Raw genomic sequence first — 70491 nt, 5'->3', positions numbered from 1 at the left:
CATTCATGCTGCTGCACATTTGTTTTTGTAATGATTAGCTTTGACTAAAGTTTGAATTGAATTCAAATTCAACTTGAAAATGAGTTTGGAAAATTTATTTGGAAAAAAGAAAAAGAAAATCCTTCTCACTCCCTCCCCTCTCTCAATTCGGCCTGCTGGCCCAGCCTGCCAGCCCAGCCGCGCGCTCCTTCCTTACCCTCCTCCCATTTTTCCTCCCTCCGCGCCGGCCCAGTTCCGCGCGACCCAACACCGTGCGCCAGCAACCGCTGCCGCGCGCCCTTCGCCTACCCTCAGCCGCTGCCAGCCCGGGCCCGCGCGTTAGCGCCGTCCCCCTCCTCCCGCAACCGCCGCCGTTCCGCGCCCACTCCCAGATGTGGGAGCGCCCCTCCCCCACGCCCCTACCTCTACAAAAAGGAAGCCCTACTCGAGCCACTTTCCCCTGCTGTTTCCTCGCTCCCTCTCGCGTTCCCCTGTGCACGAGGAAGCTGCACGCGCATCGCTGGGATCCGCCGTCCGCCCCTCCGCGTGAACCGTCGTCCCCGAGCCGCCTCAGTCCCTGTTTTGCTCCGCGGTGAGATCCCTTGCTCCCCTCCTTTCCCCGTGCTCTCAATTTCGTGTTTCATGGCCGTTTGAGCCCTATTCGCATGCGCCCGTGAGCTCTTACCGCCGGCCATGGCCGTCCTCGCGCCAACCGCAACCTCCAGTCACGCTCTAGGTCTAGACGAGTTCGCCTGCTTCCCCTCTCTCTCCCGGTGCTCTCGGTTCATCGAACCGTGGACCGTAGCCCCCGAACCGAACACACCAGCGAGCTCTACGCCACCGGCCATGGAGCGCCGCCGCCGGGGCCACTGTTTCGGCCAACTCCTTCTCTCTCTCCCCCCTAGATCTAATCCTAGCCGTCCGTTCTTGATCCAACGGCCACTGATGGTCGATACCCTTTCACCCTGGCATAATTGCTAAAGAGACTCTGAGTTTTTCTAAGTCCTAACCCGCAGTCCAAAGCACGTTTCCAGAGTACGCTTTCTCGTTTTGAAAACATAAAGTATACTGTTTTAGTCCAAAATACGTTTTCAGTATTTACAGAAATGCCACTAGATTTGTTTTGCTCATAAAAACTTCGTTTTAGCTCCGAATTGACCTGTTCAAATTGCGTTAATTTCATAATTTCATAATCTACGTGCTAGTACCACTGTTAATCATGTTTGCAAGTTTTAAATTTTATGGTTAGATTTAATTAAATAAATTGATATAGGAAATCCCGTTTAAATCATAACTTTCGCGTATTAGCTCCGTTTTTCGTGAACTTCGCGTTGCCGTGATCGTAGCGAGACGTAGATTCTTTTCATAAGCATTTTATTTATTTTTCTATACTGTTGGTGTACTGTTCTAACTGTAGTATTGTTTGCTTTGCGTGAATGCTCCTGGAATGTTGTATGTTGCTATGTTGGTCGTGTTCAGACGGTGAGAAAAACGTTGGTGACCAGGAGTACTTTGACGACCAGCAGGATCAGCAGGAGTTTGCTAACCAAGGCAAGTATAGCATGGGCCTACCTTGATGTCCTATTCACTTTAATCATTCACTCATGTGCATGTGTCTAAATTTGATAACCATAAGGATATCCTAGTTATTTGATGGCATGTTCCCTTGACTCCTTTGGGTTAATTGCATATGGGTAGATTGTTAGTGCTCTAACTGAACATGACCTATACAATGGTTAATGGTTGTAAGGAACTAAAAGTAAAACATGCTTTATAACAACTGATTTATAGGGCGAAGGTGCAAATGACTTTTGATCATGTTGCTCCCGGCCCTCCATAAGGACTTATCTGTCGGTAAAAGCTGGGACTGATAGTGCAACCGTGAGAGTCATATGGCTCTGACTTTAGCTCAGTAATAGGACATTTTCTAGCTTGTTAGAGGTTATCTTTATGGCGCAAAAGGGGCTTGCCACGTTGGGTATAGGGCTGCCTCTGTTTCTATGTGTATAGCCGCGATGGATATGTGCCATAGAAAAGGGGGGTTCCTACATCTGCCTGCCGAGGAAACCTAGCGACCCTAACTTGTTAGAGAAACCTATGAAATGGCTTCATAGTGTACCCGGCCCGCTCACCTTGGCAGTGACATGGGAGTAATTAACCCGGGCATATGGGAATCATGACTCGCGGTGAATGTGCACCACCTCTGCAGAGGGTTACAAACTGTTATAACAGCCGTGCTCACGGTCACGAGCGGCCCGGAAAACTCACAGAATAAATGGTTACTCATTGTGGTTCATTTATGATGGTATACGATGATAATATGATGCAAATGATTCTGATATCTGATTATATGGGTCTAAATGGGCGCTTAAGCATAACTTGATAATACTTGATAATAAAATCTTGACTTACTAAAAGTGCTAACTGCAGTAAACCAGTGTCATCCTTTTCAAGCTTCATAACCCCATGTTATATTGTTAAGTACGGGAAGTACTTATGCTTGTTTACTTTCTATATTTGGATAAAAATCCCGGATGGGTAACAGATGACAACGTATATGAGGAGTTTTCTGAGGATTTTTAGGTTTGTGGTCAACCAGTTGACCGTCCCTGTGATGGAGTTCCACGAGAGAGTTATCATTTTATTTTCCGCTGTGTTGTGTAAGACTATGTGTTGTTATTAATTGTGATGTAAGATACGCCGTGATGATACTTTATATGATTTGTCAACTTGTGTGTGTGACTGATCCCTGAGCACACATGAGTTTAGTGCATTCAATTTTATCCTTAAAATTGGGTGTGACAATTTCAAGAATTCCAAACAGCACAAGGTTTGCCCTTTTTTTATTCTAATATAACGGTGAACATCTCTTTTGGTGCTATCCTGGTGCCAGCAGGCCGGATTGGGGGTAAAAGAGAAAGTAGGTATCTGGGCCGCCCTCGAGCAATTTTGTCCGGATCACACAACAGTAAAACGGAATGCAGGTGAAGCAAAGCAAGCCAATGATTCATTCATTCAGTAGGAGAAAGGAGATGAGATCTCATCTCATACAGAGTTCATTCAGAGTACAGACATGCATGGATGAGTACTCATACATCAGAAATTCAGAATGCAGCAGCTTCTCCTGACTCTGTCACTCCCCTTCCCCGCAAGCAGGCTGACAAACGTTGGAACACTCGCCACACAATGACTGACAGTCTGGCGCAAACACCACTCAGAAGTCCGCGATGCATCGCTATCGCTAGCTATCGCACACGGTCTCTTTTATTTGGGGATCGCCGCAGCCAGCAGAATTATTATTAGGTAGGAGTAGCAGCTAGTAGCTCCTTTCGTTCCTGGGGTGTCCTTCGTCTCTGCAAACGCAAGCAACACCAATTTCAAAGGATGTAAGGGCAAGCCATCAATGGTGGTTGTAGTTGCACTACACAGTCATTAGGTACAGAAGGTGGAAGAGGAAGACATGTACACTTACACCATGGGAGGATCTTCCAGCGCTGGTTGTCGCCCTCGCACCACTTCCAGAGCACGATCTCGGTGCCGTCGTGGACGCCGCCGTGTGCCTTGTCGCCGTGGAAGGCGTCGAAGTTGAGGTAGATGTTGTTGACCATGCGGATGCAGCGGAAGCCGTTGCCGACGTCGCGGCTCTCGGTCCAGAGCACCGACTCGTCCTGGTACTCCGGGTTGTAGGGCACCAGCTTCACGGGGTGGCCCTGCCCCGTGGAGTGCTTGAGCGCCTCGCCAGTGACCTTGTTGACCAGCGCGAAGGCCGGGTACCCTTCCTCGTCCCGCACCCGGGTGCTGTGCCGCATGTCCTTGATCCAGTGCTGGTACTCGTCCCGCGGGTTGGTGGGCGCCAGGCACGCCGTCCCGTTGCGCACCGTCAGGTTGTAGTCCTCGCCGCCGGCCTTGCAGAAGACGCGCACGGGGTGCACGCCGCCGTTGGCGGCGTGGGCCCCCGCCGCGGCGTTCGCCTCGGGGCCCCACGGCAGGATCTTCCAGCTCTGGTTCTCGCCCTTGCACCACTCCCAGAGGACGACTCCGGTGCCGTCGTGCACGCCGCCGTGGTCTTTGTCGCCGTGGAAGGCGTCGAAGTTGAGGCGGGTGTTGTTCACCATGCGGATGCAGCGGAAGCCCTTGCCCACGTCCTTGCTCTCCGTCCACAGCACCGACGCGTCCTCCTGGTCAGGGCTGAAAGGCGCGAGCTTCACCTGCATGCAGCAGCCATGGATCGACCGATTCATCAGCCATGGATCGTTGGCGAACGCAGCACACGGCACACAGCTAGAGCACTCACCGGGTGGGACTGGCCGAGGGAGTGCTTGATGGCGAGCCCCGTGGCCTTGTTGACGAGCGCGAACGCCGGCATGCCTTCCTCGTCCTTCACCCGGGTGCTGAAGCGCATGTCCTTGTACCAGTGCTGGTGCTCGTCCTTGGGGTTGGTCGGGGCCAGCACCACGGCGCCGTCGCGGACGGCCAGGCAGTAGTTCTCGTTGGCGCGGCAGAAGATCTTGAACACCTGGTTTGGCCCCGACGCCGGGGGAGCCGGCTGGTTGTGGTGGTGGTGCCCGAACCACGACATCCTCTCCTTTCTCTCCGGTGCCGGTGCTCGACGAGCTGCCTGTGTTGTGTGGGTGAGGCTGTGAGTGACGGTGGTGCGAGGAGAGGCGCTGCCCCGCCGCCGCGTTTTATAGGACACAAAAGGCTAGCGAGCGGCACCCACCGGCCACCAGTCCAGCACCGGTCCACCACCCCAACGGCTCGCTGGACCTGGACGGACTGGATGACCATTGTGACCAGGAGATGACTCACCCGGTGTACTGCTGCTGAAACGCTTCGATCTCTCATCTCCTGTAGCTGTAATTTGGCAACTAGTAGTAAATGCCTGCCTGGCTTCCCTTTCTCACTGAAGTGTGGGCCCAGCTGGTTCTCTGCGTTGGATCCCTCACCCCACCTCGTGAAAACCGTGTTTACCTGCCGTAAGAGCAAGGCTAATAATACAGCCGGCTTGCTGGCTGTAAAGTTCCTTACAGCCTTCTCTCAACCCACTCATACAGTAGTTAGCTTTTTACAGTTAATACATGGCCCACTTGTCTCTCTCACAGACTTTCTTGGTTCTTGTGCCCAAGCCGGCTGTAAGCTTACAGCCCGCTTCTCCTCTCTCTCCTCCCCTCTCTCCTCCACCTCAGCATTTAGTCGGCTTACAGCCTGCTATTATACTTGCTCTAAGTATGACCTGGTGGTGAAGAAAACAAACTTTGGCAGGTTTTGATAATATATAGCCGTTTGATATCCGGGTATGAGTGTACTGGCAGCAGGTTTGGTCCAGTCAGATGGAGGCTCGTGCCTCTAGCGTGAAGGATTAGTTCATGATGGTGTCATTACCCCCAACGTCTTTCTGCATTATTAGCTGTGTACTCAATGGAGGATACTCCAGCCAAATGTGCACTTGTGAAGGGTTACTGAATTGTAGTTTCAGTATCTAGGAGAGGAGATTACTGTTGCTTGCCATTTGTCAATCGGTCTCCGACTGAAGAAATTCAGAAGTTTTGCACTCAGCTACAGCGCCAGAGCTCTTTCTTTCTTTCTTCCCTTGTTTTCAGAGAATCAGAGACCACCATGCATGCTGAGTCACCGGACCGGACCTAACCTGCAGAATTTCCTTTTGCCAACACGAATGGCAAATTCCCTTATATGCAGTACTACATTATGCGTCTTTTCAATATGAGGAAATTTTATTCTTGTCTCTGCAGAATTTCTAGATGTTCACGTTTCCCATTCATTCACCCACCAGACCAGTGGGCGTAGACAGACGCGTGAGCCCGACGCGACGCTGACTGCCCCGCATAATTCCCTCGCAAATTAATAACGCTGGCCGCTGGGATTCCTGTCCTGTCCTGCTGAGACGAGTGATGGGGGCTTGTAATCTTCTGCACTTTCTGGTACACTAGAAACACCACGGCTTTTTACTTTGAATCGTGGGCACTTTGTGCCTTTTTTGTCTCCACTGTATTGATCTACGTGCCACTCCTCTACTGCTTGCTAGCAAACATTGCGCAGCTTCTAAAGTTCTAAGCACAGTGCTTAGTAGTAGAGTAGTGATTTCCCATGTTGAAAGGGACAGCAACAGACAAGTGAAGTTGCACTGAATTGTACTATCCACACCTGATCATTCACTGCATTTCCAGTGCATAGGTTTCAGAAATGGCAGTTTTTTTGTTATATATATATAAAAAGAGAAAACCATTCCTCTTATCATTGGAAAGCTGCTGCTACTGCATTTCTCTCCATTCAGTGGATCGATTCCGATGAGCACATCCTGATAAGAATGTTCCCGCCGATCATCTGCATCAGGGTCGTCGGCATCTCTGCACCGTTTGGAATGTCCAAAGTTTCGCTGTCACCCTTCTGCATGCTATTACTACCCGGTTTGTTGCAATGCAATTGCCAACTCTGAATCGTTTGGAGTGAAGTCTGAAGAACCATCTCGGTCTCAAGAATAGTCTCAACTCTCAACCACTGCGTCCAACAAAAACCTCTGGAGTAACGTTGGTTGGTGCAAGCAGTTTCATCTCATTCTCCACAAGGCCGAGGGCCAAGGCTAGAGTGAGCCGTTTCCTCGCTCTGCCATTACTGTTCCAGGCAATTTTTATCAGTGGGAGTAGGCGAAATTTGTCTTGTACTACTAGCCTGTAAATGAGGTCTGGCGGCTGGCTGGTCGCTGAGGCTGCGTTTAGTTGGGTGAAATTTGGAAATTTGTCTATTGTAGCATTTTCGTTTTTATTTGACAATTAGTATTTAATCATGGGCTAATTAAGCTCAAAACGTTCGTTTTGCGATTTCCAACCAAATTGTGTAATTAGTTTTTTTTCGTCTACATTTAATGCTCCATGTACCTATCGCAAGATTCGATGTGATGATTACTGTAACATTTTTTGGGAAAACTTTTTGGAAATAAACGAGGCCTCGCTGCTCCTGCTATTTGTCCTGTGCTTTAACGTTGGGGAAGGTACGACACGACGCGCTGTAATGCAGGGTAAGGTAAACCTGGTTGTCCCGGTATTGATTTGGTGAAGGCTAGTTTTGGTTGGCAATCCAATGGGGATGGCCAACAACTCTCTTGATGCGAGAGAAGAACTGGGTCCACTCTGTTCGCAATGCGTGGCAGGGTTCATCTGGACGGTGACGGTGTGTTGACACAGAAATACGGTGATGTGCGAAAGATCTGAGTGAGATCTGTTTTGCTTCAACATAAAACTGCTGATTCTGGAAAAACCCGACGACGTGCCAGTCAATTTGGCCTGCAATTGACGAGGAGAGAAAATCTTATCAATAATTTAAGGTGGAACATGTCGATGCTGCACCAAACAGTTCCAAATGTACGACTAAATAGCCGATTCAATCAGGCTATCGATTAAATAGTCGATATCCGGCGTATCCATAAGAAACGATACAAGAAAACATCATCGGCTAAATGGAACATGATTGATATAAAGTGTTGAGCCGGTAAATTTAATGAAAAGAGTATAGCATGCGAACAAGTCGACTGTCTAATATAAATGAATCAACAAACATTTTGAATCTAATCTATTATTATCAACAGTGAGGCTCGATTGAATCGATACAGCTATGATAATGATGATAAACTAAAGCCAAAGAATCTATAGAACCATCTACGTGTCGACAGATTCATAAAAAATATGCTATATACGCGAGAGTATAGGCAAATCGACTAAAATAGCTGATGCGACCATAGCAAACAAACAAAGTATATATCCTGATTATGAATAAGACCACTAATCGATAATTTCTAATCTAAAGTCTTACCAGTGAGGTTCGATCGGATCGATGCAGCTATGGTAGTGTCATTAGATTAGATCTCATTAACTAATAAGTTTATTTAAGATTGAAACATATATTTGAATGCGTACTATGTTTAATTGGAATAGAAATAGAACAGTCGATCTAGTGGAATTAAGCAAGCTGGAGGTCGATCAGTCGATGTAACCCTGTTTGCTGAAGAACTCGCAGAGATCTACAATACTCCTACTTCTAATGCGATGGCAAAAGCCGGAAAGATTGTATCGATTTGTTAATGACACAATCCTGAAAGCTTCGAGTTCTCGCGTTTTTCTTCTCAAATTTTGATGTAAACACGTTGGTACGCAGATCATGTAGTTTTTTGCTTGGCTAGACAAAGGCACGATGCCCTGCCAAATGCCATCGATCTCCCTGCAAACAAACTCTGAAATCCGGATATAAATCGTGTCCCTCTCCAAATAGAAAAGTGCTCACAACGCTTGCTCCACATGTAATTTTTTAAATACATTATAAAAATCATTGAAGCTTTTCATAATAATGGTATATGTAAAATATATTTTTTCTTTGTTAAGAGTGAACGAAGAAAACAAGCAAAGATATTTTAAGACTTATGCTTGGGCGCATGATATGAAGACATGCTATGGACCATGCTTATGCTAAATTAAAGACTTGTCATGCGACGGGGCGGCTCAGCGTGCGTAGAGGCACCAAACACGAGAGAGCATTAAGCACAAATCAACGTGTATCTGGACTGGTGGTCCCAGTCGCAGCGCGTGGAAAACTAACCGCTTGCAGCTGGACGCGCCCATGAAGGCCCAAAACAGAGACCGGCGAAGCCCAGCGGCAAAGAGGGAGGACCCACGACCGGCACCGGGCGGGCTCCAAAGGACAGAATTACGCCGTGCTCCGTATTTTTTTAAGCTTATCAAACAGTATTTTTCTCTCCCAACAAATCAATCAACGATATTTTCAGTCATAACTGCGCCAAAGCAGTTTGCCCAAAAGTCTAAAACTCACAATCGGTCAACAGAAAGTGCGTAGCAGAGTGTGACTAGGAGAAATTCGTCGTGTAACCTGAAAATGAAGTCTTGGAAGGTCAGTGCTGACTCACTTGCTCGTAACATGTGTCCCGCGGACGTCCGGAAAAGGTAGGACACGCTGTAACTGCCGTGGTAAACACTCGTTGTCACGGTGTGGTTGGGTGAAGGTATTGGTTTACAATCTCATGGAACAACAACTCTCTGGAAGAGCTTTCCTCTTGTCAGTTTGCAAAGCTAGGCAGGGTTTATTAGGACGGTGATATGCAGGTCAGGTAGGTTTGCCAGTTGCGTCGCCAGACAAGGCCTGTCCTGCCAAATGCCTTCTCCCTGTGCAAAAGCTCGAAGCCCCCAATGCAGAACGTGTCCATCTCAAGTTCTCATCCCGTGACATCTTTAGCAACGGCTCAACAACTCCTGGTGTCATCATAGTGGCGCGTCAATCGTTTCAGACTTTCAGTGTTATGGTAACAAACGACTTTGCGTAACCGGTGTTTAAATTTTGGGTGACATGTTGTAGAATTTGATCCCCTGTTTAACCGGCTGACTTGTGACTCGCCGAGTCATGAAATTTGGCATGCATACATATAAATAGGCCCAATAAAACTGAATTCCCTTTTTTTTAAAAAAATATATAACAGAACTAGTAAATGCAGCTAATGATCAGGCAACAGGCTTGTTGTCTAGTCATTGGAGGGGGAAAAAACAATCAAATCTCTCCCATGATACTAGTACCTGCTACATTGTGAAAGTTGCATCAACCATTACCGACTCGGTCAATCAGATCGGTTCCGACGTGCTATTTCCGAGGCCGGAAAGAATAAAGACGCATTTCCTTTACCCTGAAAACAACAGCAAGTGCTTATATAGGTGATGATCAGTCACTGTTTCTGCTGCTAGCATTTGTCCACCATTCACTCACAGAGGCCATGTGTAGTTTCGATTCCGATGAGCACATATCCTCTAATCCGGGCACTTCCGCGCTCGCGCCAGCCTAGCTAGGTGCAGCTATCAAAGTGGAAAGGGTCCCACAATCTCTGTATGGCTCAGAGCGTATAACGCGTTGCATCTGGTACACAATATGATCACTCTGAAACTACTCCAAACTATCCAAACGGGTGAAGTTCTGAAAACGTTTGGAGCCTTGGGCAGAGTAGCAACGGCTGGTTTGACCCGTGAAATCTGCGCACGTCGTCAGCCGAGCACTGCACTGCACTGCACAGCATCGTTCGGTGCAGGCGGTTTCCTCCTACTTCTTCAGTGGACATACAGTGGGTGAAATCTGTCGTGTAACCTGTAAATGAGATGTGAATGAATGAGACCACAGCCAGTACAGCTAGTAATTAACGTTTGTTGCGTAATGCTGGGCTTGGTTGTCCAGCTGGTGTGATTAGATTAGGTGAATTTAAGGCTGTTTTGACTGGCATCTGAATGGCACCAACAACAACTCTGCTGACCTGGGAAAAGAGAGACACGTACAGCTCCATGATCTCATCTCATCTGCTCTCCTGTCGAGATCGCAATCTTAAACCGCATCCACTTCATTTGACAGCACAACGTTTTTCAGCGTGGATCGTTCACCAACCCTTCTTTTATGTTTTGCCATGCCCTCTTTCTTTCTTGTTTGTTTGCCTGGAAACAATGCATCTGCATTGTTAGTTCCACCTGCGACGACGTGCTTGGTAGGCTTCGGCGTTAAGAATTGGCTGGATGTCCTAGAACAATACAGCGACGCACGCGTTGGGAAGCATGGAAACTGACAACGCATGTACTGTCTGTACCAAGTACCAAACAGCATTTGTTCATCGTTTAGTCCGTTAGCGCAGTCGTCGTCGTAGTTGACACGGGCAGAGAAAAAAAAACACAAACGCAAATAAAGACTGCAAGTACTAGTGGTTGCTGCTGTAGGGACCTGGCACGGTACATTGCACGCCAAATGTCAAAATGCAGAAATGCAGTGCGGTAGATTACTTCCTCATCAGAAACTCTGAATGAAACTCAGGCATCGCCCATCGATCTTCGGTCCACAATACCACGGGCGAACGGCAAATTATAGGATAGATAGATCAGTGAATGAGAACTCAGCATCAACATACTCGAAAGTCTTTCAGAACACCAAACAGAAGTAGCAGCAGCGAGCAACCAGCAAGATACGATCAGATTCAGACATGGTCGCACGCTGATGGACAACGACTAGTACTCCTATATTATTATTGTCCATTCAGGAACCGACACGAAAACAGAAAGATAACTAGAACGACTCGATCAACGACATGGAGCGGAGGACGGAGACAGCAGCAAGGTAAGGTTCCTCCGATCCGGTCGATCCTCTCAACGCCGCGCTTGGATGGCTTCATCTCTGCAATACATAAATAGTACAAAGCTAGTCAATATACAGATCGGAGCATCCGAGGACATAAACTGCCAACGGATCGGAGCATCCGAGGACGGATGTGCTGTCGTATATGCTGAACTGATGATGGAAAAATAATAATGAATCCTCCAAGGATAATATACAGCAATGCATGCATGGAACGGACTGGAAGGCATTATTAGAACTTACACCAGGGCAGGATCTTCCAGCGCTGGTTGTCGCCCTTGGCCCACTCCCAGAGGACGACGGTGGTGCCGTCGTGGACGCCGCCGTGGTCCTTGTCGCCGTGGAAGGCGTCGAAGTTGAGGTAGATGTTGTTCACCATGCGCACGCAGCGGAAGCCGTGCCCGACGTCGCGGCTCTCAGTCCACAACACCGACTCGTCCAGGAAGTCCGGGTTGTAGGGCACCAGACGAACCTGCAGACGATGGATCCATGTCAATGCATATACCAAATGTTCGATCACCCATCCATCCGTCAGATACATGCATCAAGAATTATTCAAGATTGGATGGAACTAGCAGTTGAAAATACACACATATAGGAGTATCTAGCAATAATGTCGTTACTACGTACTCCTACAATTTACAAGCTGTGACGACGCCCATTGAACGATCAGGAAAGTAGACAGGTACGTGCCAACAACTATATTGACTTAACAGACAGCAGAAGAAGAAAAAGAAAGAAAGTTGCATTGCACACGCACGCAAGATTGTTTGTATGCATGGTTAGTTCAACTGAAAACTGAGTGATCGTTCGTACCGGGTGGCTCTGTCCCAGGGAGTGCTTGATGGCTTCGCCGGTGACCTTGTTCACCAGCGCGAACGCCGGGTACCCTTCCTCGTCCTTGATGCGAGTGCTGTGCCTCATGTCCTTCACCCAGTGCTACACGAATAACCAATGCAACCAACCAAGATCACATTAGTAGTCATCAGAACGTCCTATATCATGTCACATCACAGAGCATCGATCTTTTCTTTACCTGGAACTCGTCCCTGGGGTTGCTTGGTGCCAGGGACACGGTGCCGTTCCTGACGGTGAGGCTGTACCCGTCGCCGGCCTTGCAGAAGACGCGCACGGTGGGCTCAGACGCGAGCGCGCGAGGCAGGTTGCCGTACCCGGGGGGCCCGTACCCCGGGGCGGGGTTGCCCGGAGCCGGAGGGTAGCCGCCGTAGCCAGGGTCCTGCACAGGCGGGGGCGGCGCGTAGCCTCCAGCTGGGCCGCCCGGCGGGGGGCGGTAACCGCCGTAGCCTGGCTCCGGCTGGGCAGGCGGTGGGTACGGCCCTGGTGGGGGCGGCGCGTAGCCCCCAGCAGCTGGGCCGCCCGGCGGGGGGCGGTACCCGCCGTAGCCTGGCTCCGGCTGGGCAGGCGGTGGGTACGGCCCTGGTGGGGGCGGCGCGTAGCCCCCAGCAGCTGGGCCGCCCGGCGGGGGGCGGTACCCGCCGTAGCCTGGCTCCGGCCCTGGCGGGCGCGGCTCGTAGGCCTCGTCGCCCCAGGGCAGCACCTTCCAGCTCTGGTTGGGGCCCTTGGCCCACTCCCAGAGCACGACGGTGGTGCCGTCGTGCACGCCGCCGTGGTCCTTGTCGCCGTGGAAGGCGTCGAAGTTGAGGTGGGTGTTGTTGACCATGCGGATGCAGCGGAAGCCCTTGCCCACGTCGTGGCTCTCCGTCCACAGCACCGACTCGTCCAGGTACTCCGGGTTGTAGGGCACCAGCTTCACCTGCATATACATATGTGTGGCGTGCAACAACACGTACGTACGGTGGGTCACAGAGACGATCGCAACGCATGGCATGAGAACATACACGGTGCGACGGCCGGCCGGCGTACTTACAGGATGGGACTGGCCGAGCGAGTGCTTGATGGCGAGGCCGGTGGCCCTGTTGACGAGCGCGAACGCCGGCTGGCCCTCCGCGTCCTTCAGCTTGTTGCTGTGCCTCATGTCCTTGTACCAGTGCTGCACATGCGCAGGCACAGTACGTGCGTGTCAAGCACACGGGATCCATGTCCATGACCACAACAAGATGGATCGATCGATGAGAGAGAGAGCATGAAAGCAATAGCATGCCTGGGACTCGTCGCGGGGGTTGGTGGGCGCGAGGACGACGGCGTCGTTGCGCACGGTGAGGCAGTACGCCTCGTCGGCGCGGCAGAAGATCCTGTACAGCGTCTGCTCATGGGGCGGCGGCGGCGGGGCCTGGTGCCCGCCGTGGCCGTGGTGGTGGTGGTGGTGCCCGAACATGCTTCCTTTCCAGAAGCTGAAGCCTCGAGCTCGAGGAGGGATGGACTATGGAGGTTGGGACGGAGCGGCTGATCGACCGATCCGAGGTTGGATGTGGGTGTGATTGGCCTCGCCCACTGGCTCGGGGTTTATAGCGCGAGGCGTGCGTGGTCTGCACCGGCCGGCTACTCTATCACTATCAGCAGCGTCTCTCTGTATGCACGTCTGCTCTCTCAGTCCGCACAGCCTACCTACCCACGCTGCGCGACACCAGCCAACAGCGTCTCTATCTCTATCTATCTGCAGCAGCCCTTGCATTGCCCACTCTATCTATCGCCATGTCTACGGGTGATGTGGCGCGGCCCGCCTATCATGCAAGTGCCCGGTGCCGGCCTGCGTGCGTTACGACCGAGACCGAGCGAGGAGGACGGAGGAGCGCCGGATCGGAGCCGCCCGCGCGCCTCCGACGACCCGCGTCACGCTCTTGGTCTTGTCGCCGCTGCAGGCGTGGGACCGACACGCTTGTTTGGTGCGGAAGGAGGCGTGTTGCGGTGCCCACGGCCCGCAGGCACCAAACAATTTCTTCGATGCTAAGGAAATACAGTACAGTACAATAATTGTGTGGTCTTTGCCAAGATGGAATGGAAGGATCATTCAATGCAACGTTCGTATTCAGAAAATTATTGTCCCGTTTTCTTATATTAAATTTACGTATCCAAATCTTCTTGCGAGGGATTTCAAATATTTTTGTGATGATGCAAAAATCAAGGGGCAGCATTTAGTCTCTCAAATCTAATCAGAAATGTTTTAACGAGCACTAGATATTTTATTTAGATTTTTCGGATCTCAATCTCCCTAGCATTTATTGTTCCATCTTCTTATATATTAAATAAATATATATATCGAAATCTTCTTATGGAGGATTTCAAATCTTTGTGAGGATGCAAAAATTAAGGGACAACATTTAGTATCTCGGATATAACCTCTATCAAAAATGTTTTCACGAGCTCTAAACATTTTATTTAGATTTTTCGTGTCCCAATCTATCCCTAGCATTTATTATTCCATTTTATTATATTAAATAAATATATATATCAAAATCTTCTTGCGAAGGATTCCAAATCTTTTTGCGAGGATGCAAAAATTAAGGGACATCATTAACTATCCCAAATCTTACCTCTATCTCTAGAAATGTTTTCATGAGCTCTAAACATTTTTATTTAGATTTTTCGTATCCCAATCTATCCGTACCATTTATTGTTCTGTTTTATTATATTAATAAATATATATCGAAATCTTCCTGTGAATGATTCCAAATCTTTTTTACAAGTATGCAAAAGGGACATCATTTAGTATCCTAAATCTAACCTCTATCTCTAGAAATGTTTTCACGAGATCTAAATATTTTATTTAGATTTTTTTGTATCCCAATCTATCCCTAGCATTTGTCATCCCATTTTCTTATATTAAATAAGTATATATCAAAATCTTCTTGCGAAGGATTCCAAATCTTTTTGCGAGGATGCAAAAATTAAGGGACAACATTTAGTACATCAAATCTAATCTCTATCTCTAGAAATGTTTTCACGAGCTGTAAATATTTTATTTGGATTTTTGTACAGCAATCTATGTCTAGAATTTATTTACATACTTTTTAAAATCTTGGAGATATTTTATGTGGTTTCAAAATTTTATGAAGTATCTATCGGATTTTCTAAGCTAGAAAAGGACGAAACCATTCCAAACCAAGGCAGAGAGGTAATTTGAAAGGTTCTGAGAGCTCAGGAGTAAGATGCCTGGTGTTGTAGTTCGAGAAAAAAAATCAAACTGCGACGATAGTTAAATAGACTTTTTCTTTTGAGAATTCCATAGGCCTTTTCCAACAGACTAATAATACAAGGTGGGTTGAAATAGTTTGGCTTATGTACGTTTTTAGTGTTATTTTACAGTTTGGTGAATACACATTTGTAGACATATATGATCACTGTAGTTTGAGTTTATATGATGGTTGTAGTCCCTATGTACTCTTCTTTAATTGAAGACTACTTTTTGCATTTTGCCTATACTTACATCGCTAGTTACAACGCTATTTCACTGTAATTACAAATGTAATTTTAGGTGAATGTTCATGTAATTTTCTGATTACAATGCAAAAGGGTGATTTCAATTAGCTAGTTCGTAGTGTATCTTTATTTTTCTTAAATTGAAGAGAACTTTCTACAATTTACAACATATTTTATCTTTAGTTACATTGCTAGGTACATAGCGTTTCCACTATAGTTACAAATGTAATTTTAGATCTGTACCTGTACTGAATCTGTATAGAGTTCACTTTTTGTAGAGCATATTTTGTATGAAATTTTCAAACATGCCAGAATTTTCAATTTCTGATTATGTTTGGGCCTTTGAATGGTCTCCCGATATAGTTTGGGCCCTTGCTTTTACTGTGCTTCTATATTAAATATTGGGATTTACTAAATTTAAGGTGCCTGAATTTTAGTTTTCATTAAGACGACGATTATTGCATATATTCTGTACTAAAATTGCAGTTTTAGTTCGATGCAATTTATGTATACACAATCTGCAATTTTTGGTTCCGAGAATAAAAATCCATTAGACATAACTACAAACCTGACAAAAATCTCTGATATGTATTTGCAGTTTTGCACAAAGACAATTTAACAATTTGCAGTTATTTCTATAGTCAAACAAGGACAAAAATTTGATATGTTATGACACAAAGACAAATAATAAATCATAAAAATGATAATTTACTTGTACTAATTGGTAATAAAGAGTGTTGCCTGAAATCATCTTAAAATTTAGGGACTTGAAATATAGGAGAAGTGTTAAATATTATGTTGTAATATGCCTTCTGGGTATATCTGAGCCTTCAAATGGGCTCATAATAAAAGTGTGGACTCATCCACAAAAGTTGTGCAAAGTTTGTTAGTCGTTAGATCTTGATCCAAATGCTGAAAAATCTGCATGATGGCAGTTAAAAAATCTGTCAAATTATGTATATGTAGTCCCGTTAGTTTATCTCGTTAACACCTCCATGTGGATGGTTTTTCCCCCCATTTTGGCATCCTAAAGTCATGTTCGATTAATCCACAAAAGGGAGGGAATTGGAGGGGATTAAGAGGGATTAATTCCACACCATAATAGGTGTGAAATAAACCCCCTCCAAATCCCCCTCAATCCTCTTGTGGGAGGGTGAAAGGTCCTTGTTTGGTTTTGGTAATTGAGTGACAACTTAGGTAGACTAATTGTGTTTATGTGAGATACACAGGTGATTAGTCCACATGTACATGTGTGTGAGCAACATATGCCATGAAGGTGAAAATGTCTTGGAGATGTTGCAAAGCTCACACATGTGATGATGAAGGAGCTTAAATGCACATGAGACATGACATTGAGTCATGTGATCAAGGTGGAGAAGATCAAGACAAGACTTGGCTTGATGGACCGGTTGCAAGCGTGAAGGGCAAGTCGAAGGCTTTAGAGTGATGGACCACGTGGCGGTGAAGCTTGAGCAAGACTTGGCGCCGATGGACGATGACAATGGTGAAGAGCAAGTAAAGTCAAGATCAACGAACCAATATGATCACGTGATGATATAAAGTGGATCATATCATTGTTGATCGTGTTGGTGCATGTGTTGCATCGACATTAGAGGAGATGGAATGGAATGCGCAAGGCAAAGGTATAACCTAGGGCATTTCATTTCACCGGTCATAGGTGTGTAGAGAAGTTTATGACCGGGTTTAGGATAGATGGCCATACTATCAAGAGGAGCAAACTTGTTTGCATATCGGTCATCTAGTGTTACTCGAGTGATCTAACTTTGCATCGTCGCTAGAATCGAGTGGCGTGGCAAGTTGAGTGGCTAACATCCTTTGGGAAATGATTGTGAAAAGCTAACACACATACACATGGTGGTGTACACTTGGTAGTGTTGGCACATTTACAAAGGAGATGGAGTTGGAGTTGATGTAGATCAACTTGGTGAAGAAACTCCACCGGCGCCCTACACAGAAAAGGCAGAGTCTCACTGGGTGTATCGGACGCTAGCACTGGAAGTGACCGGACGCTGGCAGGGCGCGTTCGGTTAGGTTGACGCATGATGACGCAGGAGCTGGAGTTTGACCGGACACTGGGCTGCGTCCGATCACGTGCGACCGAACGCATCCGGTCAAGGTCGGTACCTTACTGTAAACGACCGGACGCTAAGGGTCCAGCGTCCAGTCAGTTGAAGCTGCTGCGTCCGGTCTGAAGATGACCATTGAGATCGGAAGAATGACATTGAACGCAGGTGACGCGTGGCTGTCATCAGGCGACCGGACGCTGAGGTCCAGCGTCCGGTCAACACGACCGGAGCGTCCGGTCGGCCCGACTTTTGCCCAGTGAAGGGGTAACGGCTAGTTTAGCCCTTGAGGCTATAAATAGAAGTGGCCTTCGGCCATGGCTGGTGCTGAGCACCTTGGGGGACTTTGTGTCCATGCTTGAGAGTGCTTAGGAGCCCTCCATCTCACACATACTTGATAGTGATCATTCGATTGTGTGAGTGGGCGATTCTAGTGCGATTACATTGTGAGGTTGCATCGAGTGGTACTAGGTGATCGAGTTGCAAGCCGATGGTGCTTATTACTTTTGGAGGTTGCCACCTCCTAGATGGCTTGGTAGTGGTCTCCATTGAAACCCGCAAGAAGCTTGTGCGGCGCTCCGGAGAAGTGCTTTGTGAGGGGCATTGTGCTCGCCCCGCGGAAGCCACGAAGAGCAACTTTAGTAAAGCGTGTCATTGAGCTACCCTCACTTTCGGGGTAGGTTCTTACGGCGCTCGACGTGCGGGCTTGGCGGGTGATGCCAATTAGCCACCCGAACCACCAAGGGAGCGGTCGACACAACGGGACTAGCGTGTTGGCAAACACGTAAACCTCGGGAGAAAAATCATCGTGTTTACATCGTTCTTCAGCGTGGTCTGGTTTGCATCCCCCGTTACACAAGCTTGTGATTATTTTCATATACATTAAGCTTGTGTTGTTGCTCTTGTAATTAGTTAGCTCGTGTAGCTTACTTGTTACCTTCTTGCTTAAGTAGCATAGAAGTAGCTCCCTTGCATGGCTAATTTAGTTTGTGTAACCTTGTTAGTCACATTGCTTAGTTTGTGTAGCTAAGTAATTGCGCTCTCTAATTGGCATTGGTTTGCCCTTGTTATGAGCATTGTTAGTGAGCATTAGGTGGATTTGTGCTTTTGCTTACTAACATGTGTAGAAGCTCCCTTGTTGATTAAAGTATTAGCGGTATAGGTTTGTGTGACCTTGCTTCTAGAATTGGTTAGGTGAGCTCTAGCTAGCCCGGCACCTTTGTTGCTTAATTAGTATCTTTGAAAGGTGCTAAAGAACATAGATAGAGGGGTGTAGTCTTGGCTAGACCGATCGTCTTAATTCCGCACTTGTTTCGGTTAGCCGACATGTTTAATTTTAGAAAAGGATATTCACCCTCCCTCTAGTCCGCCATCTCGACCCTTCAGAGGGATTAACCGAACAAGGCCTTATAGTGAAATTACCCACCTGGTGATGGGGAACGGGTCCCATTGCCATCGTCCTAGCTGGGGGAAGCTAGCTTGAAGACCTTTGGATTGATAAGGGGGTTCCGCGCGACCCAACACCGTGCGCCAGCAACCGCTGCCGCGCGCCCTTCGCCTACCCTCAGCCGCTGCCAGCCCGGGCCCGCGCGTTAGCGCCGTCCCCCTCCTCCCGCAACCGCCGCCGTTCCGCGCCCACTCCCAGATGTGGGAGCGCCCCTCCCCCACGCCCCTACCTCTACAAAAAGGAAGCCCTACTCGAGCCACTTTCCCCTGCTGTTTCCTCGCTCCCTCTCGCGTTCCCCTGTGCACGAGGAAGCTGCACGCGCATCGCTGGGATCCGCCGTCCGCCCCTCCGCGTGAACCGTCGTCCCCGAGCCGCCTCAGTCCCTGTTTTGCTCCGCGGTGAGATCCCTTGCTCCCCTCCTTTCCCCGTGCTCTCAATTTCGTGTTTCATGGCCGTTTGAGCCCTATTCGCATGCGCCCGTGAGCTCTTACCGCCGGCCATGGCCGTCCTCGCGCCAACCGCAACCTCCAGTCACGCTCTAGGTCTAGACGAGTTCGCCTGCTTCCCCTCTCTCTCCCGGTGCTCTCGGTTCATCGAACCGTGGACCGTAGCCCCCGAACCGAACACACCAGCGAGCTCTACGCCACCGGCCATGGAGCGCCGCCGCCGGGGCCACTGTTTCGGCCAACTCCTTCTCTCTCTCCCCCCTAGATCTAATCCTAGCCGTCCGTTCTTGATCCAACGGCCACTGATGGTCCGCTACCCTTTCACCCTGGCATAATTGCTAAAGAGACTCTGAGTTTTTCTAAGTCCTAACCCGCAGTCCAAAGCACGTTTCAGAGTACGCTTTTCTCGTTTTGAAAACATAAAGTATACTGTTTTAGTCCAAAATACGTTTTCAGTATTTACAGAAATGCCACTAGATTTGTTTTGCTCATAAAAACTTCGTTTTAGCTCCGAATTGACCTGTTCAAATTGCGTTAATTTCATAATTTCATAATCTACGTGCTAGTACCACTGTTAATCATGTTTGCAAGTTTTAAATTTTATGGTTAGATTTAATTAAATAAATTGATTATAGGAAATCCCGTTTAAATCATAACTTTCGCGTATTAGCTCCGTTTTTCGTGAACTTCGCGTTGCCGTGATCGTAGCGAGACGTAGATTCTTTTCATAAGCATTTTATTTATTTTTCTATACTGTTGGTGTACTGTTCTAACTGTAGTATTGTTTGCTTTGCGTGAATGCTCCTGGAATGTTGTATGTTGCTATGTTGGTCGTGTTCAGACGGTGAGAAAAACGTTGGTGACCAGGAGTACTTTGACGACCAGCAGGATCAGCAGGAGTTTGCTAACCAAGGCAAGTATAGCATGGGCCTACCTTGATGTCCTATTCACTTTAATCATTCACTCATGTGCATGTGTCTAATTTGATAACCATAAGGATATCCTAGTTATTTGATGGCATGTTCCCTTGACTCCTTTGGGTTAATTGCATATGGGTAGATTGTTAGTGCTCTAACTGAACATGACCTATACAATGGTTAATGGTTGTAAGGAACTAAAAGTAAACATGCTTTATAACAACTGATTTATAGGGCGAAGGTGCAAATGACTTTTGATCATGTTGCTCCCGCCCTCCATAAGGACTTATCTGTCGGTAAAGCTGGGACTGATAGTGCAACCGTGAGAGTCATATGGCTCTGACTTTAGCTCAGTAATAGGACATTTTCTAGCTTGTTAGAGGTATCTTTATGGCGCAAAAGGGGCTTGCCACGTTGGGTATAGGGCTGCCTCTGTTTCTATGTGTATAGCCGCGATGGATATGTGCCATAGAAAAGGGGGGTTCCTACAATCTGCCTGCCGAGGAAACCTAGCGACCCTAACTTGTTAGAGGAAACCTATGAAATGGCTTCATAGTGTACCCGGGCCCGCTCACCTTGGCAGTGACATGGGAGTAATAACCCGGGCATATGGGAATCATGACTCGCGGTGAATGTGCACCCACCTCTGCAGAGGGTTACAAACTGTTATAACAGCCGTGCTCACGGTCACGAGCGGCCCGGAAAACTCACAGAATAAATGGTTACTCATTGTGGTTCATTTATGATGGTATACGATGATAATATGATGCAAATGATTCTGATATCTGATTATATGGGTCTAAATGGGCGCTTAAGCATAACTTGATAATACTTGATAATAAAATCTTGACTTACTAAAAGTGCTAACTGCAGTAAACCAGTGTCATCCTTTTCAAGCTTCATAACCCCATGTTATATTGTTAAGTACGGGAAGTACTTATGCTTGTTTACTTTCTATATTTGGATAAAAATCCCGGATGGGTAACAGATGACAACGTATATGAGGAGTTTTCTGAGGATTTTTAGGTTTGTGGTCAACCAGTTGACCGTCCCTGTGATGGAGTTCCACGAGAGAGTTATCATTTTATTTTCCGCTGTGTTGTGTAAGACTATGTGTTGTTATTAATTGTGATGTAAGATACGCCGTGATGATACTTTATATGATTTGTCAACTTGTGTGTGTGACTGATCCCTGAGCACACATGAGTTTAGTGCATTCAATTTTATCCTTAAAATTGGGTGTGACAATTTCAAGAATTCCAAACAGCACAAGGTTTTGCCCTTTTTTTATTCTAATATAACGGTGAACATCTCTTTTGGTGCTATCCTGGTGCCAGCAGGCCGGATTGGGGGTAAAAGAGAAAGTAGGTATCTGGGCCGCCCTCGAGCAATTTTGTCCGGATCACACAACAGTAAAACGGAATGCAGGTGAAGCAAAGCAAGCCAATGATTCATTCATTCAGTAGGAGAAAGGAGATGAGATCTCATCTCATACAGAGTTCATTCAGAGTACAGACATGCATGGATGAGTACTCATACATCAGAAATTCAGAATGCAGCAGCTTCTCCTGACTCTGTCACTCCCCTTCCCCGCAAGCAGGCTGACAAACGTTGGAACACTCGCCACACAATGACTGACAGTCTGGCGCAAACACCACTCAGAAGTCCGCGATGCATCGCTATCGCTAGCTATCGCACACGGTCTCTTTTATTTGGGGATCGCCGCAGCCAGCAGAATTATTATTAGGTAGGAGTAGCAGCTAGTAGCTCCTTTCGTTCCTGGGGTGTCCTTCGTCTCTGCAAACGCAAGCAACACCAATTTCAAAGGATGTAAGGGCAAGCCATCAATGGTGGTTGTAGTTGCACTACACAGTCATTAGGTACAGAAGGTGGAAGAGGAAGACATGTACACTTACACCATGGGAGGATCTTCCAGCGCTGGTTGTCGCCCTCGCACCACTTCCAGAGCACGATCTCGGTGCCGTCGTGGACGCCGCCGTGTGCCTTGTCGCCGTGGAAGGCGTCGAAGTTGAGGTAGATGTTGTTGACCATGCGGATGCAGCGGAAGCCGTTGCCGACGTCGCGGCTCTCGGTCCAGAGCACCGACTCGTCCTGGTACTCCGGGTTGTAGGGCACCAGCTTCACGGGGTGGCCCTGCCCCGTGGAGTGCTTGAGCGCCTCGCCAGTGACCTTGTTGACCAGCGCGAAGGCCGGGTACCCTTCCTCGTCCCGCACCCGGGTGCTGTGCCGCATGTCCTTGATCCAGTGCTGGTACTCGTCCCGCGGGTTGGTGGGCGCCAGGCACGCCGTCCCGTTGCGCACCGTCAGGTTGTAGTCCTCGCCGCCGGCCTTGCAGAAGACGCGCACGGGGTGCACGCCGCCGTTGGCGGCGTGGGCCCCCGCCGCGGCGTTCGCCTCGGGGCCCCACGGCAGGATCTTCCAGCTCTGGTTCTCGCCCTTGCACCACTCCCAGAGGACGACTCCGGTGCCGTCGTGCACGCCGCCGTGGTCTTTGTCGCCGTGGAAGGCGTCGAAGTTGAGGCGGGTGTTGTTCACCATGCGGATGCAGCGGAAGCCCTTGCCCACGTCCTTGCTCTCCGTCCACAGCACCGACGCGTCCTCCTGGTCAGGGCTGAAAGGCGCGAGCTTCACCTGCATGCAGCAGCCATGGATCGACCGATTCATCAGCCATGGATCGTTGGCGAACGCAGCACACGGCACACAGCTAGAGCACTCACCGGGTGGGACTGGCCGAGGGAGTGCTTGATGGCGAGCCCCGTGGCCTTGTTGACGAGCGCGAACGCCGGCATGCCTTCCTCGTCCTTCACCCGGGTGCTGAAGCGCATGTCCTTGTACCAGTGCTGGTGCTCGTCCTTGGGGTTGGTCGGGGCCAGCACCACGGCGCCGTCGCGGACGGCCAGGCAGTAGTTCTCGTTGGCGCGGCAGAAGATCTTGAACACCTGGTTTGGCCCCGACGCCGGGGGAGCCGGCTGGTTGTGGTGGTGGTGCCCGAACCACGACATCCTCTCCTTTCTCTCCGGTGCCGGTGCTCGACGAGCTGCCTGTGTTGTGTGGGTGAGGCTGTGAGTGACGGTGGTGCGAGGAGAGGCGCTGCCCCGCCGCCGCGTTTTATAGGACACAAAAGGCTAGCGAGCGGCACCCACCGGCCACCAGTCCAGCACCGGTCCACCACCCCAACGGCTCGCTGGACCTGGACGGACTGGATGACCATTGTGACCAGGAGATGACTCACCCGGTGTACTGCTGCTGAAACGCTTCGATCTCTCATCTCCTGTAGCTGTAATTTGGCAACTAGTAGTAAATGCCTGCCTGGCTTCCCTTTCTCACTGAAGTGTGGGCCCAGCTGGTTCTCTGCGTTGGATCCCTCACCCCACCTCGTGAAAACCGTGTTTACCTGCCGTAAGAGCAAGGCTAATAATACAGCCGGCTTGCTGGCTGTAAAGTTCCTTACAGCCTTCTCTCAACCCACTCATACAGTAGTTAGCTTTTTACAGTTAATACATGGCCCACTTGTCTCTCTCACAGACTTTCTTGGTTCTTGTGCCCAAGCCGGCTGTAAGCTTACAGCCCGCTTCTCCTCTCTCTCCTCCCCTCTCTCCTCCACCTCAGCATTTAGTCGGCTTACAGCCTGCTATTATACTTGCTCTAAGTATGACCTGGTGGTGAAGAAAACAAACTTTGGCAGGTTTTGATAATATATAGCCGTTTGATATCCGGGTATGAGTGTACTGGCAGCAGGTTTGGTCCAGTCAGATGGAGGCTCGTGCCTCTAGCGTGAAGGATTAGTTCATGATGGTGTCATTACCCCCAACGTCTTTCTGCATTATTAGCTGTGTACTCAATGGAGGATACTCCAGCCAAATGTGCACTTGTGAAGGGTTACTGAATTGTAGTTTCAGTATCTAGGAGAGGAGATTACTGTTGCTTGCCATTTGTCAATCGGTCTCCGACTGAAGAAATTCAGAAGTTTTGCACTCAGCTACAGCGCCAGAGCTCTTTCTTTCTTTCTTCCCTTGTTTTCAGAGAATCAGAGACCACCATGCATGCTGAGTCACCGGACCGGACCTAACCTGCAGAATTTCCTTTTGCCAACACGAATGGCAAATTCCCTTATATGCAGTACTACATTATGCGTCTTTTCAATATGAGGAAATTTTATTCTTGTCTCTGCAGAATTTCTAGATGTTCACGTTTCCCATTCATTCACCCACCAGACCAGTGGGCGTAGACAGACGCGTGAGCCCGACGCGACGCTGACTGCCCCGCATAATTCCCTCGCAAATTAATAACGCTGGCCGCTGGGATTCCTGTCCTGTCCTGCTGAGACGAGTGATGGGGGCTTGTAATCTTCTGCACTTTCTGGTACACTAGAAACACCACGGCTTTTTACTTTGAATCGTGGGCACTTTGTGCCTTTTTTGTCTCCACTGTATTGATCTACGTGCCACTCCTCTACTGCTTGCTAGCAAACATTGCGCAGCTTCTAAAGTTCTAAGCACAGTGCTTAGTAGTAGAGTAGTGATTTCCCATGTTGAAAGGGACAGCAACAGACAAGTGAAGTTGCACTGAATTGTACTATCCACACCTGATCATTCACTGCATTTCCAGTGCATAGGTTTCAGAAATGGCAGTTTTTTTGTTATATATATATAAAAAGAGAAAACCATTCCTCTTATCATTGGAAAGCTGCTGCTACTGCATTTCTCTCCATTCAGTGGATCGATTCCGATGAGCACATCCTGATAAGAATGTTCCCGCCGATCATCTGCATCAGGGTCGTCGGCATCTCTGCACCGTTTGGAATGTCCAAAGTTTCGCTGTCACCCTTCTGCATGCTATTACTACCCGGTTTGTTGCAATGCAATTGCCAACTCTGAATCGTTTGGAGTGAAGTCTGAAGAACCATCTCGGTCTCAAGAATAGTCTCAACTCTCAACCACTGCGTCCAACAAAAACCTCTGGAGTAACGTTGGTTGGTGCAAGCAGTTTCATCTCATTCTCCACAAGGCCGAGGGCCAAGGCTAGAGTGAGCCGTTTCCTCGCTCTGCCATTACTGTTCCAGGCAATTTTTATCAGTGGGAGTAGGCGAAATTTGTCTTGTACTACTAGCCTGTAAATGAGGTCTGGCGGCTGGCTGGTCGCTGAGGCTGCGTTTAGTTGGGTGAAATTTGGAAATTTGTCTATTGTAGCATTTTCGTTTTTATTTGACAATTAGTATTTAATCATGGGCTAATTAAGCTCAAAACGTTCGTTTTGCGATTTCCAACCAAATTGTGTAATTAGTTTTTTTTCGTCTACATTTAATGCTCCATGTACCTATCGCAAGATTCGATGTGATGATTACTGTAACATTTTTTGGGAAAACTTTTTGGAAATAAACGAGGCCTCGCTGCTCCTGCTATTTGTCCTGTGCTTTAACGTTGGGGAAGGTACGACACGACGCGCTGTAATGCAGGGTAAGGTAAACCTGGTTGTCCCGGTATTGATTTGGTGAAGGCTAGTTTTGGTTGGCAATCCAATGGGGATGGCCAACAACTCTCTTGATGCGAGAGAAGAACTGGGTCCACTCTGTTCGCAATGCGTGGCAGGGTTCATCTGGACGGTGACGGTGTGTTGACACAGAAATACGGTGATGTGCGAAAGATCTGAGTGAGATCTGTTTTGCTTCAACATAAAACTGCTGATTCTGGAAAAACCCGACGACGTGCCAGTCAATTTGGCCTGCAATTGACGAGGAGAGAAAATCTTATCAATAATTTAAGGTGGAACATGTCGATGCTGCACCAAACAGTTCCAAATGTACGACTAAATAGCCGATTCAATCAGGCTATCGATTAAATAGTCGATATCCGGCGTATCCATAAGAAACGATACAAGAAAACATCATCGGCTAAATGGAACATGATTGATATAAAGTGTTGAGCCGGTAAATTTAATGAAAAGAGTATAGCATGCGAACAAGTCGACTGTCTAATATAAATGAATCAACAAACATTTTGAATCTAATCTATTATTATCAACAGTGAGGCTCGATTGAATCGATACAGCTATGATAATGATGATAAACTAAAGCCAAAGAATCTATAGAACCATCTACGTGTCGACAGATTCATAAAAAATATGCTATATACGCGAGAGTATAGGCAAATCGACTAAAATAGCTGATGCGACCATAGCAAACAAACAAAGTATATATCCTGATTATGAATAAGACCACTAATCGATAATTTCTAATCTAAAGTCTTACCAGTGAGGTTCGATCGGATCGATGCAGCTATGGTAGTGTCATTAGATTAGATCTCATTAACTAATAAGTTTATTTAAGATTGAAACATATATTTGAATGCGTACTATGTTTAATTGGAATAGAAATAGAACAGTCGATCTAGTGGAATTAAGCAAGCTGGAGGTCGATCAGTCGATGTAACCCTGTTTGCTGAAGAACTCGCAGAGATCTACAATACTCCTACTTCTAATGCGATGGCAAAAGCCGGAAAGATTGTATCGATTTGTTAATGACACAATCCTGAAAGCTTCGAGTTCTCGCGTTTTTCTTCTCAAATTTTGATGTAAACACGTTGGTACGCAGATCATGTAGTTTTTTGCTTGGCTAGACAAAGGCACGATGCCCTGCCAAATGCCATCGATCTCCCTGCAAACAAACTCTGAAATCCGGATATAAATCGTGTCCCTCTCCAAATAGAAAAGTGCTCACAACGCTTGCTCCACATGTAATTTTTTAAATACATTATAAAAATCATTGAAGCTTTTCATAATAATGGTATATGTAAAATATATTTTTTCTTTGTTAAGAGTGAACGAAGAAAACAAGCAAAGATATTTTAAGACTTATGCTTGGGCGCATGATATGAAGACATGCTATGGACCATGCTTATGCTAAATTAAAGACTTGTCATGCGACGGGGCGGCTCAGCGTGCGTAGAGGCACCAAACACGAGAGAGCATTAAGCACAAATCAACGTGTATCTGGACTGGTGGTCCCAGTCGCAGCGCGTGGAAAACTAACCGCTTGCAGCTGGACGCGCCCATGAAGGCCCAAAACAGAGACCGGCGAAGCCCAGCGGCAAAGAGGGAGGACCCACGACCGGCACCGGGCGGGCTCCAAAGGACAGAATTACGCCGTGCTCCGTATTTTTTTAAGCTTATCAAACAGTATTTTTCTCTCCCAACAAATCAATCAACGATATTTTCAGTCATAACTGCGCCAAAGCAGTTTGCCCAAAAGTCTAAAACTCACAATCGGTCAACAGAAAGTGCGTAGCAGAGTGTGACTAGGAGAAATTCGTCGTGTAACCTGAAAATGAAGTCTTGGAAGGTCAGTGCTGACTCACTTGCTCGTAACATGTGTCCCGCGGACGTCCGGAAAAGGTAGGACACGCTGTAACTGCCGTGGTAAACACTCGTTGTCACGGTGTGGTTGGGTGAAGGTATTGGTTTACAATCTCATGGAACAACAACTCTCTGGAAGAGCTTTCCTCTTGTCAGTTTGCAAAGCTAGGCAGGGTTTATTAGGACGGTGATATGCAGGTCAGGTAGGTTTGCCAGTTGCGTCGCCAGACAAGGCCTGTCCTGCCAAATGCCTTCTCCCTGTGCAAAAGCTCGAAGCCCCCAATGCAGAACGTGTCCATCTCAAGTTCTCATCCCGTGACATCTTTAGCAACGGCTCAACAACTCCTGGTGTCATCATAGTGGCGCGTCAATCGTTTCAGACTTTCAGTGTTATGGTAACAAACGACTTTGCGTAACCGGTGTTTAAATTTTGGGTGACATGTTGTAGAATTTGATCCCCTGTTTAACCGGCTGACTTGTGACTCGCCGAGTCATGAAATTTGGCATGCATACATATAAATAGGCCCAATAAAACTGAATTCCCTTTTTTTTAAAAAAATATATAACAGAACTAGTAAATGCAGCTAATGATCAGGCAACAGGCTTGTTGTCTAGTCATTGGAGGGGGAAAAAACAATCAAATCTCTCCCATGATACTAGTACCTGCTACATTGTGAAAGTTGCATCAACCATTACCGACTCGGTCAATCAGATCGGTTCCGACGTGCTATTTCCGAGGCCGGAAAGAATAAAGACGCATTTCCTTTACCCTGAAAACAACAGCAAGTGCTTATATAGGTGATGATCAGTCACTGTTTCTGCTGCTAGCATTTGTCCACCATTCACTCACAGAGGCCATGTGTAGTTTCGATTCCGATGAGCACATATCCTCTAATCCGGGCACTTCCGCGCTCGCGCCAGCCTAGCTAGGTGCAGCTATCAAAGTGGAAAGGGTCCCACAATCTCTGTATGGCTCAGAGCGTATAACGCGTTGCATCTGGTACACAATATGATCACTCTGAAACTACTCCAAACTATCCAAACGGGTGAAGTTCTGAAAACGTTTGGAGCCTTGGGCAGAGTAGCAACGGCTGGTTTGACCCGTGAAATCTGCGCACGTCGTCAGCCGAGCACTGCACTGCACTGCACAGCATCGTTCGGTGCAGGCGGTTTCCTCCTACTTCTTCAGTGGACATACAGTGGGTGAAATCTGTCGTGTAACCTGTAAATGAGATGTGAATGAATGAGACCACAGCCAGTACAGCTAGTAATTAACGTTTGTTGCGTAATGCTGGGCTTGGTTGTCCAGCTGGTGTGATTAGATTAGGTGAATTTAAGGCTGTTTTGACTGGCATCTGAATGGCACCAACAACAACTCTGCTGACCTGGGAAAAGAGAGACACGTACAGCTCCATGATCTCATCTCATCTGCTCTCCTGTCGAGATCGCAATCTTAAACCGCATCCACTTCATTTGACAGCACAACGTTTTTCAGCGTGGATCGTTCACCAACCCTTCTTTTATGTTTTGCCATGCCCTCTTTCTTTCTTGTTTGTTTGCCTGGAAACAATGCATCTGCATTGTTAGTTCCACCTGCGACGACGTGCTTGGTAGGCTTCGGCGTTAAGAATTGGCTGGATGTCCTAGAACAATACAGCGACGCACGCGTTGGGAAGCATGGAAACTGACAACGCATGTACTGTCTGTACCAAGTACCAAACAGCATTTGTTCATCGTTTAGTCCGTTAGCGCAGTCGTCGTCGTAGTTGACACGGGCAGAGAAAAAAAAACACAAACGCAAATAAAGACTGCAAGTACTAGTGGTTGCTGCTGTAGGGACCTGGCACGGTACATTGCACGCCAAATGTCAAAATGCAGAAATGCAGTGCGGTAGATTACTTCCTCATCAGAAACTCTGAATGAAACTCAGGCATCGCCCATCGATCTTCGGTCCACAATACCACGGGCGAACGGCAAATTATAGGATAGATAGATCAGTGAATGAGAACTCAGCATCAACATACTCGAAAGTCTTTCAGAACACCAAACAGAAGTAGCAGCAGCGAGCAACCAGCAAGATACGATCAGATTCAGACATGGTCGCACGCTGATGGACAACGACTAGTACTCCTATATTATTATTGTCCATTCAGGAACCGACACGAAAACAGAAAGATAACTAGAACGACTCGATCAACGACATGGAGCGGAGGACGGAGACAGCAGCAAGGTAAGGTTCCTCCGATCCGGTCGATCCTCTCAACGCCGCGCTTGGATGGCTTCATCTCTGCAATACATAAATAGTACAAAGCTAGTCAATATACAGATCGGAGCATCCGAGGACATAAACTGCCAACGGATCGGAGCATCCGAGGACGGATGTGCTGTCGTATATGCTGAACTGATGATGGAAAAATAATAATGAATCCTCCAAGGATAATATACAGCAATGCATGCATGGAACGGACTGGAAGGCATTATTAGAACTTACACCAGGGCAGGATCTTCCAGCGCTGGTTGTCGCCCTTGGCCCACTCCCAGAGGACGACGGTGGTGCCGTCGTGGACGCCGCCGTGGTCCTTGTCGCCGTGGAAGGCGTCGAAGTTGAGGTAGATGTTGTTCACCATGCGCACGCAGCGGAAGCCGTGCCCGACGTCGCGGCTCTCAGTCCACAACACCGACTCGTCCAGGAAGTCCGGGTTGTAGGGCACCAGACGAACCTGCAGACGATGGATCCATGTCAATGCATATACCAAATGTTCGATCACCCATCCATCCGTCAGATACATGCATCAAGAATTATTCAAGATTGGATGGAACTAGCAGTTGAAAATACACACATATAGGAGTATCTAGCAATAATGTCGTTACTACGTACTCCTACAATTTACAAGCTGTGACGACGCCCATTGAACGATCAGGAAAGTAGACAGGTACGTGCCAACAACTATATTGACTTAACAGACAGCAGAAGAAGAAAAAGAAAGAAAGTTGCATTGCACACGCACGCAAGATTGTTTGTATGCATGGTTAGTTCAACTGAAAACTGAGTGATCGTTCGTACCGGGTGGCTCTGTCCCAGGGAGTGCTTGATGGCTTCGCCGGTGACCTTGTTCACCAGCGCGAACGCCGGGTACCCTTCCTCGTCCTTGATGCGAGTGCTGTGCCTCATGTCCTTCACCCAGTGCTACACGAATAACCAATGCAACCAACCAAGATCACATTAGTAGTCATCAGAACGTCCTATATCATGTCACATCACAGAGCATCGATCTTTTCTTTACCTGGAACTCGTCCCTGGGGTTGCTTGGTGCCAGGGACACGGTGCCGTTCCTGACGGTGAGGCTGTACCCGTCGCCGGCCTTGCAGAAGACGCGCACGGTGGGCTCAGACGCGAGCGCGCGAGGCAGGTTGCCGTACCCGGGGGGCCCGTACCCCGGGGCGGGGTTGCCCGGAGCCGGAGGGTAGCCGCCGTAGCCAGGGTCCTGCACAGGCGGGGGCGGCGCGTAGCCTCCAGCTGGGCCGCCCGGCGGGGGGCGGTAACCGCCGTAGCCTGGCTCCGGCTGGGCAGGCGGTGGGTACGGCCCTGGTGGGGGCGGCGCGTAGCCCCCAGCAGCTGGGCCGCCCGGCGGGGGGCGGTACCCGCCGTAGCCTGGCTCCGGCTGGGCAGGCGGTGGGTACGGCCCTGGTGGGGGCGGCGCGTAGCCCCCAGCAGCTGGGCCGCCCGGCGGGGGGCGGTACCCGCCGTAGCCTGGCTCCGGCCCTGGCGGGCGCGGCTCGTAGGCCTCGTCGCCCCAGGGCAGCACCTTCCAGCTCTGGTTGGGGCCCTTGGCCCACTCCCAGAGCACGACGGTGGTGCCGTCGTGCACGCCGCCGTGGTCCTTGTCGCCGTGGAAGGCGTCGAAGTTGAGGTGGGTGTTGTTGACCATGCGGATGCAGCGGAAGCCCTTGCCCACGTCGTGGCTCTCCGTCCACAGCACCGACTCGTCCAGGTACTCCGGGTTGTAGGGCACCAGCTTCACCTGCATATACATATGTGTGGCGTGCAACAACACGTACGTACGGTGGGTCACAGAGACGATCGCAACGCATGGCATGAGAACATACACGGTGCGACGGCCGGCCGGCGTACTTACAGGATGGGACTGGCCGAGCGAGTGCTTGATGGCGAGGCCGGTGGCCCTGTTGACGAGCGCGAACGCCGGCTGGCCCTCCGCGTCCTTCAGCTTGTTGCTGTGCCTCATGTCCTTGTACCAGTGCTGCACATGCGCAGGCACAGTACGTGCGTGTCAAGCACACGGGATCCATGTCCATGACCACAACAAGATGGATCGATCGATGAGAGAGAGAGCATGAAAGCAATAGCATGCCTGGGACTCGTCGCGGGGGTTGGTGGGCGCGAGGACGACGGCGTCGTTGCGCACGGTGAGGCAGTACGCCTCGTCGGCGCGGCAGAAGATCCTGTACAGCGTCTGCTCATGGGGCGGCGGCGGCGGGGCCTGGTGCCCGCCGTGGCCGTGGTGGTGGTGGTGGTGCCCGAACATGCTTCCTTTCCAGAAGCTGAAGCCTCGAGCTCGAGGAGGGATGGACTATGGAGGTTGGGACGGAGCGGCTGATCGACCGATCCGAGGTTGGATGTGGGTGTGATTGGCCTCGCCCACTGGCTCGGGGTTTATAGCGCGAGGCGTGCGTGGTCTGCACCGGCCGGCTACTCTATCACTATCAGCAGCGTCTCTCTGTATGCACGTCTGCTCTCTCAGTCCGCACAGCCTACCTACCCACGCTGCGCGACACCAGCCAACAGCGTCTCTATCTCTATCTATCTGCAGCAGCCCTTGCATTGCCCACTCTATCTATCGCCATGTCTACGGGTGATGTGGCGCGGCCCGCCTATCATGCAAGTGCCCGGTGCCGGCCTGCGTGCGTTACGACCGAGACCGAGCGAGGAGGACGGAGGAGCGCCGGATCGGAGCCGCCCGCGCGCCTCCGACGACCCGCGTCACGCTCTTGGTCTTGTCGCCGCTGCAGGCGTGGGACCGACACGCTTGTTTGGTGCGGAAGGAGGCGTGTTGCGGTGCCCACGGCCCGCAGGCACCAAACAATTTCTTCGATGCTAAGGAAATACAGTACAGTACAATAATTGTGTGGTCTTTGCCAAGATGGAATGGAAGGATCATTCAATGCAACGTTCGTATTCAGAAAATTATTGTCCCGTTTTCTTATATTAAATTTACGTATCCAAATCTTCTTGCGAGGGATTTCAAATATTTTTGTGATGATGCAAAAATCAAGGGGCAGCATTTAGTCTCTCAAATCTAATCAGAAATGTTTTAACGAGCACTAGATATTTTATTTAGATTTTTCGGATCTCAATCTCCCTAGCATTTATTGTTCCATCTTCTTATATATTAAATAAATATATATATCGAAATCTTCTTATGGAGGATTTCAAATCTTTGTGAGGATGCAAAAATTAAGGGACAACATTTAGTATCTCGGATATAACCTCTATCAAAAATGTTTTCACGAGCTCTAAACATTTTATTTAGATTTTTCGTGTCCCAATCTATCCCTAGCATTTATTATTCCATTTTATTATATTAAATAAATATATATATCAAAATCTTCTTGCGAAGGATTCCAAATCTTTTTGCGAGGATGCAAAAATTAAGGGACATCATTAACTATCCCAAATCTTACCTCTATCTCTAGAAATGTTTTCATGAGCTCTAAACATTTTTATTTAGATTTTTCGTATCCCAATCTATCCGTACCATTTATTGTTCTGTTTTATTATATTAATAAATATATATCGAAATCTTCCTGTGAATGATTCCAAATCTTTTTTACAAGTATGCAAAAGGGACATCATTTAGTATCCTAAATCTAACCTCTATCTCTAGAAATGTTTTCACGAGATCTAAATATTTTATTTAGATTTTTTGTATCCCAATCTATCCCTAGCATTTGTCATCCCATTTTCTTATATTAAATAAGTATATATCAAAATCTTCTTGCGAAGGATTCCAAATCTTTTTGCGAGGATGCAAAAATTAAGGGACAACATTTAGTACATCAAATCTAATCTCTATCTCTAGAAATGTTTTCACGAGCTGTAAATATTTTATTTGGATTTTTGTACAGCAATCTATGTCTAGAATTTATTTACATACTTTTTAAAATCTTGGAGATATTTTATGTGGTTTCAAAATTTTATGAAGTATCTATCGGATTTTCTAAGCTAGAAAAGGACGAAACCATTCCAAACCAAGGCAGAGAGGTAATTTGAAAGGTTCTGAGAGCTCAGGAGTAAGATGCCTGGTGTTGTAGTTCGAGAAAAAAAATCAAACTGCGACGATAGTTAAATAGACTTTTTCTTTTGAGAATTCCATAGGCCTTTTCCAACAGACTAATAATACAAGGTGGGTTGAAATAGTTTGGCTTATGTACGTTTTTAGTGTTATTTTACAGTTTGGTGAATACACATTTGTAGACATATATGATCACTGTAGTTTGAGTTTATATGATGGTTGTAGTCCCTATGTACTCTTCTTTAATTGAAGACTACTTTTTGCATTTTGCCTATACTTACATCGCTAGTTACAACGCTATTTCACTGTAATTACAAATGTAATTTTAGGTGAATGTTCATGTAATTTTCTGATTACAATGCAAAAGGGTGATTTCAATTAGCTAGTTCGTAGTGTATCTTTATTTTTCTTAAATTGAAGAGAACTTTCTACAATTTACAACATATTTTATCTTTAGTTACATTGCTAGGTACATAGCGTTTCCACTATAGTTACAAATGTAATTTTAGATCTGTACCTGTACTGAATCTGTATAGAGTTCACTTTTTGTAGAGCATATTTTGTATGAAATTTTCAAACATGCCAGAATTTTCAATTTCTGATTATGTTTGGGCCTTTGAATGGTCTCCCGATATAGTTTGGGCCCTTGCTTTTACTGTGCTTCTATATTAAATATTGGGATTTACTAAATTTAAGGTGCCTGAATTTTAGTTTTCATTAAGACGACGATTATTGCATATATTCTGTACTAAAATTGCAGTTTTAGTTCGATGCAATTTATGTATACACAATCTGCAATTTTTGGTTCCGAGAATAAAAATCCATTAGACATAACTACAAACCTGACAAAAATCTCTGATATGTATTTGCAGTTTTGCACAAAGACAATTTAACAATTTGCAGTTATTTCTATAGTCAAACAAGGACAAAAATTTGATATGTTATGACACAAAGACAAATAATAAATCATAAAAATGATAATTTACTTGTACTAATTGGTAATAAAGAGTGTTGCCTGAAATCATCTTAAAATTTAGGGACTTGAAATATAGGAGAAGTGTTAAATATTATGTTGTAATATGCCTTCTGGGTATATCTGAGCCTTCAAATGGGCTCATAATAAAAGTGTGGACTCATCCACAAAAGTTGTGCAAAGTTTGTTAGTCGTTAGATCTTGATCCAAATGCTGAAAAATCTGCATGATGGCAGGTTAAAAAATCTGTCAAATTATGTATATGTAGTCCCGTTAGTTTATCTCGTTAACACCTCCATGTGGATGGTTTTTCCCCCATTTTGGCATCCTAAAGTCATGTTCGATTAATCCACAAAAGGGAGGGAATTGGAGGGGATTAAGAGGGATTAATTCCACACCATAATAGGTGTGAAATAAACCCCCTCCAAATCCCCCTCAATCCTCTTGTGGGAGGGTGAAAGGTCCTTGTTTGGTTTTGGTAATTGAGTGACAACTTAGGTAGACTAATTGTGTTTATGTGAGATACACAGGTGATTAGTCCACATGTACATGTGTGTGAGCAACATATGCCATGAAGGTGAAAATGTCTTGGAGATGTTGCAAAGCTCACACATGTGATGATGAAGGAGCTTAAATGCACATGAGACATGACATTGAGTCATGTGATCAAGGTGGAGAAGATCAAGACAAGACTTGGCTTGATGGACCGGTTGCAAGCGTGAAGGGCAAGTCGAAGGCTTTAGAGTGATGGACCACGTGGCGGTGAAGCTTGAGCAAGACTTGGCGCCGATGGACGATGACAATGGTGAAGAGCAAGTAAAGTCAAGATCAACGAACCAATATGATCACGTGATGATATAAAGTGGATCATATCATTGTTGATCGTGTTGGTGCATGTGTTGCATCGACATTAGAGGAGATGGAATGGAATGCGCAAGGCAAAGGTATAACCTAGGGCATTTCATTTCACCGGTCATAGGTGTGTAGAGAAGTTTATGACCGGGTTTAGGATAGATGGCCATACTATCAAGAGGAGCAAACTTGTTTGCATATCGGTCATCTAGTGTTACTCGAGTGATCTAACTTTGCATCGTCGCTAGAATCGAGTGGCGTGGCAAGTTGAGTGGCTAACATCCTTTGGGAAATGATTGTGAAAAGCTAACACACATACACATGGTGGTGTACACTTGGTAGTGTTGGCACATTTACAAAGGAGATGGAGTTGGAGTTGATGTAGATCAACTTGGTGAAGAAACTCCACCGGCGCCCTACACAGAAAAGGCAGAGTCTCACTGGGTGTATCGGACGCTAGCACTGGAAGTGACCGGACGCTGGCAGGGCGCGTTCGGTTAGGTTGACGCATGATGACGCAGGAGCTGGAGTTTGACCGGACACTGGGCTGCGTCCGATCACGTGCGACCGAACGCATCCGGTCAAGGTCGGTACCTTACTGTAAACGACCGGACGCTAAGGGTCCAGCGTCCAGTCAGTTGAAGCTGCTGCGTCCGGTCTGAAGATGACCATTGAGATCGGAAGAATGACATTGAACGCAGGTGACGCGTGGCTGTCATCAGGCGACCGGACGCTGAGGTCCAGCGTCCGGTCAACACGACCGGAGCGTCCGGTCGGCCCGACTTTTGCCCAGTGAAGGGGTAACGGCTAGTTTAGCCCTTGAGGCTATAAATAGAAGTGGCCTTCGGCCATGGCTGGTGCTGAGCACCTTGGGGGACTTTGTGTCCATGCTTGAGAGTGCTTAGGAGCCCTCCATCTCACACATACTTGATAGTGATCATTCGATTGTGTGAGTGGGCGATTCTAGTGCGATTACATTGTGAGGTTGCATCGAGTGGTACTAGGTGATCGAGTTGCAAGCCGATGGTGCTTATTACTTTTGGAGGTTGCCACCTCCTAGATGGCTTGGTAGTGGTCTCCATTGAAACCCGCAAGAAGCTTGTGCGGCGCTCCGGAGAAGTGCTTTGTGAGGGGCATTGTGCTCGCCCCGCGGAAGCCACGAAGAGCAACTTTAGTAAAGCGTGTCATTGAGCTACCCTCACTTTCGGGGTAGGTTCTTACGGCGCTCGACGTGCGGGCTTGGCGGGTGATGCCAATTAGCCACCGAACCACCAAGTGAGCGGTCGACACAACGGGGACTAGCGTGTTGGCAAACACGTAAACCTCGGGAGAAAAATCATCGTGTTTACCTCGTTCTTCCCGTTGGTTTGCATCCCCGTTACACAAGCTTGTGATTATTTTCATATACATTAAGCTTGTGTTGTTGCTCTTGTAATTAGTTAGCTCGTGTAGCTTACTTGTTACCTTCTTGCTTAAGTAGCATAGAAGTAGCTCCCTTGCATGGCTAATTTAGTTTGTGTAACCTTGTTAGTCACATTGCTTAGTTTGTGTAGCTAAGTAATTGCGCTCTCTAATTTGGCATTGGTTGCCTTGTTATTGAGCATTGTTAGTGAGCATTAGGTGGATTTGTGCTTTTGCTTACTAACATGTGTAGAAGCTCCCTTGTTGATTAAAGTATTAGCGGTATAGGTTTGTGTGACCTTGCTTCTAGAATTGGTTAGGTGAGCTCTAGCTAGCCCGGCACCTTTGTTGCTTAATTAGTATCTTTGAAAGGTGCTAAAGAACATAGATAGAGGGGTGTAGTCTTGGCTAGACCGATCGTCTTAATTCCGCACTTGTTTCGGTTAGCCGACATGTTTAATTTTAGAAAAGGATATTCACCCTCCCTCTAGTCCGCCATCTCGACCCTTCAGAGGGATTAACCGAACAAGGCCTTATAGTGAAATTACCCACCTGGTGATGGGGAACGGGTCCCATTGCCATCGTCCCTAGCTGGGGGAAGCTAGCTTGAAGACCTTTGGATTGATAAGGGGTTGAGGGTGACACAGATCCGGCAAATGACGGTCTCGACGAAGGGGCGATCGGAGTTGTCCTGGTGCGGTGAAGAGGACGACAACGGGAGATGGCGGGAGAGTAAGGGAGCTCGGGAGGATAGCTGCAAAAGGGGTAGTGAGGAGTAATAAGGCGTCATTTTATGGGCCGGAGAGGACTGGGAACGGCCATGGAGGGATCGCCGGCGATGGTCATTCAAGGAGGATTAATTCTGGTGATTCTAAGTCAAATTAAAAGGAGAAATTATGGTGGAAATGAAGAGGTAAGAATGGGGAATTGAAATCCTCAATTAATTTGAGATTTACTCAAGCGGACAGACGAATTGAATTGGCGACATGGCGCCAGGGTTTCGATCGTCGGTGGCGCGGCGCTCGTGTGCGGAGAGGCGAGTGGCTAGACCTCTCAGGAGGGAAAGGACACTTCGACAAAAATGGTGTGGAGAAAGGGGGGAGGATTTATTTTAGATTTTCTTTTATAAACTCTAAAATTGGTTGTTGTTGCTTTGAAAAATATTTAGGGTGATATGAAAATTGAATTAAAAATTTGAGGTACCGATTTTTGGCATGTTGAATTCAATAAAAAAACTCCAAGCCACATTTATTTTTTTCTTATAGTATTATATTGTTTGAGATTTCTTTTAATTATTTCACCTTTTAGAAAGTAATTTTTAATTGTATGAATTTATCACGACGTAAAAAACATGAAATTAAATAATTCATACTAAACATTATTTCACGTGGATTCCACGTGCCCGCTTACTAGTATGTTAAAATAATGGCTAAATTTTTTTGAGGCAAAATGCATAAAACTATAATGTGCGATGACTACAAAACCACAAAAGTAGAATATATTGGAGTAAATATCATAGTTTTAGAGTGTCGAAGAGTAAAATATACGATGATGTAGTACAAGTATTCCATAAGGACTGATTTAGTTAGCTAGGATTGTCACTGGAAGCGGAGTAGTCCACGACGGCCTCGGTCATGGGCTCATGGCGACCCGGTTAGCCGTGCGCGCCTCGATGATCTCGGCTGCGTCGACTTAGGCTCTATTCTCTGGTCTAAAACTTGATTGAAATTGGCTGAAAAATAATATTTTAGTTAAATTGTTGTAAGAGAAAAATATTGTTCCGACTAAAAAAAGAAGTCGAACAAATCGAATATAGCCTAGATGACGTACAGGATCAGCTGCGTCACCGAGAAAATAACGCCCACCCCGTTCGTGATCTAACAACAAAGATCCGGTTCAGAAAATTCATTTATACAGACATATATACTACTCCTATAAGTGGTTCAGAGACTTACAGTGAGGTACAGGTCGAAGCGTACAAGGGCGTATGCAGTCCAACAGACACTGTTCAGCAGCAACGTGATGGACAGGAACAGGGGCATGTACTCCACGCTCTTCGTCTGGATCACCACTTTCTGAAAAGGAAAAAAAAAACACCACACAAACAAAGAGAAAATTACAGTTTTAGCAGCCTAAACAATGCGCTTCGCAAAACTAGCATCCGAAACATTATTTTCGTAAAAATAGCACCCAAAACAATTGCTTCTTGTTTTCTTTACCATTTTACCTTTTCTCCTTCTTTCTCATTATTTCTCCTAAAATCTGGACAAAAGTGCCCATGTGCTAATCAAGACGTTAATTTCACGTAACATCCGCATCTGCTGGGCACTGGGCAGCGCTGGTCGCCGTTGCAGGCCTGGGCGCTGGCTGCCTGCGTGTGACTGCATGTGCCTGGACACATACACTAGATGGCCACATACACATATAATAGAATAAACAAATTTGTGCGTATCACACGTTCTTAATTTGAGAATAAATGAGTTCATCTCACAGATAAGGAAAAACGAGTCTATCTCACAGATGAAGGGAAAACGAGGTCATCTCACACTAGACTAAAGGAGTTTATCTCACAGACCCATAAATTAAACCTAAATGAGTTCATTTCATATCAAATAAAAGTGACCACATCTTGCGAAATATCATTCATCCAATATGTAGCTTTCTCTTTGGAGTCATCTTCTTTGGTGCAAGTGCAGTAGGTATCCTCATAGGAGTAGTGGCGGAGGTCTGTGAAGAACTGTCGTCTCCCAGTAAAAAAGCAAGACGGCTACACAAATGTGTGTAATGACAATTAGACAAATCTTTTTATTTGTTTAGAGTAAAATGACGTAGGTTAAATGTGTTACTGTTTCATATCTTCTCGTTATCCTTCCTGGACTATCCCGTAGTATTTGTTCTCTTGTTGGCCTTTGTGGGGTGCTAAGCCTATCTGGATTCTCTTTTGTAACATTCTTTCTAGGCTGCTGTCTCTTTCTACAAGTTCAAAAAATAATATTTGTAATGACATGGTGATTCAAGGGTTGCAACAAAAAAATAGGACTTGCCTCTTTTTCTTTGTCCCGTTGAGTGGACACTTGGAACTAGCTTGCCTGTGACCCTTTTCACCGCATTTCTTGCAAGTCATTGGGCCTCTAATCATTTTCTTCCCTTTAGCATTAGTTGGCGCAGTATCATTATTTGGAGCAGTAGCATTGTCACCTTCTACATCTTTAGCACCTTTCTTCTTATGGCCACCTTCAAGACACCCTTTCAACCTGAGTTTTCTTCGTCTTCCCATGTTTCCTTTAGCAAGAGGAGCACCAACAACAAATAGCAAGTCCACTTGAGGCCATTGTGTTTTGTCTGTCATTGGCTCAATCTCTCTACCATAAGCAACCTTGAATCTATCCACCGAGTAATACTCGTGCACAGATTGTTCAAGGTCAACTCCCCGCTGTGTGGTTATAAAGGCCAATGCATGTTGACATGGCTTACCAGTGTGTTGCCATTCAAGACAAGTACAAGTTCGTTGATTTAACTTCACAATATGCCTTTCAACTTTCTTGCTATTGTCCCAGACCTCTGCACTCCAATTAGCAGATGCATGTATTTTCAAGTGTCCCAGCCCTCTAGTATTTGCCTTTAGCTGAACCATAATACTTGGAAGTATCCTGCCAGCTGGTAGTCTATCTCCAATATTTCTTCTCTTGTTCCACAATTTCATGATCATCTCTCCGACCTGCAAATTACACAATTAATATCGAACATATACATTTGAAAAAACACATGTAGGGAAAATATAGGTAGCTATATTCACCTTATCTGCAAGTTCAGCAACAGGTAAGTCCTTGATGTCTCTTATCCAATTATTAAAAACCTCTGCTATATTATTAGTGATGTAGTCACACTTAATTTCTGGATTAAAGGCACACCTATACCACAACAGCTTATGGTAGTCTTTTAACCATTTCAACACTTCTTCAGATTCATTAAGAATTGCTGCCATGTGATCATAGAATATTTCTTCCCTATAAGCCCTTGCCGCGGGATACATCTTGCCAAACCCTCTGAACCTTTTCTGAAAATTTTTCATAATATGAAGAAAGCATTCTCTTTGCTCTGCATTAGGAAACACATTCTTTACTACATTCTCTAAGCCCTTACATGCATCCGTGCACACATCAAGGAGTGGAGGATCACCTATTGCCTTCTTAAGTTGATTCATAAACCAAGTCCAGTTGTCTTCTGTTTCAAAAGCTATGAACCCATATGCAAGTGGGTACATCCAATTGTGACCATCAACTGCTATAGCCGAGGCTAAATGACCATTCCATCTTCCATTAAGTGCTGTAGAATCTATGCTCAAGTAAGGCCTACATCCTTTCAAGAAACCATTAATGCATGGTTTAAGAGCACAGAAAAAAAGATGGAAATATACATTACCATCCGCTTCAATTACATCAATCTCCACTACACTTCCAGGTGACCTCTTCAGTACCTCGGCCTTCCATCTGAAGAGTAGCTCAAAACTCTCTTCCCATTTGCCATAAACCTCAACCAGAGCTATTTCTCTACCCCTCCATACCTTGTCATATGAAATTGTAACAGAGTGATCTTTTTGCAACTTATCTTGCAATTCTTTAGCACCCATATTGGGAGAATCCCTAAGGATACTCACAGCCTTGCTAGCTACCCATTTCTGAGAAGCTACAGTAGTTTTCATCCTCATGGAAGAAACACATGTATGGCGATCAGTTAAAGTTGTGACCTGCAAATTACACAAGTAATAAGAAACAAATAAATTTACGAAAATCACACTAATTTTTAGGAATATAGCTACCTATATTTACCTCAACAATGCTTTGGCCTTTATGTTTGCTAGCATTTATTTCCCAAGGGCAATCATCACTAGACTTGCAGAAACCTCTAAATCTCTCCTTATCAGAGTGCGTTGTCCCTAATTGAAACTCCTCATTGATTGCAAATTGTTGCACTGCCAACCTAAACTCGTCCATTGATGGGTACATCGTACCAAGATCCATTTGTGGGTGGTCCTTATCATATGAAATAACCAACTCAGTGGGTATGTCATCATTATTAGGAATCACAGCATCATCTTCATGACTACCCTCCTCAACCATTACACGATCATGTGATGCAGCTACCTTTCCTCACTCCTCGTCTCTCAAGCCTAAAAACACGTACATCTGATCTTCACTCAAAAGTTCGATTCGTCCTTCCTCATCATGTGTTTCTATGATCTGCAAGCTATCCCAATCAACTGGTGGCATAGTTTCCACAAATTCTAAATCGGACCTGACAAATCATATTAACTTCATCAAACTGCACTTTAGACAGGAATTGGGAGAATAGGAGTACAGTCGTTCATCGCATACCTATGTACAGCAGGCAGTGGGGTCGGCCTCGGCGCGCCGTGCGACAAGGCCGGAGTCGCGGCAACGGGCAGCAGGGCTCTTACCATAGCGATCAAGTCCCCCTCAGCAATAGGGTGTGCTGCGGCATCAGGCGGAGGCAGCACGTCAGACCGCGGAGGCACGTCGGACGGCGGCGGCGCGTTGGCCGGTGGGGTCATCTCGAGCGGCGGCGGCACGTCGTCCATGGAGAGCCAGCTAGGGCTCGCGTGCGGAAAGAGACGGCGGCGGAACGTGTGATACGCATAAATTTGTTTATTCTATTATGTGGGTATGTGGCCATCTAGTGTATGTGTCCATGCACAAGGCCTGCAGCGGCGACCAGCGCTGCCCAGTGCCCAGCAGATGCGGATGTTACGTGAAATTAACGTCTTGATTAGCACATGGGCACTTTTGTCCATATTTTAGGAGAAATAATGAGAAAGAAGGAGAAAAGGTAAAATGGTAAAGAAAACAAGAAGCAATTGTTTTGGGTGCTATTTTTACGAAAATAATGTTTCGGATGCTAGTTTTGCGAAGCGCATTGTTTAGGCTGCTAAAACTGCAATTTTCTCCACAAACAAATACTATGTCTTACTACACAAGTTGCCACAAAAGTAAAGTTCCAATCTTAATTAACATGGCTAAACCAGAGGCGGAGCCAAGAAGTTGATTTTTTGAATGTTAAGAGGCTAAGTGTTGAATTTTCAAATTTTATTTGAATTTTAAAAAATTTAGTAAAAAAATCACGTTCATAGGGGGCAATGGGCCCTGCCCGCCCCCGTGTCTCCACCCCTGGGCTGAACAAGATCAACAAATTCCCATGCATCGGCCCGTAAGTAAAGTTTACAGCTTACCATGACGGTAAGTGGGGATGCCTACATGACCGTGCCAAAGAGGACGATGATGATCCCAATGATCATGGCGTGGATTTTATGGGTGTGGGCGAGGGAGAGGACGAGCGCGGCGAGTACACCGACGAAGGCAACAATGGCGACGAGGAGGAGGATGAGGCGGCGGCGGACGTTGCTAACAGAGAAGGCGACGAAGAGGGCGATGTAGGCGAGCTGGGTGGCGATGCCGGTGGCGCTGATGATGATGATGGGCATGCCGTGCGGTTGCACGGCGGGGATGCCGTACAGCATCCACAGCATGCAGTTGAGCAGCGTGGCGTCGTACGGCGCCGCCGAGTACTGCTCCACCGACCCATTCTTCCAGATGCGGTAGAACGAGAGCACGTCATGTACACAGGTCGAAGCTAGTGAAATGAATTGAATTCTATATGAAATTTTGATTCGTACACTGGGGAGACGTGATGCACGAGGCCGATTACATAGCCGGAGTCAGCTGCAAATAAGTCCTGCTCGTCAGCTGCAGCACGGGAAGCTTCCTGTGTCGATGCCGTTTTGTGCGTGCTAATATCCACAAGACAATTAAGATAAATTATTTTCTCCAGACAAGAAAAAATAATTAATTTCTATATAAATCAAATCAACACAACCAGGAAGCACTCCTACACTGGAGGGAAAATTTTATTTCTAACCAGGAAATCACGATGCACGAAAAGAAACAGTAGAAAAAGAAAACCAGTAGAGACCTCATGGATGGAAGCCGGCGACAATAGCCAACTTAATCACTTTGAGTTTTCTTGTTGATTAGGGCACCTCCAAAACCGAACCATTGGAGGAGTATGATTCGATTTGCACATTGGAGCAGTCGAACCATAGGGGATCTTTCTTCGGTTCAGAGATTGGAGACGGTTCGAACCATATTGAATAGAAAAATGAAAGAGTGACTGGTAGCCATGCATGGAGGTCTGAAGCCGGTACTTTGCTCTGCCAACAGACGAGAGAAAGCTGACGCCTTTTCATTTTTCTAGTCTAAAACGGACGACCACCAACCGAATCAAACACTACAGTCTACAGGTATCGAACCATTATGTGTACTTTTCAGCTTTTTTTAGATAGAATAAGATTTTTTTCTTACATCAAATCAACTGAAACAATATTTTAATTTATTTTTTAACGAAGCGAACGGGCCCATATCTCACTCTGACAATTTTGTCAATAGATAAATAGCAAAAGTCATAATATTTTTGTGGTCTTTGCCGAGTGGCGAAGATGGAATGGAAGGATCATTTAGGGTATTGTTCGGTTTTCTTATATCAAATAAATACATAACAAAATCTTCTCGCGAGGGATTTGAAATCTTTGTGAGGATGCAAAAATTAAGGGACAACATTTAGTATCGCAAATCTAACTCTATCTCTAGAAATGTTTCATGAGCTCTAAATATTTTATTTAGATTTTTCGTACCCCAATCTATCCCTAGCATTTATTGTTTCTGTTTTGTTATATTAAATAAATATATATCAACATCTTTTGGCGAAGGATTCCAAATCTTTTTGTGAGGATGCAAAAATTAAGGGGTGGCATTTAGTATCTCAAATCCAAGCCCTACCTCTACAAATGTTTTCATGACCTCTAAATATTTTAGTTAGATTTTTCATATCCCAATCTATCTCTAGCATTTATTGTTCCATTTTCTTATTTTACATAAATATGTATGGAAATCTTCTTGCCAAGGATTCCAAATCTTTTTGTGAGGATGCAAAAATTAAGGGGCGGCATTTAGTATCTCAAATCTAATCTCTATCTTTGGAAATGTTTTCACGTAATCTAAAATTTTTATTTGTATTTTTTGTATCGCAGTCTATCTCTAGAATTTATTTTCATACTTTTTTAAAATCTTAGAGATATTTTTTGTGGTTTCAAAATTTTATCAAGTATCGATCGGATTTTCTTAGCTAAAAAAAAGACGAAACCATTCCAACCCAAGGCCGAGAGGTAATTTGGCCGGTTTCGAGAGCTCAGAAGTAAGATATATGGTTTTGTAGCTTGAGAAGAAAAATCCAACGATGACGCTAGTTCAAAAGACTTTTTTTTTTGAGAATTCAATAGACTTTCTTCGACAGACTAATAATAATAATACAAGGTGGGTTCAGGTAGTTTGGTCCAGTACGTTTTCTGTTGGCCCAGGAAAAGTGTCCGGGGAAGAAGAAACGGGGTGTTCGAAACAATAAAAAAAAACACATGCCGGTATCAGCGAAATGGCGGAAGCCGTTACAGCGTACTCAGGCCAGGCCAGGCCGAGCAGGAAAACCGGTGTGCGTTGCCCAGCAGATGTCACTCCCAGTCCCAGCCCACAGAGGAACGATCCACATCATCCCATGCCACATGACACCTGGCTGGGCTGGGCTGGGCTGGGCTGGGCTGGTAGAGAGGTCGATTTACTCCGTGTCACGTAAAAAATTACCGCGGAGGCGGGAGGTAACCAAGCATATGCCGTGCGGATCCGGCCGGCCGCCCTTGTCTTGTTTACCACGTTGCACTGCCCTGCACCACTACACCATATAGATATTCCTACTTTTTCCACACATATTTGGTTGAATTTAACATTGATGGACTCATCGAAAATGGTAATTACACTCTTTCGGGACGGATCGGAGGGTAGGGTGTAATTAAAAAATTATTTCCAGAAATCTGAGTTCAGCTGCATATTAGTTGATCAATATGGCCCGTCTATATCATATTTAAAAGAAAAAGAATAATCCCTGCATATTGGCTGTACCTAAATGACTACTATATATTATATCAATCATCATCTACACATATGCATTTACTGAGCATTACTATGAAGTTTCCTTCTACTCTTCTAGCTTAGCTATACCTATACGTATACGTCCTTTTAATTACCTACTGCTCATTCTGTCCTTAAATGTTTGTCGTCACAATGTGCGTGTCGATAACTTTGACTCAATTTATATAAAATATGTGCAACATTTCTATCTTCAAATAAAATTTTAAAAAAACTAAATATTAATTATGTATCAAAAATATTAATATTTTTAATATATATTAAGTTAAAATTATTTCTTGAAAGACGAAAACGATAAACATTTTGGCATGGAGTGAGTAGACAATTGACGACGACCTTGTCTGACAAGTCGCACAATGCAATACGATGCCGATGCTCCGACGGAACATACACGTACGTGGACAACGAAGAAGGAGACCCGCGACCCGGCCAGCCATAGAGCTAGATAGCTAAAGCGAGGTGGACGACACTGTCCAAATCACACCTGGAACTGGATATACAAGATTTCTAAGATTTGCATTGTGCGCGTGGCGGCCGGTGTACATACGTACCTTTGCTTGGCGGCTAAGGATTCAATAGGCATCCATGGCACATACTGAGTTATTGACACATCCTTCTCAAGGATAAAACAACATCATGCTAGCTATATATTAATTATCTTCTACTCCCTCCGTCCTAAAATAGTTGTCGCTATGATTTTCGTGCCAGCCAATCTTTCTCAATTTTAACTAAATTTGTCGAAAATATTAGCAACATTTATATCTTTAAATAAGTTTATTACGAAAATAGGTTTAACGACGATTTATCTAATGATACTAATTATGTATTATAAATATTAATATTTTCTTGTATATATATTTGGTTAAAGTAAAAAACGTTTAGCCTCTCAGAAAGCGAGAACGACGTCTGTTTTGGGGCGGAGGGAGTATATTGAACCCATAAAAATTTTTTAAGGCACCCGCAATGAATGACTCATAAGCTAGCTTTAAGTTTTTTTTTATATTTTAATGGAAGAGAGAGAAAAGCTAGCTCTTGATCAAGAGCTAGTCTCATACACACAAACTAAGACCACTTTATTTCAGTTACGAAAGAAGAGTTAACAAAAGCTAGCAGCTAGGCTTTCAATTTCAAAGCGCACTATACGTAATAACATATTGTATTATGGCCTTGTTTAGTTCCTCCTCCTAAAGTTTAGTCCCTATCCCATTGAATGTTTGGACACATTTATATAGTATTAAATATAGGCTAAAAAATAACTAATTACACAGATTGCGACTAATTTACGAGACGAAATTTTTAAGCCTAATTAGGCCATGATTTGACAACGTGGTGCTACAGTAAAACTACGGTAAACATGTGCTAATGACGGATTAATTAGGCTTAATAAATTCGTCTCGCGGAGTACTGATGACTTCTGTAATTTATTTTATTATTACTGTCCGAACACTCACGTGTGACACCCCAATATGACACCCTAAACTTTAATCCCTAGATTTAAACACCAGCTATATACGGTGGCAAAACCTAAAGAACTAAAGATGATGGGCTGTTTATCTTTCCACAGAATTTAATTTTTATATGCCTTGACCTTCCGGTATGCCTGCCGCCACTGCCGGCCAGAAGTGACGATGACGCTGCTGCGTATTCCTACGTGGTGTTGAATAATGCAGGCTTTCACGCACATGCCAGTTATCGCTGGTCAGTTCAGTTCGTGCTTATCGTCTAACCTGCAGGAATCAGAAGCCTATCCTTTTACGGCAGTCACTAGCTAGTCAAGTCACGTAATGGACGTATCATCGGTCAAGCAATAACGCTTAATAAAATGCGAGTGGAGCAGTTAACCTGGATTTATCTATCAATTATCATGGGTATTGTCGGCCGTAATCCTTTTCGTTTCTTTACTACTACATACCCTTTTTTTTATTTGGAGATTTTATTTGATTTGCGCCTTGTTTAGATGCCACCAAAATTCCAAGTTTTTTCACTCTCTCTCCATTACATCAATTTTTAGCCGCTTACATGGAGTATTAAATGTAGGTAAAAAAAATAACTAATTACACAGTTTAGTTGGAAATCACGAGATGAATCTTTTAAGCCTAGTTGGTCCATAATTAGACAATATTTATCAAATAAGACGAAGGTGGTACTATTCGTCGAGTTAAAATTTTTTCAGCATCTAAACGAGGCCTTGGTTTTGGTGTGGGCTGAGCCGCCGCTAGAAGAACAGTTAGACGTACAACTGCATGGCCACAGGCTTGCGTGTAGTCATACATCACAAACAACCTGCAGACTAGTGGAACACAATCATTCGGTTTCTTTATATATATCAGTTAGAATATAATGTACTCCATCAAGTGACATTCTTGACTTTCCAATTCCATAACATGTCGAATTGACAATTTAAATAATATATCATATACACCGAAAATGACTTACTTGGAATTCCTTTTAAGTGTAAGTATATGTATATTCAATATTCTATTGTTGCGGATAAAGATGGCAACGGGGACCCGATCCCCGATTCCCCGCGGGGAATTCTCCTATTAGGGGACGGGGATGGAGTCAAATATGCCCCCACGGGAATCTAAACGGGGAGAAAACGTCCCCCGTCGGGTTTGGCGGGGACGGGTCTGGGGGAGCATTCCCCGTCCCCGATACCCGCATCCCCGCCCCGTTTATATACAGGCTTTGCTCTCTTTCCTGATGGCCCAACCAGCCCACGAAGGCCCAATGTCTTCTGAGTATATATAACATCAATAACCCTAGTTCTACACCTTTGTGATGATTAATATCCTGCTTCTTGCTATTTAGCTATTTTTGGATTGTGATTCGTGGTGTACTCTAATATTGTGTCGATGAACTCATGTGAATGATGATGAATTAACCTGAATGGTGATGAACAAATGCGGGGACGGGGATCCCCGACGGGGATTTTTCCCCTCGCGGGGGCGGGGATGGGGGAGAAATCGTCCCCGTGAGCTTTGGCGGGGACGGGGACGGGGATTTTTTCTCCCCGCGGGGACGGGGATGGGGAGGCAACCTCCGACGGGGAATTCCCCGTTGCCATCTTTAGTTGCGGAGATTGCCACAGAGACCAGCAACATGTAATTGCCTGTCAACCTCTACTTTAATTGCCATCAGGCACAGCAGCCTAGCCAAGCTAGTTCAATTTTCTACTCTTGAAGCTGCTGATAGGAAAGAGACGAAGCAATGCAATATGGCGGGCAGACCAGGGGATTCTGCAGGATTTTGGAAAAATATTGAAAAGAGAGGCGATGAACCGAACTTGTGGCTAAGGGCAGCTGCAGACTAGACCGTCCAATGTGTGCAGCTTGAGCTGATGACGATGTGCGTGCTCTCCTCACTTATAGCTTTTGAGGTGGAGCTGGAGGCTGGAGCATGGACGAAGCTATCACAACCTTTTCCGTTGAGTGCAACAGAACTGCGTCTGCGTCCACTGGGAGCTATAGCGTGCGTGCCCTGTGAAGCTACCATGTCAATGCCATGCCACACCAGTTGCGTTTCAGTCAAAAGGAGCAGGCAGCCCATACAGATACAGGCAGGCCTGCCATACCACCTGTCAATCTTACATAGGCTCACAAGTCACAGTGTAGTCCAGTCTCTACACCGCACCGCGCGCCACCAAGAAGAACTGGCGAGCGCCAAACCGACCTAGCTACTGCAGACGACAGATATATATACAGCAACTTGTCATTCGTTTCATGCTAGTTTCTTCATTGCTCTCATCTGAACGATCCACCGGCGACGGCGACGTCGACGTCGACTGGCCTCTCGATCGAGCATGCGTATCATATCATCATCGGCCAGTTCCGAATTTTTTACTATTTGACTTTTTTTTAAAGTTTCTTACAAATAGACCCCTGGCGGAAAGAATTCAGAAAATGGACCCTTGGCTCGGCGTCAGAGTGACTGGCGCCGAGCTCGATGCCACCGTCACTGGCGCCGAGCTCCTGGGCACGGGGCATTGGCCTGCCAGGGGCCTCGGCGCCGGCGCCGAGCTCGGCGCCAGTCACTCTGGCGCCGAGGCCCCTGCATTTAACCTCAGCTCAGCCTTCTTCCCCGAGCGTTCTTCCTCTTATTTCTTCTTCCTCTCGGGTTTTTCTCTCCCCACTTCACCCTACCTCACGAATCGACATATTGGACCTTGAAAACCTTGATTTGATCCGTAGATCTTCGAGAGCAAGGTATACTCGCTCACCTCCTTGTTTTTTCCGCATCGATTCGGTACATATTAGTCGGATTTTTGAACCTAAGAATCGTCATCACTTAGGGTTTCATTGTATCCCTCAATATATGTATTATACAACCGTAGGTTGATTCCAAGGCATGAAAAAAGCTAGCAAACCAAGCCGCATGTAGTTATGTTATGGGTTCATTGTTGTGGATAAAATGAGGAACCCTAGGTTTAGGGTATAATGTTAACTGCTTTTGGTTCTTAGAACGAAATTAGTTGTATTGTAGTTATGGTTCTCATTGATATTTTTTGTGATGTTTTTATTTATGTTTGTTAAATTACATCCATTTTGTTAGATGCAAGAAATATTTCGGGAGGAGTTTTGACGAAAACGGGGTCGTCCTCGAGAATTATATCCCGACGCGTCTAGCAAAGATGCCCCCGTCCCTCCTGACCTTCCCGTCCCTAACTGTGACTGTGTTTTGCAGACCCATGTTTTTCAATCGAAACATCCGGACACAGTCGCCCGTTGCTTCTACACATGTAGTCGGTTTAATGTAAGAAATTGTTTGTACTATCCTTTTTCTTTATTTGTTTTAGTATGGTACTAATATTTTATTGGAATCTCGTTGTGTAGGACCATGAGAGGTGCTTTTTCTTTCAGTGGATCGATGGTGCAGACAAGTTTGATCCTAGGTACCTCTTTTTCGACGATTGATTTAGAGGGAGGCATCCACGTGAGCACTTCAAGCGGTGGGTTCCACTCCCCCTAACCCTTCGGCAATGACGGCTAAGGAGAAGCACCTAGCCACAGTTAGACGACTCGAGGAACCTCCTCTGTGCGATTGCGAAGATCGAGCTGTGATAAACCCTGAGAATACGTTGGAGTTTGTGTGTCCAAACAAGCATGAAGTAAGTACAAAGTGTATGTGTTAAAATCTTGAGCTATATGTGTTTATGTACTAATGTCTCATTATTTAGGTGTATTCAATGGCGAAGTGTCGTTTCAAGGAGTGGTTGTATGGTCCTAAGAACCAATGGCCGGAAGAACCACGGAGGGTTAAGGAAAAGAAGAAAGAACGGGTAATCTATAAAGCACCTCCTGTCATGTGCGAATGTGATGTAAAATCCAACTATGGCCTAGTCCATTCGGAGCTTGGAATAGGCCATTATTGCGGCCATATGATTGAGTATGATGAGGTTCGTTATTTTTCTGGTAAACATGAAATCGTATTTTATTTGTTTTGCTAAGACATATATGATACTCCCTCCGTTCCTTAATATAAGCCATATAGTTTTTAGCACCAATATTAACGCACGGCTTGGGGAAGGATGTGAGACCGAGGAAAAAAGGAAAATTAGACCATCTTCTCTCTCTCAATCAGATTGCTTCCTAAATCTAAGGGATTGGTTGGGACATGTGCTATGTATGGTGGGAAGGTTTTCAAACTAATCGGCGTGGGAGCTGATACGTACCTATATTTTAGAATTTTCTTTAGAAATCTATATGGCTTATATTAAGGAACGGAGGGAGTATAATATTTCTTTTGAACAGAGCACTAGGAAATGTAGTTGGAAATGTTATGATGGTCAAGCTAAGTTCTTGGATGAACTGAAGAAGAGGCAACTAATTGCACGGAAGAGGGGATATGGACCTGACTACGTCAACCTATTCGTTAAACATCACAAAGAAAAGATACGTGAGTTTGCTAGACAGCGCGGTATTTGTAACCCGATCGATGTTGTCTTAACAAATAGGGATTGGAGAGGCAGATGGCGTTAGAGGAGGAGAGGGCAAGGAATGAGGCAAGGGATGAGACAAGGGTACAGATGCAGGTCTTGAATGAGCATGTTGCTACATTATGTGCCAGTAAGTGCTTAAAAACCTTTTTTTCGTTGCTTGGTTTTAAATGTAATATAATCGCGTTGCTAACTGATTACATTTTATACATGAAGGAATTGGTTGCAGCAGGGAACATGCTGTAGAGGTGGCTCGTGCAAGGTATGAGGAGAAGAAGTTAGATGGCCATAGATCACGAGCTGGTCGCACCGTTTAATCACCGATTGTGTTGTGTGATGACGGAAACGAGGATGAGGACGACATAGGCAGACTGAGTGAGCTCATTGCTCTAGCAGAGGCGGGCATATAGGCGCAGGAGGTTGAGGACAACACTGGCAGACTGAGCGAGCTCATAGCTCTAGCAGAGGCGGGCATTCAGGCGCAGGAGGCTGACGACGACACTAGTAGACTGAGCGAGCTCATCGATCTAGCAGAGGCAGCATTATAGAAATCAACACACGAAACACATTAAATGGTATGTGGATACATGGACCGAACCTGGATACAGAGTTTTCTTTGACTAAACCTAACATGCCTTAGGTAATTAAACCATGCCTTAGGTAATTAAACCTAACATGCCTTAGGTAATTAAACTTGGGTACATGTGAAAAAGATAAAGTCATCCTAGTAGTGTGACCACATAGCAAATTGTGTTGCATCTTCTCCATAGTAGCCTCCTGTTGTTGTTGGTGGTGGTGGCGAGGGTGACAGGGGAGGCCCCTTCTTCTTGTGGTTAGGACAGGTGCAATATGGATCATTGCAGAGTGCCTCCTGTGAATCGGCACCACTGTTGTTGTCGTCCTGTTCGTCGTCCTTGTAACCACTGCTAACTTCCCTTTCTAGATCGAAGATACGGTCCTGTAGGTAGTAGATGTACTCCGTATGTGGATAAATAGGTCGAGGATCGACCCACCTACTGAACCAACAGTTTTCTTCAGCCAAGAAAGACTACAATAAGTATGTCATGTAAGTGATATACAAGACAAACATATTGAAGAAACAAATAGTAATAGCAATTATCCATGCTCGCGGGCATTTGAAGAAACGACGACCTCCATCTATTCCCTCGGTGAACATCTACACTAGGCAGTCCTCACCATGTATGTATTTTGGCCACTTTTCTTTTCTTTCATCGTATCCTCTCAGTGGTGCCTCTTTGGTGAAATCACTTTTGCTCTCAACTGAGAACCTCTCATAAAGAGCTTCCTCAAAGAAATCGGGACCAAGAGGACCCTCCCACCCCCAGGTAGTTTCCTTCCCCTTTCCTCTCCCTTTGGACGACCCTCCAGACATTGGTACTGCAACGAAAGCAAATGCTGAGGAGTGTTCTTCTTCCTTGTTGTTTGTATGAATGAGAGGGAGTGAGTGGTTATTTATAGGTTGAGAGGAGGAATGGAGGCCTCTCAATGTGCTATGTCAGCGATCCGTGTGCCTCTTCACCTCAGCCCTTGGATCAAACAGTCATAAGATGGATGGTGGAGATAGAGTGAAGTTGTGCTTCCTTGCATGTTGTCCGTATATCTGAAAAGTCTATATCAGTGATGTGATAATTTGATGCTGTCCGTGTATCTGAAAAGTCTATGTTTATTATCTGAAAAGCATAGATTCATTCACTGTTGCTTGGTAATCCTAAATTCTTCTACAAAGCGTATGTACAATATTTCCTGGATTATACACGTAATAAATTTATAGTTAATCTGTGTACTACATTTGTGCCTTTATACAAGTGTAGTATGATTAAAGGTTCACGCAAAAATTTCGCAAGATATGGTCTTGTATTAGGAGCATCCACAGTTACAAACAAAGACATCAATATATATTCCAAATATTTAATCATCCAACGAGCATAATGCAACCACAACGAATATCACAACCAACATAATATGTCATGCAAAGTCTAAATAGTCCACAATGTCCATACAGTCCCGAATAGTTATAGAAAAGTAAATACAAAATTTACAATAGTTCATAGTAACACCTACCATGTCCCTCACTGTCTCCTACTCTTGCCCCTACCCTTGTGACCTAGAGCGCTGGTGCCTGGGGTGTAAGGGTCACGCGGACGGCATCACCTAGTGCCTAGAGACGGTGTAGGATGAGTCGATGGAGCGTCATAGAGCTGAGAGGGCCCAAGCTCATCAAGCTCACGTCCAAGGAAGGCCTCCACTCGTGCTCTCTAGCCCTCTGACCTGCACTATCTGGTGACTGGGTTCCCATAAATCTTTAGGCCTAGCATCTTCTGATAGTCCTGAAGCGAGACTGTCATCTCCCCGAAAGGTAGGTGGAAGCTGTGAGTCTCTGGCCGCCACCTATATTTAAGACCAAATAAGATTACTTGTCAAAAAGTCAATCACATGAACAAATAGCCATTAATGGAGGCAATGATTCACTTTAATACCTGTCTACCAACGCAGTTATCGCCGCTGAGTTGAACTTGGGCAACCCACGATGAACCTGAAAGGAGATGACATCTAGGCCAGCTCTTTGCAGGAAAGGAGTGTACCTATCATCGTACCGAATATCCAAGAACCCACTGTGGGTCCTAGAACGAAGGTGCGGAAGGTCCTGCATCTAATAAAACATAGTCACATGTTACTTCACGAACACATGTACGAATAAAACTTATAGATTATTACCTACCCCAGCGCAACAAGACGTCCTCGGTGGGTCTCCTCGTACATCGGGTCGAGCAGGTAGAATTGCTCCATCCGCACTCGTACTGCTTGGGATCAGTAACAAATGGAGTTCCTCTCCCACGCCTAGTTCTTCCGGGTATCTGATCCATAACCATCCTATGCCTCGTCCTCTACCTTGATCCACGCTTGTTCCAACGGTAAGCTAGATCCGCAATGTACTTCGGCCCATAATATGGAGGCCACTCTCCAAGGTCCCGGAAAGGCACGAAGCGGGGGCTCTATGTGTTCACAAGCGTGTTGACACTGAACTCGTGAGGTATCCTCCTCTCGATATTATAGTTGCGATGCCTAGCTGCTGCCACCAAATGAGAACATACAAAGTGGTATTGCCTTGGTTTACCACAAGTGCACTTGAAATCTTAGAGGACAACCACATGTATCCTCGACTCTCAGACCTCACCGTCGGACGTTGTACCGCCCCTATGCTTGACCTGATAAGTCCCTATGGCATGGTCAAAGCATACAACTTCATGTGTGTCAGCCCTCTCTCTTACCTTCTCTAGGTGTGCCTTTGGTTTCGGAGCCCATATCTCTCCATCACTCCTCAACTGCAATACATGGGCGTGTCTATCGTTGAACCAAGCAACAAGCTTATAGAAGATGAATTGAACAATTGCATTCACGGGCATACCACGTATCCCCAATAGCAACTTATTGAATGACTCTACCATGTTGCTGCACTGAAACTCGTACCTCCAGCCACCGGCATCGTGAGCTCTCGTCCATTTCTCCAAATCCCTCATCAAACCTGTGAGCCATTGTCTACTTTCTGCATTTGATGCAGTTCTGACCTGCTCCAACTTTTCCCTAAAGTACTTGTCCTCAAGCTGTCGAGCAGCCTCCTGGAACAGATCAAAGTTTTTCTTAACACCGTCCTTCTAGAGTAGATTCTCGGCAAGGTGTCGAGTACACCAATGATGGTGCAAAGGTGCATACCCCTCTAACTGCTCTTGCACGACATTAAGTATGCCATGATGCCTATCAGATATGACGCCAACCTCCCTGCCAGGCCCAACCACGTGTATCCGGACTAGCCTCAAGAACCATCCCCAACTGTCATTGTTCTCCTTCTCAACCAAAGCAAATACCAGAGGAACCAACTTGTTGTTCGTGTCACAGGATATGGCTATAAGAAGTGTGCCCTGGTATTTGCTAATAAAAAACGTACCATCAATGGAGAAGACAGGACGACAGTGCCTAAAGGCCTCGACACACTGAGGGAAGCACCAAAAGGCACGAAAAAATATCTGCCTCCTATCCTTCCATGCATTAGGTTTTGGGATGTACTCATAATGCATGCCTGGATTCACCACTTTGATTGCATTGAAAAGAACTGGCAGCTGCTCATACCCATCCTCCCAGTCCCCATATATCATCTTCCATGCTCGCTGCTTAGCCCTCCATGCTTTACCATAAGTTATCACATATCCTCCATACAACGCCTCAACGGTCCTGATAATTGTTCTCACCTTCATGTTGGGTTCTCCCTGCAAAATTCCCATCAACCGCTTGGCAATGAGGGTAGATGTTAACTACCGATGCCTCAGTGTCAGCTCATGGTCAGCACAATTGTGTGGCCTGACAACTTTTGTGATCTTCCATTTTTCGGTCACCTGTTGCTTCCTTGCACAAACCCTCCATGGGCAGCGTTCCTTGTCATACACAACTATGTAATGGCGCTCCACATATGAATGCAATACCCTGTAAGGCCTCTTTCGTATCACTGCAAAAGCCTGCAACCACCTCTTCAAAGCAGGGAGGTCATTGAACACCCTCCCCTCCTCAATCACCATGTTAGGACTGGTCTCAGGAGCTTCTAGGAGCTCATCATCATGTTCTTCTACAAATGCCTGATCGGAATGAGCAAGATCACTGAACTCATGAACTCTAGGATCACGGTCGGGAAAGATACGCCTCATCATCTCAACATCACTCTCTGTCAGCTCTCCAATAGGACGATCATCATCAGAATCAAGAGCCCTAGCCATCTCATATGGCTCCGAATCATGCATAATTTCAACACTATTGGAGCCACGGAATCTATCTCCAAAGTGCACTTACGCAGCAACATGGGGCACATCCATATTCTCAGGAATGTCTCCTGCAACGTCATTACAAAAATGAGAAAAGAATGAAAGACATAGATGTAAGGAACGGGGTAAGCTCCCAAAACCATGCGGTTAAGACACTTACTCGGATGATTCTGTGTCAAAGAGATCTCATAAGGAGGATCTGCCACGAAAACATGAGTATGACAACCATCTCCAAATACCGCATTGGGGGCAGATTGAGTATCAGGAACCGTAGGCGCAATATGCACATGCAGGTAAGGTTCCGGAACGGGAGGGTCGATGTGTGCTGGATGATCCATTGCTAGGGTAAACCCATGAGGGATTGGATCAACTAACACCCGACGCACAACCACGTCCAAACATTGCAGCTGGCTCTTCATAGCCGATCTCACATAGTTCTCCCACTGATCCGCATAACCAATTGAGATCATTCGCCTAAAGATGTTCGGAGGACAACCTAGGTGCAGTACACCATCAACTGCAATGTCATCATCTCCAAAGCAATGCAGCTCCTTCCGAGCCCTTCAACCATCTCACTAAATGAAGGCCTATCATTGAATAGCATCACGCTTTGCATGTCAAGAAACTCAACATATCCATAGCGATCGCTTTCAACCGTGCCTCCATGATATATGGTCACTAGGTTGTCCATCTATTTAAAAAACGTAACGAAACACATGTCCTTTAGTCCAAATTAGACGATAGATAGTACCTAACAAGTACTTTCTAACTACAAACTAAGTAATCAAGATAATAACTACGTATATATTTATAGTGTACTCACTAAATAGCTAGATCATATATAGTTAACTACAAATATAACTACATATCTAAGTAGCTATCTAACTATATCTATTTACCAATGTATCTATGTTTCTATCTATCTACATATATATCTCACTAAATCAACTAACTGAGTCATCACAGTAACTAGTAAATAACAAACACCAACTAAATAGGTACATTGCATATTCATAATTTTTACCTTTCCGGGCCCGCGGACGACGGACAACAGGCGGTGGCGCGGCCGACGACAGAGGTGGCGCGCGGCGGCGGCGGGGTGCCCGGCGCTCCGCGCGGCGAGTCCGGCTCGACGGGCGCGGGAGGCAGGCCGGCGGTGGACGGTGGCAAGGCGGGGCGAGGCCGACGGCGGAGAGGGGCAAGGTGGGGCGAGGCTGAGGCCGCCGGTGGAGACCAAGGTGCGGCTAAGGCGAGGACGGCGGTGGAGGGCGTGGCGGCGCGGCGCTGTAGCCAACCACGGGCAACGGCGTGAGGGCACGGCAGCGCGGTGCGGGCTCGGGCGAGGGAGCAGCGGCGGCGGCGCGGCGCGGCGAGGGCGCGGGCTCGGCCGTCGGAGCAGCAGAGACGACGCGGCGCGGCGAGGGCGCGGGCTCGGTCGCCGGAGCAGCGGCGGCGGCGCGGGCGGGCGGGCGCGGCGACGGCGCGGGCAGGGTCGGCTAGGGCGAGAGGGTGAAGAAGAAAGGTGGAGCGGCAGATATTTAGGGGGCTCGACGCCAGAGTGACTGGCGCCGAGCTCGACGCCAAGATCTACGGCGCCGAGCCCCCTGGCAGGCCAATGCCCTGTGCCCAGGAGCTCGACGCCAGTCACTCTGGCGCCGAACCAATGGTAGTCTATTTGTGAAAAACTTAAAAAAAAAGGCTAAATAGTAAAAAAATTCGGTCGGTCAGTTCATCATCAGTTGCGGCCACACATGCATGAACACACGTCAGAGCAGCATACTACTACACTTGTTCCACGACAGTAGTATGGCAGTATCTGCCCGCAGCCAGATGATCTCAGTCCGATAGACCCGTGTGGCGACGGGCAAACAGGAGGATGTGCAGTGGGATATGCCTGCCTGCCGGTCTTGCTTGCACTTGCACGTGTGGGGTACAACACGCGTAGTACTCCGGATAACCACGCAAGGACTTTTACCATCGATCCTCCATCCATCGATCTAAGTACCCAAATAAACTCCTGTCGTCGCATCGAATGCATGCAGTGACCACCGATACGTAGTAGTCTTCATCGACGATAACCCTAGCTTGCAGGCTTTGTTTCGGTTGTTTTGTCCACTACCTGCAGTAAGCAAGCACGTACTCTCCTCGTCCTCCAAGCTAGCTCACCCTATTGGCTCCAACCTTGTTACTATGCTAGCTGCTGCTCCTTGAATTTTGACCCAGACGCTGGAGATGCATGCCTGTTTGGTCGATCGCTGTCCAGAAAGCAGAGATGGAGAGGGACGAATCGAAGCTAACGATGTATCTGCACGATCTGAAACAGTTCTTCATTGCTCAAGTTCGGTCCCAAGGTCCAAGCTGCTCAGCGGTTCTGACTTTAGAGTTTTTGATTGATGACAGTAGAACAATCAGACAACTGTGCATGTACTGGTAGTGCATCAGTTTTCTCTCTCAATTTTCATTCATGCAATATCATATATTTATTCTACTGCTGCCTTCCAGAATCTTGAAGGTTTCTGTGATGGTATTGCGCCAGGACCAGGTCACTTTGAATCCACTCGAGACGCACGCACGCACCGAGTTATATATTTTAGTTCCAACTTGTGTGGCTGGCGGCTGAAGAATTGAATGACTAGGGCCCTGTTTAGTTCCACTTCATTTTGTCAAATTTTTCAAGATTTTCCATCACATCGAATCTTTGGACGCGTGCATGAAGCATTAAATATAAATAAAAAATAAAACTAATTACACAGTTTAGACGAAATCCATGAGACGAATCTTTTAAGCCTAATTAGACTATGATTGGACACTAATTGCCAAATAACAACGAAAAGCGCTACAGTTACATTTTGCCAAAAATTTTGCATCTAAACTGGGCCTAGCAGGAACGAATGCAACGAGAAGGGAATGATCAAGGCATGACAGATGCAGGAAAAATTGGTACTAGCATTCCTGGGCTGGTAGCTAGGGTCGTCGTCAGCATCGATCAAACCGCTTTCTTCATGCAATTGAATTCCATCTGGCCCTGGGTCACCCACATCCCTTTAATTTATTCCCACCTGCAATGTTTATCCATTTCCTTTTTTCCCTGTCTATATTATATACTATACATCCACCTGCAGCATGGGCTCTACCAAACATGCTGAGAAAGTTCAGTTACATTGCTAAAGAAAAAGTTCAGTTATCTGTATTATCTCCTCACCCATCATGGCGTGTACCAGTTGCACATATATATGCTTGAACGCTTCTTAATTTGTTTATTTTTCGTTATCTGCTTATTAATTCTGACAAGGAATTTGGGAAAGGCCATCTTTTTCCACTCCTTGGCTCCTTTTTTTGACCCATATACGTACTAATCAAGTGATCATTCATCCACCACGCAGAGGCACAGGACAGGAGCTCTATCGTTGCATTGTGCCATACGTCACGGAGATGGCATGGCCTGGCACTGGTGGCATGGATGGATGTCAATTTTGGCAAGTGGAGTACTGGAAGAGCTCTTCTTCTGTGTGCGATCGAGTCCGAGTCGTCGATCGCCGTCGCTCCATCGGTTTCCGACGATGCCTCGCTCGCAAGAAGGACTACCACCAGTGCCCAATCTCCCCGCGCGCAGTATCCACAGTTGGCGGCGCGCGACACGTGCCGGCGACAGCGACGGCGCGATGACTAACCGCGCCCGCACGCCAGCGCAGCCCGCCACCCAGCAAGTTACTGCGGCGACGGCGACGCCGACGCGAGCGCAGCACCGTACCTCGCCGGCTCGCCGGTGTCGCTGTTGGATCAATGGGTACGGTGCGTCGTCGTCGCGCCCGCGCGTGCCACAGCCACTGTTGCGCCCAAGCGCAGCTTACCGATGGATCGATGCTTGCCGCTGTCGTCCACTTAATTAGCTAGCTTTGACGAGTCGTCATATGCAGCTAATAGCACTGGACACTGCTGGAAGGCCTGGAGTGCTGTAGGTGGTAGCGACACGACGACACGAGCGCACTCTTGTCCGTCGTGTGTGCTGCAGTGGAATAGATAGCTTGTGCACGGATCTAATTAAAAGGCTAAGAAACCGCAAAGCTTTTGGCCAAAGATACCATGCCTTTAACGTTAACACACTGATTGCCAAGAATAAGCTGGCTAGCTAGCAGGGTCTTGATGATAAGATAGTAGATAGGTGCATGCATGCGTCCCTCTCCCCTCTCCAGTCTCCATCGATCTACTAGATGGGATTCGTGTGCTAGCTAGCTTCACCAGCTGCCTTTCGTTGTTATGCGAATCTCTTGGCATTCAACAACTGTTTGGCTAGTTCAGCAGCAGCAGCGCTTGCCGCTTGGTAAAACTAAACATGCATGTATAATTTTCAGAGAGAGAGAGAGAGAGAGATACATGGAGTGGTTTGCATTGGTCTGTCGTTGTGTTCAGTTTGCTAGTTGATGCCAGACAGATGTTTGGTGTGTGTTCTCTCCGATCCAGATGACGTACCGTAGCTAATCTCGACTTAGGCAATGAGCATGGACGCGCACGTACGTACGTGTCTGCTGCCTCGCTTATTAGCCCCTGTTAGCTCTGATGAGTGATGGCACCACAGCGCTTGCATATGGCGCTATATGTGTGCATGTGTGCGAACAGCTTGTGACTAATAAGTGAGCTGCAGGAACCTAACTTCAAACAGCAGCTAGATAACACTGGACATTGATATTGACGTGTAATAAAGCTGTCCTGTTTGAACCTAACATTGGAAGTTTATAAATATACAATATTTAATATTAAAGAGCGAAAGTTTTTCCTCCAATACATTTTCGTTCTTCACTCTCTCTCTCTCCCGATTCGTCTGTCCCTCCACTCTCTCGATCAAGCATAAAAATCCTGTCTGGTTTTAATAGGAATAGTATAGAGTCCTAACTTATTTTACACTTCAACTGAAAAAGATCTTTAGAGGCGGCAAGGAAGGCTCTATAGAGAAAGCTGCACTATCCATAGAAATCAATTTTTAGGGATAGCTTGGAACACGGGGCGCCTCTAAAAATGGATTTTTAGAGGTAACTGTTATTCCAAGCCACCTCTAGAAATCTATTTTCTAAAAATCATAACCCGTGCTCATACGGGTTATTAACATAGCACACATCCAACCACGGTACAAAGTTTGATTCTTAAGATGTATTCGAACAGATGACACAAGTTGTGCGTTCTCTTGCAATACACGGATATGTTTGCTAGTACTTATATAAGAGATTTGGACCGACATGTATAAACTTTTGTCTCAAAATGATACTAGTCAATCTATCCACACTTTTAGCACATGATGGTAATTTTAAGAGAGATTTACAAATGTTTTTTAATAATGTTTAGGATCTATCTTTTTTTCTAGTATGTTTCATGAAGATTAACATGGATTCTTTAAAGCATCCAATTAGTAATACTCACATATTTAAAGGATATATAAGGAAAAAAAGAAGTGATTTAATTTTGTTTGGATCCCACCGGCTAACATTTAGCTCAGATGCCAGATGCCAAAAAGGAGGGTGCCTATTCTCAGACGTCAGATGCCAAAAGGAGGGATAAACATGGGTAATAAGAGCCATCGAGACTAATTGGCGGCCAGAGCCCATTGGCCCTTATTATCCTATAATTAGATCGTGTCTAGCCATTATTAGAGGCGGACCTAGGTTATATAGAGTGACGATACGTGCCGCCACTCAAAATTTGTCAATAACACAAATGAATCACAAGGCTCTTACACGCCATATAAGCCTGACTTAATAATCATTTTTAGGGTGCCTCGAGTTTTTTTTTTCTCTCTCTATAGATCTGTACCGTCCATTATTACTTTTTTTAGCCAAAGACCGTAGCCCTGCTTATATTGAAAGCAACAGAGTTTTGCTGGGACACCAGCTTACACAGTTCAGCTCAAAATGATAACAGACGCAGAACGATATACAATGACAGAGCAGGCGCAAACGACAGACTAAAAAAAGCAAACAAAAGCTAGATATTTCGAGAATTTAAGAAAGCTTCATGCATTGTCTTGAGATATAACCACCTCTAGATCAACAACATCTCTTATCCAAAACCACCAGACGCGAGCAAACAAGGTTTGACTTTCAACTGGCATTATGCAGCGTCTTCAGATAACTTTGTTCACCAGGCCTTCAGTCCATCTCAGATGGGCTAATTAATTTATACCTAATAATAAAGAGGTAAAATTTCAGCCCATCTTTTTGGTCCATCTATTTTTTTTTCGTCTCCCTCTAACTACCGCACCCTGGAGAGTTTCTTTCCTCCGGATTTATATATATAACCCGTGCTCAAAAGAGTTAGAATAGCTCTTGTCTAACGCAATACGGAGTACAATTCCAAAACGTATTGGGTCATATATACAATACGCGTCTAGCGATGATACAGAGTCCGATTCTCATAATTGCCCTCGCGTTGGTACGTCGTTTGGACTCCATGCGGTTTAGCTGATGCGCAGTTAAATCAAATTCCTCCTCAAACACGGCATCTAGGCCAAGCAACATCGACCGAGACTGCGTGTCCATGTTATACTTATTGCATGTTCATGTTGTACACGTACGTGCAAGCCAGAACAAATTAAACGTGTTTGTGTAGGATTTGGTGGGTATGATATGTAAGTCTCCACATGGGGCTTTATTTACGTAGGTCCTTTTCCATGTAACAGAAGTTCTTTTTTTTTGTAAAAACATGATTCCAGTCGATCGATACACGTTTAGTACCTAGAATTTAAGCATATACCTATCTTTATTTGTTTTTTATATTATTGTAGACAGAAGTGTTTCTTCTTCTTTAGTCACTAGGACACACCGTCCGGTTTCCAGGCAAGATGCAAAATTATAAACACCATATGAATTAGATCGCATAATACGGCGATTAGATAAATTTCCAAGACTCTATTCTATCCCTATACGAGTTAGAACAACACGTGTCCCAGTTTTGTCAAAAAAAAAAAAACAATAACATGTGTCCAGACATGATATGGAATCCAATTCCAAGATAGATTGGAATACATGATACGATTATAGGCACAGTGTTGAGTCTGACTCCAAAAAAAATTGTAATGCATGACATGATTATTGGATAAATCTCCAAGTGTCCCATGCCCAAATGTGTTGAGCATCCGACATGGTACGAAATCTGACTCCAAGATGAATTTCGACCGCACGAAGCAATTGTTGAATAAACTTCCAAGCCGCAGTTTGTCCAAGTGACTCCGCATGGTATACTTTTTGTTGCAATGCACGGGCATATTTGCTAGTTTTTAGTGGATGGCCTAATTTTTAGCCATGGGTCCAAATACCCTCTGAAGTGAATGAGGGTTGTTGTATGACTGTAGTACGTGTCAAAAAAACGTCACTTGTGACGACGAGGAGAATATATTATTATCCACCAATGAACAGCCACGTCCCACACGTCAGCTAGCAGCGAAATTCCAAGTGAGCTGCATAATAATATGCATGTGTGGGTATATGTGCCCATTTTGTTGGTTGGAGTCAAGAGTTTGGCCTTTCGACGGAAAAGGACCATCCACGTCCATGCGAATGAATTCATATCTCAACTAGCGATGAAAACGGATGGAATACAGACGCATATCATCGATATTATATTTGTTTTTATATTTCTGTCTGGATTTGGATTCGAATACGGATAGTGTCAACTATGTTGGATAAGATACGATTGAATATCGACATTATAAATATGTGATTTGAGTATTCGGATACGGATACGGTATCGGATGTTGGATATCTGGACTCGAATACGGACAGATCTCAACCCCTCTAAACGAATTCGGTTTCAAATACGGTTGGAAAATATCCGTACCGTTTTCGTACCCTAATCTCAACTAATAGTGATTTCCGGTACAGCACCCAGCGCTAGCAACAAGCCCCACTGCCACTGGATCAGATGTGACGTGTACGACCGGTCTTCCTTGATGCTACTAGTAGTATATTTTGTTACTATTATCAGTCGAAGAACAACGCGTGCGGCCTAGCGTTGAGAATTCGTTGCCTACTAGTACGGTGCTCGGTTTTCGCATGGGCACACATTCGGTTATTTGCGAAACCACGTGCTTCCAATGAATGAGCTAGTACGTTTCTGTGCGCACGAACTTGCAATTCTTGGGCTCGTCAATAAGTCGGATGAAATATCACCCAGTAGTATGTAGTACACATGAACGTACAGAGACCTAGCTATATGTAGTATATACACTCCCTATGTCCCAAAAGAAAATGAAATTTTAGATTTGACCAAGTCAAAATTTTCTCAAGTTTTATAAAATGAGATCAATATTTACATTCCTGAATAGGTTTATCATAAAAATATATTCAATGATTAATATAATAAAATTTAGTTGAAATTATGAACTGATGCAATTTTTTGTATGGATTTGGTTGAATTTAGATAAAATGGTTCTGAGTCCTCGGAGAACAAGAATTGTATTAATTCTTTTCGGGACCGGAGGAGTAAGCCTATAACATAATAATGCGTGTATATTTGACTAAGTAGTTTTCTTTCTTTCTTTTTCCATATACTACTAAAAAGCTAATTAAATGCAGATATCCAACCTAATATCATCACCGCTAAACGACGCTGCTGCCTGCAATACATACAGTGTCGCGAAGTACTACGTACACAGTGACACTCCACTAATGACGCTGCAGTTGTTGAGGAAGCTGCAAGCCAGCTAAGATACAGCCCTAGAGTAGCAAGCAGTACTTATGGTGGAGTGGCGATAGATACCACACGAGATTGATGAGCATATGCATATGCATATGCTGGCATGCCGCAAGGGCTGGGCTGGCGGCCGGCCAGTCATCACCGCTGCCGCTGCAACGACCACACGCCCCGGCCCCACGCTGGGCCGCCGCGCGCGCCGAGTCATGCCGGACGCGAGGAATAACGAATCGGACACGGATGCCGCTTCTGCCCCCGGGGGCGCCCACGGAATGCCGAGGCTGCCACCGCCGCCACGTCACGCGGCGCTAGCGGACAAGGCGCGCGCGAGCATATAAGCGGCCCACCCCTTCGTCCCCGAGAGGTTCAGTCAGTCCTCCAGCGACTCGATTTCGATCCATTCCATATCGATTGAGCTAGCTGCAGGAGAAGAGGTCTAGCATAGCTTAGTTTAATTAGCTCCCAACTAGATCGATCAGTCGATCCATCCATCATCAGATTATTAATTAGGTTATCCATTGACGATTGTTGATCGATCCCATCGATCAGGTTGGTCACATATATATATGGATCATCAGACGATGATGTCGGCGGCGCAGGCGGCGACGTCGCAGCTGCCGCCGGGGTTCCGGTTCCACCCAACGGACGACGAGCTCATCCTGCACTACCTCCGCAACCGCGCCGCGTCGGCGCCGTGCCCCGTCCCCATCATCGCCGACGTCGACATCTACAAGTTCGACCCATGGGACCTCCCGGGTAATAATTTAAGCTACTACCTAGCTAGCGAGCTTATCGCCGCCATGCCTCCGATCATGAACGACAGAGACCTAATGACTTTTATTGATGGCATGGCAGCCAAGGCGCTGTACGGCGACGGCCAGTACTACTTCTTCAGCCCGCGGGACCGCAAGTACCCGAACGGCATCCGCCCCAACCGCGCCGCGGGGTCCGGCTACTGGAAGGCCACCGGCACCGACAAGCCCATCCACGACGCCGCCACCGGCGAGGCCGTCGGCGTCAAGAAGGCGCTCGTCTTCTACAAGGGCCGACCGCCTAGGGGCTCCAAGACCAACTGGATCATGCACGAATACCGCCTCGCCTCCGCCGGCGGCTCCACCAGCCCCCTCGCCGCCGCCTATCGTCCGCCCTCCAAGTTCAGGAACGTCTCCATGAGGGTATGTTCAATTGTTCATCATCGACCTCATTCGTCATCCCATCCATGGTGATCACACACACATAGGCATGCATGGGCCGCTTTCATTTGATTCGTTCGTAACGACTTGAACAATATTCGTGGGTCACGCCGGTCGCATGCACGCACGCGCGCGCCGGCATATCTTCTCTGTGTGAGGAGGCATGTCGTTGCACCGCCAGTCGCCGTTGGCTTGGTTACCACACTCCGCTGCCTTTCAGGATGACCAAACTGCCCTCACTGACTGAATTCTTCTTCATTCTTCAATCTCCACGCATCAACTGACCAAAAGCGCTATAGCTAGCCCATCAATCATGGCCATCAGCCAAACCAGCGTCACATCTACCGGCAGGCACTAGCTAGCATCCTATCGCCGTGAATGGCAGCTTGCCGGTGCACGCAAATTAAAAAAGATGCATGCATTACATTCACACGACTAACGCGTTGACAGCGATGGGCATGACGACACGATGACGCTGACATTGCCTTGTACGTTGTTGCGTGCAGCTGGACGACTGGGTGCTGTGCCGGATCTACAAGAAGTCCAGCCAGGCGTCGCCGATGGTGCCGCCGCTCGCCGACTACGAGCACCTGGACCACGACGAGCCTTCTCCCGGCGGCTGCTTCGACGACTTCTGCACCAGCTTCTACGCCACCCCGGCCATCGGCGGCGGCGGTGCTGCTGCTAGTAGTACTACGACTACCGCTACTCCCGTCATGCAGCACCAGCAGCCGGCCGTGGCGGCGCTGCCGAGGCTCCCCAAGATACCCTCCATCTCCGAGCTGTCGTTGTTCGACGAGTACACGCTCGCGCAGATCTTGGACGGCCCGGCCGAGATAGCCGACCACCACGCCCCGCTCGCCGTGCACCCCTCCCTCAACCAGCTACTGGCCGTCGGCGGCGACGGCTCCGACCTCATGGTCTACTCGACGCCCCCGGCCGCCGCGGCTGTCGGGAAGCGCAAGGCGATGATGATGATGAGCCCGGACGAATGCGCCGCCGGGATGATGATCACCACTGCTGCTGCTGGCCTCCACCACCACCACCACCACCACTCTCCAGCGGCCAAGAGGCTCAACGGCGGCTCCTGTCTCGACGCGCCGCAGCCGGCCAGCCGCTTGCCGGCCACGACGTCGTCCGTGCTCGGCGGTGGCCTCAACCATCACATGCTTCCTCAGTTCTAGATACACCTTTTCTACTAGTAGCTGACTTTGTTGGGGGCATATCTTCCATGCATACGACTGCATCAACCATCTACGGAATTGCTAGCAACCTGCGGCGACATGGAAAGCAAGAGGATTGAGCTCGTGGACTGGATGGGATTGGAGGCCATTAATAAGATGGGTCGTGCGGTGAAGAACAATTGTAGCGGTAGCACTATTGTGCTGGAACCAGTATTGAACGAACAGATGACGTCAGGGCATGTACAACCTTAAGATGGGATTCGTCTCTAAGCGTCTCTAAGCTGTTTAATGTTTTGCGTGTAGCTAGGATCAACTATAAATAAATTTTTGTACACCATTATGTGACTATTTGATAGAAAATGTATCAAGGATAAATATGAGCAATATGATTACAATATTTTTTTAAAAAAACCATCAATATAATAATTATATTATATATAGTTGCAACGCATTTTGTCTAATTTCCTTTGTTTCCATAGCGTTGCCATATGTGCTCGATTAGATACCTTTGATTCGAGAGAGATGAACTGCACCAAAGCACATTGGGCATGGTGATGACAAATTAAATATAAAAGGTTTTCTTTAGATCAGTTTTCTTGCTGTTATTACATAAAAAGTTTTACCAACTGGTGATGACAAATTACCATGGTGTTCTTGATCTATCAATCGATGACAAATCTTCATCCATCCAATTGTACTACTCAAACAACAAAGTTTTCAGAGAAGGTTTTTGTGTTTTCAAGACTTAAACCAGAAGTACAAGATGTACAGATAAGATCATACCATGTAAATTCACTATTACTGAAAATCGAACAGGAAGTGCAAGGTACTGAACGAAGAAAGTCACCTTTCGACCTTTCGTAATTGAAGCAGTTTCAGAACTGAAGACACCAGCCTGTTACTCAAAGGGACATCAAATCAATCTTAGAAATACTATATAATCCTGCAAAGATTGAATGGTTTTCAGCTCTACTGAATTTATTCAGCAGTAGCAGTACACACTCACTGTCACATACCTGAAGAACACAACTCATACACAGAAGCAATGAAGTTGGATTAGTAAACCGTCAACTATATTTATTTTATGGAAAATCAAAGAAATCTCTACTCCATTCTCATTTCTATACAATTGTGCTGCCGTTTCCACTTAACATATAGCTAGAAATTCCAGATAACAACTTTTTATTCTTTCTAGATAGCAGATAGCAGTTTCCGTACATTCATATAACATGCAAATAGTTGTACATTCAGATAACAGATAGCTAGAAACTAAATATGCAGAAAATTCAGATGCTGGATAGGTAACAGGATAACAGTTTTCGTTTTTCAATTAGCCAAACAGCATAACTATTTAACTGAAAGTTCACACGTTTAACTGAAGGTTCACACATTTAGATAGTTGCAGTTCACACGTTTAGATAGTTGCAGTTCACACATTTAGATAGTTGCAGTCCACATGTTTAACAGTATGATAGATAAGCCAAGAATGACAGCGGATAACTCATCAGGTAGCTAACTTCAGAAGAATGACATCCTCTGCACAGAACAGTAGGTAACACATCAGGGAATGCTATTTCCTGAACTTCAGAACATATGGTAACAGATATGGTAACTTCAGAACATATTTTCTGAACTTCAGAACTTCAGAACATGCCACCAACTGCCTTCATCTGCAGATCCGATCGACAATCACCTCAGCCTCCTCCTTGGATATGCCTTGATCTTGCTCCCTGCGTCGAAGGCCTCCAGTCGCAGCTCGAAGACGTATACTAGTAGTATATTGTTAGCCGCCGTTACATGATGAATTCGGCGGATTAAAAAAATGGAGGCTGTGGAAAAGGATGCAGACAGAATGAAATGATTCTCTCGGCTCTCGCTGGTATGAGGTGAGCAACTGAGAACTCCAGGAGATTAGGATTCCAGATAGACATGTTAGCTTCTCAAAGTGGAAGAGAATATAGAATACGTATACCCTATGAAGAACTGAAGAGTCCAAATAAAAGCATTCCAGATACCAAGAAGAGCAATGGAAATCCGTGCACGCGATTAACTACAGCTTCAGCCGTGATTAACTGCAGGGTCCGCGTGCTTGGACGTGCTCCAGGATTGGCGGAGTTCCCTAATTGGCAGGCATGCACAGTAGAAAATTAGTAAATACAGCATGCAAACGCTTCGAGTCCTGCCCCCCAACATGCAAGCGCACCGGCCTCTTTCTTGCTGCCAGCGCCCAATATACCTGCCTAAATGAAAAATAAGGAAACACCTTAGAGCAAGTATAATAGCAGGCTGTAAGCCGACTAAATATTGAGGTGGAGGAGAGAGATGAGGAG

The 70491-nt window shown here is 46.2% G+C and overlaps 6 protein-coding genes and 1 pseudogene across 6 annotated transcripts; 1 reads left to right on the top strand and 6 right to left on the bottom strand.

Annotated features, from left to right (window-relative positions):
- Positions 1-2964: 2964 nt before the first annotated feature.
- LOC136550603 (ricin B-like lectin R40G2) lies at positions 2965-4651 on the bottom strand. The gene is made up of 3 exons (XM_066542229.1): positions 4274-4651; positions 3452-4187; positions 2965-3332 (listed from the first exon to the last, which is right to left on the bottom strand). Coding segments are annotated over exons 1-3 (1023 nt in total). The 5' UTR covers positions 4559-4651; the 3' UTR covers positions 2965-3330.
- A 6224-nt stretch (positions 4652-10875) lies between these two features.
- Positions 10876-13571, bottom strand: LOC136550602 (ricin B-like lectin R40G2). Its single transcript, XM_066542228.1, has 6 exons — positions 13277-13571; positions 13043-13165; positions 12191-12928; positions 11971-12093; positions 11398-11626; positions 10876-11193 (listed from the first exon to the last, which is right to left on the bottom strand). Coding segments are annotated over exons 1-6 (1389 nt in total). The 5' UTR covers positions 13451-13571; the 3' UTR covers positions 10876-11191.
- Positions 13572-21815: 8244 nt separating this feature from the next.
- On the bottom strand, positions 21816-23504 carry LOC136552939 (ricin B-like lectin R40G2). The gene is made up of 3 exons (XM_066544513.1): positions 23125-23504; positions 22303-23038; positions 21816-22183 (listed from the first exon to the last, which is right to left on the bottom strand). Coding segments are annotated over exons 1-3 (1023 nt in total). The 5' UTR covers positions 23410-23504; the 3' UTR covers positions 21816-22181.
- A 6221-nt stretch (positions 23505-29725) lies between these two features.
- On the bottom strand, positions 29726-32422 carry LOC136550601 (ricin B-like lectin R40G2). Its single transcript, XM_066542227.1, has 6 exons — positions 32128-32422; positions 31894-32016; positions 31042-31779; positions 30822-30944; positions 30249-30477; positions 29726-30044 (listed from the first exon to the last, which is right to left on the bottom strand). Coding segments are annotated over exons 1-6 (1389 nt in total). The 5' UTR covers positions 32302-32422; the 3' UTR covers positions 29726-30042.
- A 6689-nt stretch (positions 32423-39111) lies between these two features.
- On the bottom strand, positions 39112-46886 carry LOC136549245 (bidirectional sugar transporter SWEET4-like; annotated as a pseudogene).
- On the bottom strand, positions 39938-41558 carry LOC136552938 (uncharacterized). Its single transcript, XM_066544512.1, has 4 exons — positions 41091-41558; positions 40335-41012; positions 40153-40263; positions 39938-40063 (listed from the first exon to the last, which is right to left on the bottom strand). The coding sequence occupies exons 1-4, from the start codon at positions 41556-41558 to the stop codon at positions 39938-39940; spliced, it is 1383 nt and encodes a 460-aa protein (XP_066400609.1).
- A 19259-nt stretch (positions 46887-66145) lies between the features above and the next one.
- On the top strand, positions 66146-68597 carry LOC136552937 (NAC domain-containing protein 58-like). Its single transcript, XM_066544511.1, has 3 exons — positions 66146-66540; positions 66640-66959; positions 67484-68597. Exons 1-3 carry the CDS (start codon positions 66351-66353, stop codon positions 68159-68161), a joined length of 1188 nt encoding a protein of 395 aa, XP_066400608.1. The 5' UTR covers positions 66146-66350; the 3' UTR covers positions 68162-68597.
- The last annotated feature ends 1894 nt before the right edge of the window (positions 68598-70491 follow it).

This window comes from Miscanthus floridulus, chromosome 4 (assembly GCF_019320115.1).
Source record: "Miscanthus floridulus cultivar M001 chromosome 4, ASM1932011v1, whole genome shotgun sequence".
NCBI classification, from domain to species: Eukaryota; Viridiplantae; Streptophyta; class Magnoliopsida; order Poales; family Poaceae; genus Miscanthus; species Miscanthus floridulus.
The sequence above is the reverse complement of the archived record's forward strand: the minus strand, read 5'-3'. Positions and strand labels throughout refer to the sequence as shown.

Bases quoted from the DNA above. Each gene is read 5' to 3' on its own strand.
- LOC136552938 (XM_066544512.1), bottom strand. From the start codon at position 41,558: ATGTACCCACTTGCATATGGGTTCATAGCTTTTGAAACAGAAGACAAC. The intron at 40,264-40,334 runs GTCCTATTTTTT...ACTTGTAGAAAG, and splicing joins GGACAAAGAAAAAGAGGCAA to AGACAGCAGCCTAGAAAGAA. The intron at 40,064-40,152 runs AGATATGAAACA...ACACATTTGTGT, and splicing joins GTCCAGGAAGGATAACGAGA to AGCCGTCTTGCTTTTTTACT.
- LOC136550602 (XM_066542228.1), bottom strand. From the start codon at position 13,450: ATGTTCGGGCACCACCACCACCACCACGGCCACGGCGGGCACCAGGCC. The intron at 12,929-13,042 runs GTAAGTACGCCG...ATGTATATGCAG, and splicing joins CGCTCGGCCAGTCCCATCCT to GTGAAGCTGGTGCCCTACAA. The intron at 12,094-12,190 runs GTAAAGAAAAGA...TTATTCGTGTAG, and splicing joins ACCCCAGGGACGAGTTCCAG to CACTGGGTGAAGGACATGAG.
- LOC136550603 (XM_066542229.1), bottom strand. From the start codon at position 4,558: ATGTCGTGGTTCGGGCACCACCACCACAACCAGCCGGCTCCCCCGGCG. The intron at 4,188-4,273 runs GTGAGTGCTCTA...TGCTGCATGCAG, and splicing joins CCCTCGGCCAGTCCCACCCG to GTGAAGCTCGCGCCTTTCAG.
- LOC136550601 (XM_066542227.1), bottom strand. From the start codon at position 32,301: ATGTTCGGGCACCACCACCACCACCACGGCCACGGCGGGCACCAGGCC. The intron at 32,017-32,127 runs GCATGCTATTGC...GCGCATGTGCAG, and splicing joins ACCCCCGCGACGAGTCCCAG to CACTGGTACAAGGACATGAG. The intron at 30,945-31,041 runs GTAAAGAAAAGA...TTATTCGTGTAG, and splicing joins ACCCCAGGGACGAGTTCCAG to CACTGGGTGAAGGACATGAG.
- LOC136552937 (XM_066544511.1), top strand. From the start codon at position 66,351: ATGGATCATCAGACGATGATGTCGGCGGCGCAGGCGGCGACGTCGCAG. The intron at 66,541-66,639 runs GTAATAATTTAA...ATGGCATGGCAG, and splicing joins CGACCCATGGGACCTCCCGG to CCAAGGCGCTGTACGGCGAC. The intron at 66,960-67,483 runs GTATGTTCAATT...TGTTGCGTGCAG, and splicing joins TCAGGAACGTCTCCATGAGG to CTGGACGACTGGGTGCTGTG.
- LOC136552939 (XM_066544513.1), bottom strand. From the start codon at position 23,409: ATGTCGTGGTTCGGGCACCACCACCACAACCAGCCGGCTCCCCCGGCG. The intron at 23,039-23,124 runs GTGAGTGCTCTA...TGCTGCATGCAG, and splicing joins CCCTCGGCCAGTCCCACCCG to GTGAAGCTCGCGCCTTTCAG.